The sequence below is a fragment of the Salvelinus alpinus genome, chromosome 37 (assembly GCF_045679555.1).
Source record: "Salvelinus alpinus chromosome 37, SLU_Salpinus.1, whole genome shotgun sequence".
Taxonomy (NCBI): Eukaryota; Metazoa; Chordata; class Actinopteri; order Salmoniformes; family Salmonidae; genus Salvelinus; species Salvelinus alpinus.
Window position 1 is genome coordinate 12661189 of NC_092122.1, and position 70642 is coordinate 12731830.

At 42.3% G+C, this 70642-nt stretch overlaps 5 protein-coding genes across 16 annotated transcripts; 4 read left to right on the top strand and 1 right to left on the bottom strand.

Moving 5' to 3' along the window:
* Positions 1–7108: 7108 nt before the first annotated feature.
* LOC139565759 (cell adhesion molecule CEACAM5-like) lies at positions 7109–9289 on the top strand. The gene is made up of 6 exons (XM_071386296.1): positions 7109–7187; positions 7408–7446; positions 7716–7964; positions 8185–8439; positions 8665–8913; positions 9042–9289. Exons 1-6 carry the CDS (start codon positions 7133–7135, stop codon positions 9191–9193), a joined length of 999 nt encoding a protein of 332 aa, XP_071242397.1. The 5' UTR covers positions 7109–7132; the 3' UTR covers positions 9194–9289.
* A 12644-nt stretch (positions 9290–21933) lies between these two features.
* Positions 21934–24799, top strand: LOC139565955 (uncharacterized). Of its 3 annotated transcripts, none has more exons than XM_071386664.1 (6): positions 21934–22068; positions 22354–22392; positions 22675–22971; positions 23144–23398; positions 23734–23982; positions 24470–24799. In XM_071386664.1, exons 1-6 carry the CDS (start codon positions 22014–22016, stop codon positions 24562–24564), a joined length of 990 nt encoding a protein of 329 aa, XP_071242765.1. In that variant the 5' UTR covers positions 21934–22013; the 3' UTR covers positions 24565–24799. The 3 variants fall into 3 exon arrangements, with proteins under 3 accessions (XP_071242765.1, XP_071242766.1, XP_071242768.1); XM_071386665.1 differs by having other exon boundaries at positions 21936–22068; positions 22675–22923; XM_071386667.1 differs by lacking the exon at positions 21934–22068 and having other exon boundaries at positions 22348–22396.
* Positions 24800–25978: 1179 nt separating this feature from the next.
* On the top strand, positions 25979–30070 carry LOC139566072 (cell adhesion molecule CEACAM5-like). The gene is made up of 9 exons (XM_071386957.1): positions 25979–26092; positions 26399–26452; positions 26655–26903; positions 27083–27349; positions 27527–27826; positions 28011–28280; positions 28557–28832; positions 28945–29193; positions 29750–30070. Exons 1-9 carry the CDS (start codon positions 26041–26043, stop codon positions 29770–29772), a joined length of 1740 nt encoding a protein of 579 aa, XP_071243058.1. The 5' UTR covers positions 25979–26040; the 3' UTR covers positions 29773–30070.
* Positions 29818–35422, bottom strand: rpap3 (RNA polymerase II associated protein 3). 9 transcript variants are annotated; one of them, XM_071386953.1, is made up of 17 exons: positions 35327–35422; positions 34707–34862; positions 34466–34609; positions 34180–34299; positions 33626–33753; positions 33417–33538; positions 33206–33276; positions 33005–33121; positions 32693–32820; positions 32480–32601; positions 32250–32320; positions 32056–32148; positions 31720–31949; positions 31396–31585; positions 30925–31022; positions 30734–30834; positions 29818–30628 (listed from the first exon to the last, which is right to left on the bottom strand). In XM_071386953.1, the coding sequence occupies exons 2-17, from the start codon at positions 34854–34856 to the stop codon at positions 30543–30545; spliced, it is 1971 nt and encodes a 656-aa protein (XP_071243054.1). In that variant the 5' UTR covers positions 34857–34862; positions 35327–35422; the 3' UTR covers positions 29818–30542. The 9 variants fall into 9 exon arrangements, with proteins under 9 accessions (XP_071243054.1, XP_071243049.1, XP_071243048.1 ...); XM_071386948.1 differs by having other exon boundaries at positions 34201–34299; positions 35322–35418; XM_071386947.1 differs by having other exon boundaries at positions 35322–35418.
* A 2465-nt stretch (positions 35423–37887) lies between these two features.
* On the top strand, positions 37888–45459 carry atp23 (ATP23 metallopeptidase and ATP synthase assembly factor homolog). Of its 2 annotated transcripts, none has more exons than XM_071386959.1 (6): positions 37888–38148; positions 38425–38470; positions 43919–44000; positions 44109–44246; positions 44358–44441; positions 44724–45459. In XM_071386959.1, the coding sequence occupies exons 1-6, from the start codon at positions 37998–38000 to the stop codon at positions 44925–44927; spliced, it is 705 nt and encodes a 234-aa protein (XP_071243060.1). In that variant the 5' UTR covers positions 37888–37997; the 3' UTR covers positions 44928–45459. The 2 variants fall into 2 exon arrangements, with proteins under 2 accessions (XP_071243060.1, XP_071243059.1); XM_071386958.1 differs by having other exon boundaries at positions 37892–38160.
* The last annotated feature ends 25183 nt before the right edge of the window (positions 45460–70642 follow it).

Below are 70642 nucleotides of genomic sequence, written 5' to 3' on the forward strand. Positions count from 1 at the left end.
AATTTGCTTTGACAATACAGAATATTTTGTGTAGTTCGTTGACAAAAAATGACATTTAAATCCATTTTAATCCCACACAACAAAATGTGGAAAAAGTCAAGGGGTGTGGATACTTTCTGAAGGCACTGTAGCTATTTGTCAGTCTTATGGCTTGGGAATAGAAGCTGTTCATGAACCTGTTGGTGTCAGACTTGATGCACCAGTACCACTTGCTGTGTGGAAGCAGAGAGAACAGTCTATGGCTTGGGTGGCTAAGAGTCTAATGATTTTCAGGGCCTTCCTTTCACACTGCCTGATATAGAGGTCCTGGATGGCAGGGAGCTCAGCCCCAGTGATGTATTGGGCCGTCCGCACCACACTCTGTAGCGCCATGCGATCGAGGGCAGTGCTGTTGCCATACCAAGCAGTGATGCAGCCAGTCAGGATTCTCTCAGTGGTGCAGCTGTAGAACTTTTGGAGGATTTTAGGGCCCTTTCCAAACCTGTTCAACTACCTTGGTGCTGTTGCACCTTCTTCACAACTGTGCGCATGTGAGTGGACCATTTTAAATCCTTAGTGATTTGGACACCGAGGAACTTGAAGCTCTTGTTAATGTGGATGTGGGCATGCTCGGACCCCCCCCCCCCCCCCCCATTTTCTGTAGTCCACGATCAGCTCCTTGGTCTTACTGACGTTGAGGGAGGGGTTATTGTCTCGGCACCACACCACACAGGTCTCTGACCTTCTTCCTGTAGTTTGTCTCATTGTTGCCGGTGATCAGGCCTACCACCGTTGTGTCGTCAGAAAACTTAATGATGGTGTTGGAGTCGTACGTGGCAACGTAGTCGTGGGTGAACAGGGAGCACAGGAGGGGACTAAGCAAAAAATGACCGTGAATATGCCTGCCAGCTGATCTGCTCATGTTCTGAGAACGCACCCTGGAATATCACTCAAGGGCACAGGCTAGCAGCTTCTCTTTGAGCGATTTTCCGCATGATCCTAAAGCCAGCCGATCAATACGCCTAACAGCCGTTGCATTTTAATCCGGACTGGAATGATTGGTTTGTTAATAAGACCCCAAACAATATAGCTTTGTGACATTTAACAAGTAATGTTTATATCAAGGAATGTAATTAATTGACCACTAGATATATTATCTTACATTAAGTGCTATTTGTATACGCAGATCATATAGAATGCATCCTGAAATACTGTTCTATTGTTTTTGAGCTGACAGAAAACATTCTATTTCATAGTTCATATTTTCAATGGACAGTCAAGCTACTGTATGTGCACTGGGAAGATTATTTTCTCATTGTACATTTAATGTTTATTACAGTCATGTAGACTGGCTTAAACTTCAGAAAGACCTTTGTATAGGCGGAATCAACAACAAAAAAGTGTGTTGCTTTGTGTGGTAAATTACTGGCTTGATAAGATGGCTCATGCAATGTTTATTATGCAACAGATCCTACTTCACATTCTTCAAAATGTTGTCACAGGTATGTAGCTATGCCTTCTTGCCTTTTACCAGAGATATCTGATCTGTCAGATGATTGGGTAAGTAGATTTAATCACATGTGATTATTACCTAATGTACAGTAAGGGTATAAAATAGCATCACTTGTCTAAGGAGACAATATTTCCTGCAGAGAGCCAAACATAGAGAATCCCTTCGTCAGGCTTCATCCTTATGACAGGTAAGAGCAGTCATCTCGATCCATTTACTGTGGATAACATTGCCAATGGTTACGTTCCAATGTCCATATTATCATACCACTTAGAATGAACAAATTAATTTGGCATGCATTCTAAGTGGTATGATGGCGTGGATATTGGAACAGAACTCTGGTGCCAACAATTTGGTCTCTCTCAGCAGGATATAGAGTTGCAGGGTGGGATAATGGCTTTGATGCACCGTTTATGTCCTTTCCAATCTATGTAGTTACTAGGGTAAAAGGGGTGACTGGTAGGAAATATTTGTGTTTCATGTGTTATGGAAAACATATTATTTTGCCCTAATTGTAACTGTTATGCTGAAGAGATGCTAAGTCAGTATCGGCCATACCTTTTGTTTTATAGTGATGTATGCTGACTTATACCATCTGATATTGTTTTGTTTCAGATACCACAGTAACCACCACGAGGACAGGTTATGCTAATAACTACGACAACTTTATGGACTTTACATGCTGAACCAACCATGCAATTGCTGGGGTGTACAGCTATCACAGTAACCACCACGAGGACAGGAGGTGGGTCTCTTCATTTCAGTATATAGAATAATCACATTCAGATTTTCAGGCATTTTGTGAATTTCTTAGGAACACAAATTTGTCTTAGTCATTTTGAGCAAGGCTGAGGAACAATTTACATTGTAATAAGTCAGATGAGGCCTAAGAAACATTACCTTCTTTACTCAGTTTCTCTAGTATCCTCGGTTACAAATGTCTGAGAATCCTGATCAACTACCAACAAGATCAGTGCCCTCATGTTACTCCACTCTCCAGTACTTAAATGTTTAATGAAGGGAGAAAGTATAGTCAATTAACCCACTTTAATATGAATTTATTGTCTGTCCCTTTTCAGTTGGAGGTTTTACTGCTGTTCTGTCCTTAAGATTTGTACCTTTGACTGCCAGGTTACACCCTGGGTCAACTACAGTACTGGGATGAGGCATTCACCTACAAAGCCACCAGTACCAACGATCTCATTATTCCACATTTTGTTGTGTTACAGCCTGAATTCAACATTGATTAAATTGATTGTTTTTCTCACCAATCTACACACAATATCCCATAATGACAAAGTGGAATTATGTTTAAAAAATAATAACAATTTAATAAAAAATGAAAAACAGAAATATCTCATTTACATAAGTATTCACATCCCTGAGTCAATACTTTGTATGTTTGAATATACCCTTGGGCATGGTGAAGTTATTAATTACATGTTGGATGGTGTATCAATACACCCAGTCACTACAAAGATACAGGCATCCTTCCTAACTCAGTTGCCGGAGAGTAAGGAAACCGCTCAGGGATTTCACTATGAGGCCAATGGTGACTTTAAAACAGTTACAGAGTTTAGTGGCTGTGATAGGAGAAAACTAAGGATGGATCAACAACATTATAGTTACTCCACAAAACTAACCTAATGAAAAGAAGGAAGCCTGTACAGAATACAAATATTCAAAAACATACATCCTGTTTGCAACAAGGCATTAATTAAAGTACAATTGCAATAAATGTGGCAAAGCAATTAACTTTTTGTCCTGAATACAAAGTGTTATGGTTGGGACAAATCCAATATAATCTACAGAGTACCACTGGTGGCTGCATCATGTTAAAGGTATGCTTGTAAACGTTAACGACTGGGGAGTTTTTCAGGATAAAAAGGAAATGGAATTGACCTAAACACAGGCAAAATCATAGAGGAAAATGCTAGTGGTTCAGTCTGCTTTCCTAAAGCTAAAGTAAAAGTTTGTATTATACACAACCTTTTGAGGTCAAATGTAATTACATTAAAAGAACCAAAGGTATGACATCATTGCACTGTATTTGACTTTTGATAAGAGATTCTGGTACAAGCCATGCACTGAAACCACGTTCTCGACACTCCTAAATTCGTCATACACTCATGTATTACACATATGGTCTCTAATCTTTCCCTCCAATTGGTTCTGTCTATTAAAAATAGTAAATTAATTGACTTCAGCTCCCAGGACCAGGGATGGAGAGTTGGAGACCACGTATTTTATTCCTCAGTACATTGCCCTCTACATGTTAGTTCATAGTAAAAGCTGCCAGTTCTGTTTCGCCCTATTTAATGGTCACTACAGAAAGAATGTATTTTTAATGGGCAGGTTTGAATGGGAAGGGCAGATTTGCTCTCAGTCTGTTCTTGTCACGATCGTGTGGAGGAGAGACGGACCAAAACACAGCATGTGAAAAATAAGACATCTTCTTTTTATTTGAAGAAGGAAAGACGAAGCAAAACACTTTACAAACTAACAAAACAAAACAACAAACGACCGTGAAGCTATAAACGTTAGTGCACACAAAAAGCAACAAACGTTCAACATAGACAATTACCCACAAACACCTAAAGCCTATGGCTACCTTAAATATGGCTCCCAATCAGAGACAACAATAACCAGCTGTCTCTGATTGAGAACCAAATCAGGCAACCATAGACTTTCCTAAACACCTACACTCAACCATAGACATACCTAGACACATACACTCAACACAAACCCATACACTACAACCAACACCCCCTATACCATATAATCACACAAAACACACATACCCCTTGTCACACCCTGACCTAACTAAAATAATAAAGAAAACAAATAATACTAAGGCCAGGGCGTGACAGTACCCCCCCCAAAAGGTGCGGACTCCGGCCGCAAAACCTGACATATAAAGGAAGGGTCCGGGGTGGGCCCTAATATGGCGGCGGCTCGGGTGCGGGACGTGGCCCCCACTCCAGCATTGTCAATATCCGCTTCGGTGTCTCTGGTAGATCCTGGCTGACTGGCGGATTCAGCCGATCCCGGCTGACTGGCGACTCTGGCTGCCCATGGCTGGCGTGCGACTCTGGCTGCCCATGGCTGGCGGGCGACTCTGGCTGCCCATGGCTGGCGTGCGACTCTGGCTGCCCATGGCTGGCGGGCGACTCTGGCTGCCCATGGCTGGCGGGCGACTCTGGCTGCCCATGGCTGGCGGGCGACTCTGGACGCCCATGGCTGGCGGGCGACTCTGGACGCCCATGGCTGGCTGGCGGCTCTGGACGCTCATGGCAGGCTGACGGCTCTGGACGCTCATGGCAGGCTGACGGCTCTGGACGCTCATGGCTGGCTGACGGCTCTGGACGCTCATGGCTGGCTGGCGGCTCTGGACGCTCATGGCTCGCTGGCGGCTCTGGACGCTCATGGCTCGCTGGCGGCTCTGGCAGATCCTGTCTGGTTTGCGGTTCTGGCAGATCCTGTCTGGTTGGCGGCTCTGGCAGATCCTGTCTGGTTGGCGGCTCTGGCAGATCCTGTCTGGTTGGCGGCTCTGGCAGATCCTGTCTGGTTGGCGGCTCTGGCAGATCCTGTCTGGTTGGCGGTTCTGGCAGATCCTGTCTGGTTGGCGGCTCTGGCAGATCCTGTCTGGTTGGCGGCTCTGGCAGATCCTGTCTGGTTGGCGGCTCTGGCAGATCCTGTCTGGTTGGCGGCTCTGGCAGATCCTGTCTGGTTGGCGGCTCTGGCAGATCCTGTCTGGTTGGCGGCTCTGGCAGATCCTGTCTGACGAATGGCTCTAGCAGCTCCTGACTGACGAACGGCTCTGACGGCTCGGGACAGACGGGCGGCTCTAATGGCTCGGGACAGACAGATGGCTCAGACGGCACTGGGCAGACGGATGGCTCAGACGGCACTGGGCAGACGGATGGCTTAGACGGCACTGGGCAGACGGATGGCTCAGATGGCGCTGGGGAGACGGATGGCTCAGATGGCGCTGGGGAGACGGATGGCTCTGGCCGGATGAGGCGCACTGTAGGCCTGGTGCGTGGTGCCGGAACTGGTGGTACCGGGCTGGAGACACGCATCTCAAGGCTAGTGCGGGGAGAAGGAACAGGGCATACTGGACCCTGGATACGCACATTAGGCCTAGTGCGTGGTGCCGGCACTGGTGGTACCGGGCTGGGGACACGCACTTCAAGGCTAGTGCGGGGAGCAGCAACAGGATGCACAGGACTCTGGAGACGCACAGGAGACTTGGTGCGTGGCGTAGGCACAGGTGGTAATGGGCGGGAGACACGCACCATTGGACGAGTGCGTGGAGGAGGAACAGGGCTCTGGAGACACACTGGAAGCCTGGTGCGTGGTGTAGGCACTGGTGGAACTGGACTGGGGCGGGGAGGTGGCGCCGGAAATTCCGGACCGTGCAGGCGTACTGACTCCCTTGAGCACCGAGCCTGCCCAACCTTACCTGGTTGAATGGTCCCCGTCGCCCGCCCAGTGCGGGGAGGTGGAATAACCCGCACCGGGCTATGTAAGCGAACCGGGGACACCATGCGTAAGGCTGGTGCCATGTAAGCCGGCCCGAGGAGACGCACTGGAGACCAGACGCGTTGAGCCGGCTTCATGGCACCTGGCTCAATGCCCAATCTAGCCCTACCAGTGCGGGGAGGTGGAATAACCCGCACCGGGCTATGAACACGTACAGGAGACACCGTGCGCTCTACTGCGTAACACGGTGTCCGCCCGTACTCCCGCTCTCCACGGTTAGCCTGGGAAGTGGGCGCAGGTCTCCTACCTGCCCTCGGCCCACTACCTCTAAGCCCCCACCCAAGAAATTTTTGGGTTGTACTTGCGGGCTTCCAGCCTTGCCTCCGTGCTGCCTCCTCATATCGCCTCCTCTCGGCTTTCGCTGCCTCCAGCTCTTCACGAGGGAGGCGATATTCTCCCGGTTGTGCCCAAGGTCCCTTTCCATCCAAAATCTCCTCCCATGTCCATGAATCCTTTGTTCCTTGCTCCTGTTGCCACTGATCACGCTGCTTGATCCTTGTTTGGTGGGTAATTCTGTCACGATCGTGTGGAGGAGAGACGGACCAAAACGCAGCATGTGAAAAATAAGACATCTTCTTTTTATTTGAAGAAGGAAAGACGAAGCAAAACACTTTACAAACTAACAAAACAAAACAACAAACGACCGTGAAGCTATAAACGTTAGTGCACACAAAAAAGCAACAAACGTTCAACATAGACAATTACCCACAAACACCTAAAGCCTATGGCTACCTTAAATATGGCTCCCAATCAGAGACAACAATAACCAGCTGTCTCTGATTGAGAACCAAATCAGGCAACCATAGACTTTCCTAAACACCTACACTCAACCATAGACATACCTAGACACATACACTCAACACAAACCCATACACTACAACCAACACCCCCTATACCATATAATCACCCAAAACACACATACCCCATGTCACACCCTGACCTAACTAAAATAATAAAGAAAACAAATAATACTAAGGCCAGGGCGTGACAGTTCTCTCTGATAAGGTGTGTTTGTTTACCTTCTCACTATAATACTTGACTCTGTAACAGTCCCACATTTCCTGGTGTCCATTCACCTCACTCCATCGCTGCAAGACAATGAAGGATACACACACCCTGCTTAATCTACTTCTGCTGCTAGTGTACCTAGCAGGTAATATGATTAAAAAATATATAACAACATTGTTTTATGATAACATTTCTTTTTGAGGATGCCAAAGTCAGTTTAACATCAGTCAGAAGGTCTGGACACTTCCTGTTAAGCTCTATAACTACATTTACTTTCAATGTCTACGGAGGTCCAGCTTTTGTTTGGGTGAAAATAGAGTTACATTATAATGTGTTGATTATAGACTGTTTTGATGAACTTCCAGGATCAGCTTTGACCACTGATGGAGGGAGTGGCAGTACCAGTAAGTGAACCACATCACATAATAGCCAAGCCAAATTATTACAGGATGGAACACATTGCTGCATTGATGGGAATGTTGGGTACTTTGAATAATGACTGTGATAGTAGGGTAGTGCTATCAGCTAACTACAGAAGTGAAAGCCTTTTATTGGATTATCGTTGTAGTTATTTATCACTGTTACAAGAATACATTTACACCCTGTTTCCAAGAAATCTTTCATTCTAAAACCGGTAGGCCTACATTGCCTGATTGTGCACTGTAATTTTCAGATGGTCCCTTGGAACTAACCATTGTGGGACCTGACTTTGTTAAAGTGGGCGTGCCACGCAGCTTTGACTGTGCTGCGCAGTGCTCCCCCTCCTGCAGCTACAGAATGAGTATCGATGGGCAGATTTGGCAGGGGAACGAGCTGTTGTTCACAGCTCACCAGTGGGAGGAGTCCCTAAACCTCACATGCACTGCAAGGAATGATGACTCTGGGAGGTCCTCTACAGTAACAAAGATACTGCAGGTTTTAGGTGCGTGGGTGGTTTGTTGTTTTTATAACACTTCACTTGAAATTAAAGGTGATGGTCTTTATGATATTAGGAATGGAGGGATAATTCAATGTGTTGTAATTTATTAACAAAATGTCTGGATTACTGGATTAGTGCTAGATAAAATTATTTTGCTCATGTTTTTCACATTGGTCGTAGGACCTAGACTATTATCTAAATGTCTATGTGTTCCTCCTTTTAGCTGGACCTACCAACGTATCGATCACAGGCCCTGCCCTGATGACCCCAGGGGCCCCTCAAAGCTTCCAGTGTTACGCCGACTGCCGTCCCTCCTGCAACTACACCTGGAAGATAAAGGGCCGATGGCTCAGGGGACAGGGGAACGAGATTACCGTAACTCCCGAAGAGTTGGCCACCTCTGCTACCCTGAACTGCAAGGCCATCAACAGTGTGTCTGGGTTCTATGCCATGGCAACCAGGACCATACCTGTGACATGTAGGTTATTGGGAGATTTAGAGCTTCCTCTAACAATTGTAGATTCCCTCTTGTTGTTAGTGTAATGCAATTGTCCATATCCACACCAATAGCTTCATCTATCAATATACATACATTCCCTTATATAGTATGTAGTCTATATTTGATGATTCAAGAGTGATGTTGGGGTTTTGGTTGAAGTGATACTTGAACCAGTTTCTTCCTCTAATTTCTGTCTCCTATCAGCTGGTCCATCAGAGGTCCACATCATAGGCCCAGAATCTGTTGCAGTCGGCTTCAAGTCCATGTTTCAGTGCACTGCCAAATGCATTCCCGCTTGTGACTACCACTGGACCATTGATGGTCACACTGTTTATGGCAATGAGATGGAGATGATGGTCGAGCACCATGTGAAGTCAGAGAAGATTAAGTGCTACGCTCAGAATACGGTCTCAACTCATTTTGAGGTGGTCACCAAGTCCGTACGGGTGGAAGGTACAGCAGAAATCTCATGATTGTACATTTTATCAACTACCTTAACTTTTATGCTGTCATAAACATTATCTGACCTAATATCATGTTTTTGGTGTGTTCCTTTTGGAATGTTTTTGTGTGTGTTGCAGACAATGACAAAAAAAAGATCCTCTCCAAAAAATATGGTTGTCAAGCTGAGTCCAGTTTGTGTTTGTACAAGAAGACCATCTCTGGGAGGAAGTGTCAGCATTGTACAGCAGCTGAAACCTGGTTCCGATTGAGTCCGAACACTCCTTGCTGACAACAACACCAGGTTCCAGAACATTAAAGCTGTCAAACAGGAATATAGACCGATAATAGACAAGACATTAAAACCTTGAATACTAGCTACAGTGACTTCAGAAAGTATTCACACCCCCTGACTTCCACATTTTGTTGTGTTGGAGTCTGAATTTAAAATAGAATACATTTAGATTTTTTTGTCACTGGCCTACACACAATACCCCATAATGTCAAAGTGGAATTATGTTTTTGATATATATACACTACCGTTCAAAAGTTTGGGGTCACTTAGGAATGTCCTTGTTTTTGAAAGAAAATCTAATTTTTTGTTCATTACAATAACATCAAATTGATCAGAAATACAGTGTAGACATTATTAATGTTGAAAAATGACTATTGTAGCTGGAAACGACAGATTTTTTGTGGAATATCTACATAGACATACAGAGGCCCATTATCAGCAACCATCACTCCTGTGTTCCAATGGCACGTTGTGTTAGCTAATCCAATAGTACCCGTAAAACACCAGTCTCAACATCAACAGTGAAGAAGCGACTCCGGGGTGTTCCTCTGTCCAGTGTCTGTGTTCTTTTGCCCATCTTAATCTTTTCTTTTCATTGGCCAGTCTGAGATATGGCTCTTTTCTTTTCAACTCTGCCTAGATGGCCAGCATCCCGGAGTCGCCTCTTCACTGTTGACGTTGAGACTGGTGTTTTGCGGGTACTATTTAATGAAGCTGCCAGTTGAGGACTTGTGAGGCGTCGGTTTCTCAAACTAGACACTCTAATGTACTTGTCCTCTTGCTCAGTTGTGCACCGGGGCCTCCCACTCCTCTTTCTATTATGGTTAGTGCCGGTTTGTGCTGTTCTGTGAAGGGAGTAGTACACAGCGTTGTACAAGATCTTCAGTTTCTTGTCAATTTCTCGCATGGAATAGCCTTTATTTCTCAGAGCAAGAATAGACTGATGAGTTTCAGAAGAAATTGAGCCTGTATTCGAACCCACAAATGCTGATGCTCCAGATACTCAACTAGTCTGAAGAAGGCCAGTTGTATTGCGTCTTTAATCAGTACAATAGTTTTCTGCTGTGCTAACATAATTGCAAAAGGGTTTTCTAATGATCAATTAGCCTTTTAAATTGATAAACTTGGATTAGCTAACACAACGTGCCATTGGAACAGGAGTGATGGCTGCTGATAATGGGCCTCTGTATGCCTATGTAGATATTCCACAAAAAATCTGCCATTTCAAGCTACTTTTTTTTTTTTTTTTTCATCTTTATTTAACCAGGTAGGCAAGTGCGACCTTTACAACTGCGACCTGGCCAAGATAAAGCAAAGCAGTTCGACACATACAACAACACAGAGTTACACATGGAGTAAACAAACCTACAGTCAATAATACAGTAGAAAAACAAGTCTACATACAATGTGAGCAAATGAGGTGAGTTAAGGGAGGTAGGGCAATAAATAGGCCATGGTGGCGAAGTAAATACAAAGCAATTAAAACACTGGAATTTGCAGTAGATGAATGTGCAGTAGATTTGCAGTAGATGAATATGCAGTAGATGAATGTGCAAAGCAGAAAAACTGGGGTGCAAAGGAGCAAGATAAATAAATAAAATAAATACAGTAGGAGATGAGGTAGTTGTTTGGGCTATTTATAGATGGGCTATGTACAGGTGCAGTGATCGGTGAGCTGCTCTGACAGCTGGTGCTTAAAGCTAGTGAGGGAGATAAGTGTCTCCAGTTTCAGAGATTTTTGTAGTTCGTTCCAGTCATTGGCAGCAGAGAACTGGAAGGAGAGGCAATACAAAAGTCATTTGCAACATTAACAATGCCTGCACTGTATTTCGGATCAATTTGATGTTATTTTAATGGACAAAAAATGTGGTTATCTTTAAAAAACAAGGACATTTTTAAGTGACCCCAAACTTTTGAACGGTAGTGTATATTTTTTTACTAATTAATAAAAAATGAATAGATTAAATGTCTTGAGTCAATACATATTCAAACCCTTTGTTATGGCAAGCCTAATAAGTTCAGGAGTAAAAATGTGTTTAACAAGTCACATACTGTAAGTTGCATTGACTCCCTCTGTGTGCAATAGTCATTCAAAAATTATGGTAAACACTACTATCTCATCTTTGTACCCCACAAATACAGATAATTGTAAGGTCCCTCAGTTGAGCAGTGCATTTCAAACACAGATTCATCCACAAAGACTAGGGTGGTTTTTTAATGCCATGCAAAGAAGGGCACCTATTGGTAGATGGGTATAAATAAATAAAAAATAGACATTGAATATCCCTTTGAGCATGGTGAAGTTATTAATTACACTTTGGATGGTGTATCAATACACCCAGTTCCTACAAAGATACAGGCGTCCTTCCTAACTCAGTTGCTGGAGAGGAGTCAAACCGCTCAGGGATTTCACCTCGAGGTCAATGGTGAATTTAAAACAGTTACAGAGATGAATGGCTGTGATAGGAGAAAACTGAGGATGGATCAACAACATTGTAATTAACAATACTAACCTAATTGACAGAGTGAAAAGAAGGAAGCCTTTACAAAATAAAAATATTCAAAAACATGCATCCTGTTTGCAACAAAGGCACTAACGTAATTGTCACATCCTGACCTTAGTTCCTTTTTTATGTCTCTATTTTGGTTTGGTCAGGGCGTGAGTTGGGGTGGGCATTCTATGTTTTGTTCTATGTTTTGCATTTCTATGTGTTTGGCCTGGTATGGTTCCCAATCAGAGGCAAGCTGTCAATCGTTGTCTCTGATTGAGAACCATACTTAGGTAGCCTGTTCCCACCTGTGTTTGTGGGTAGTTGTTTTCTGTTTAGTGTTTTTCACCTTTCAGGACTGTTTCGGTTTTTCCCTTTTGTTATTTTTGTATTTAGTGTTCAGTGTCAATAAACTAACATGAACACGTACCACGCTGCGCTTTGGTCCTCACCTTCTTCCACCAACAGCCGTTACAGTAATACTGCAAAATAAATTGGCAAAGCAATTAACTTTTTTGTCCTGAATAGAAAGTCTTATGCTTGGGGCAAATCCAATACAACAGATTACTGAGTAGCACTCTCCACATTTTCAAACGTAGTGGTGGCTGTGTCATGTTATGGGTATGCATGTAATTGTTAATGCATGTAATTGTTAAGGACTGGGGAGTTTTTCAAGATAAAAAAATGTATGGAATGGAGCTAGGCACAGGCAAAATCTTAGAGGAAAACCTGGTTCAGTCTGCTTTCCATCAGACACTGGGAGATGAATTCACCTTTCAGCAAGACAATAACCTAAAACACAAAGCCAAATCTAAACAGGAGTTGCTTACCAAGAAGACATTGAATGTTCCTAAGTGGCTTAGTTACAGTTATAACTTAAATCTGCTTGAAAATCAATGGCAAAACCTAAAAGTTGTTGTTTAGCAATGATCAACAACAAATTTGACAGAGCTTGAAGAATTGTGAAAATAATAATGGGCAAATGTTGCACAATCCAGGTGAAAGCTCTTAGAGACTTACCCAGAAATACTCACAGCTGTAATCGCTGACTCAGGAGGTTGAATGCTTATCTAAATCAAGATATATTAGTGTTTTATTTGTCGTTTTTTTAAAACAAATTATAGATAATTTTTTCCGCTTTGACATTATAGAGTATTTTGTGTAGATCATTGACAGAAAATGACAATTAAATCCATTTCAATCCCACTTTGTAACACAACAAAATGTTGAAAAAGTCAAGGGATGTGACTACTTTCTGAAGACACTGTATAACATAAATTGACCTCTATTTTCACCTGATACGAATAAGCTCATACAATGTAAAGACAAGGATAATTACTGGTCCAGCTTGATCTGTGGCAGAGGCCTGAAGTACGGAGTCAGTTGATGTTGCTAGTCCTAACTTTCCACCAGTACTGTACTGCACTGTACCGTCCTCCAGTCCAACCAGCTGTGGGATGTTGACCCCAATGTTGTATATAAACCCTGGATTGCTGATGCTATGTATTAACCATTGAGAGGCTATGAAGCCACTGGTTGGACATATTGCCACTCCCAAGTAGGAGCAGTCCTCCATTTCAATTAAATATTTCAAGGACAAAATTACATTTATTTAAGTTTAATTTTTGTAGTAGTGTAGACAGTAACATTAGTCATCTCTAAAAATTATACTTTAAGGATTATACTTTTTTTACCGTTATTTAACTAGGCAAGTCAGTTAAGAACAAATTCTTATTTACAATGACAGCCTTCCCCGGCCAAACCCGGACGACGCTGGGCCAATTGTGCTCCACTTATGGGACTCCCAATCACGTCCGGATATGATTCGAAGCAGGGACTGCAGTGACGTCTCTTGCGCTGTGCCACTCAGGAGCTCAATGTTTAGCTGTGTAATAGAACAATTTAGCAAAAACGAACGTACACATTAATAAATACATTTCTATAGCTTCCCAAAAAAAAAAGTACAATCATGACGGAGTGCCAAGATGGAGGCACAGTGGCTTCAACACATCGCCCCCTATTAGTCATCTAGTGTATATATAAATCATTGGTTGACCCCTGTCACAGTGCTGTCCTTCACCACAGCAGCAATCTCTCACAAAGTGTTCATTCTGGTCTTTCTGCTGAAAGACAAATTCCAGACCAAAAATGTGCTTAGTAAAGTATGAGACTTACACAGACACACATGGCTAAGTTGATGGGTCATGTAAATGAGTTCAATAGAATGTTATATATATATGGGGGGATACAACCATCCCATCCCAGCTCTGCAGATTTTTCTGTGAAGAGACAGAATCATTAGATCCTTTGTTTTTGTACTGTCCATCTGTACTGTAGCTTGTTTTGGTCGCAGGTTCAGGAATGGCGGAAGAATTGCAATATTTACCTGGAGCTAACTCTGAAAATAGCACTGCTGGGTGATTTAAAAAGTCATAGTCAATCGATCAACAATATAATAATGCTCTTAGCAAAAATGTTTATCTTTAATTTACAATCTGTAGAAACTGAGAATAGGAAGGTTCAGAACTTTTGTGAAACATCACAGCACAGTTGAAAAATATATGGCAAACAGAAATCAAAGCTAACAATGAAAGAAAGTTGAGTAAGTGAGTAAGTCTTTATAAAAATAATTGCCTCCACGTTTCTATGGTGGAATGTTGACTATAGGCTACTTTGAACCAAGCAAGGTAAGACATAATATGAAGTAAAACGTCCAGGTTTCAAAGAATTAAGGAAAAATGTAGCGATGGTAATGATAGGCCTAACAGTCTTTAGGTAGATGGCAAGGCTTTCCCAAAAACCTTATCAATATAATGTTAACTCGCTACAATTCCTACTATTATCCAGTGGTGTAAAGTACTTAAGTAAAAATACTTTAAATAATACTTAAGTAGTTTTTTGGGGTATCTGTACTTTAAATTACTATTTATATTTTTGGCAACTTTTACTTTTACTTCACTACATTCCGAAATAAAATAATGTACTTTTTACTCCATACATTTTCCGTGACACCCGAAAGTACTGGTTACATTTTGACAGGAAAATGGTCCAATTCACACACTTATCAAGAGAACATCCCTGGTCATCCCTACTGCATCTGATTTGGTGGACTCACTAAACACAAATGCTTCGTCTATAAATTATGTCTGAGTGTTGGAGTGTTCCCCTGGAAATTTGTCAATAAAAAATAAGAAATGGTGCCACCTGGTTTGTTTAATATAAGGATTTTAAAATTATTTATACTTTTACTTTTATTTTTGATACTTAAGTACATTTTACCAATTCCATTTACTTTTGATACTTTTATATTTTTAAAGTATTTTTAAAACCAAACTTTTAGACTTTTACTCAAGTAGTATTTTACTGGGTGACTTTCACTTGAGTCATTTTCTATTAAGAAATCTTTACTTTTACTCAAGTATGACAATTTAGTACTTTTTTCACCACTGCATTTGCATAAGTATTCAGACCCTTTACTCAGTACTTTGTTGAAACACCTTTGGCAGTGATTATAGCCTTGAGTCTTCCTGGGTGTGACACCACAAGCTTGGCACACCTGTATTTGGGGAGTTTCTCCCATTCTTCTCTGCAGATCCTCTCAAGCTCTGTCAGGTTGGATGGGGAGCATCGCTGAACAGCTATGTTCGATCAGGTTCAAGTCCGGGCTCTGGCTGGGTCACTCAAGGACGTTCAGAGACTTGTCCCGAAGCCACTCCTTTGTTGTCTTGGCTGTGTGCTTAGGGTCGTTGTCCTGTTGGAAGGTGAACCTTCACCCCAGTCTGAGGTCCTGAGCGCTCTGGAGCAGGTTTTCATCAGAGATCTCTCTGTACTATGCTCTGTTCATCTTTCCCTCAATCCTGACTCATCTCCCAGTCCCTTCCGCTGAAAAACATCCCCACAGCATGACGCTGCCACCACCATGCTTCACCGTAGAGATGGAGCCAGGTTTCCTCCAGATGTGACGCTTGGCATTCAGGCCAATGAGTTCAATCTTGGTTTCACCAGACCAGAGAATCTTGTTTCTCATGGTCCACGTCTTTTAGGTGCCTTTTGGCAAACTCCAAGTGGGCTGTCATGTGCCTTTTACTGAGGAGTGGCTCTCATCTGGCCACTCTACTATAAAGGCCTGATTGGTGGAGGGCCGCAGATATGGTTGTCCTTCTGGAAGGTTCTTCCATCTCCACAGAGGAACTCTGAAGCTCTGTCAGAGTGACCATTGGGTTCTTGGTCACTTCCCTGACCAAGGCCCTTCTCCCCCGATTGCTCAGTTTGGCCAGGCGGCCAGCTCTAGGAAGAGTCTTGGTGGTTCCAAACTACTTCCATTTAAGAATGATGGAGGCCACTGTGTTCTCGGGGAACTTCAATGCTGCAGACATTTTTTGGTACTCTTCCCCAGATCTCTGCCTCGAAACAATCCTTTCTCAGAGCTCTACGGAAAATTTATTTCGACCTCATGGCTTGGTTTTTGCTCTGACATGCACTTTTAACTGTGGGATCTTATATAGATAGTTGTGTGCCTTTCCAAATCATGTCCAATCAATAGAATTTAGCACAGGTAAAAACATTTCAAGCATGATCAATGAAAACAGGATGCACCTGAGCTCAATTTTGGGTCTCATAGCAAAGGGTCTGAATACTTATGTGAATAAGGTATTCCTGTTTTTTATTTGGAATAAATTTGCTAAACATTCTAAAAACCTGTTTTCACTTTGTCATTATGGGGTATTGTGTGTAGATTGATGAGGATTTGTATTTATTTAATCCATTTTAGAATAAGGCTGTAGCGTAACAAAATGTGGAAAAAGTAAATAGGTCTGAATACTTTCCGAAGGCACTGTATATTTTTGTTCAGTATAGTTAGACCCCAGACCCCCATTAGACCACTGACAACATGACGTCACTCCAACCCCTACCAAAACACAAATAATGACGGACAGTTTCTCTCACCTCAGATTTGAACCACTAGTAACCACCAACTTCAATGACAGTCAATTTCAAATTAAAAGACAAATCTAGCATTCCAGTGCCCAAATTACATTACCTCAGAGGAAGGCTTGCTAGCTAGCTACAGTGTTTGACTCATGTCAGTAATTTTCTTGTAAAACAGCCCAGCTAGCTATTGAAATGCTAATTTGCAATGCTAGCTAGCTAACGTGTTAGCTAGACTGCTTATAGACTTGGGAGCTCATGGGGGCTTCAAGAGCCAGCGGGTTAGATGATTTCACCATCGGCAACAACAGCTAGCTACTAGTTTATATTCAGCTAAATATAGCACCAGGGCTATAAGAACTGAACCGATGGACATGGGTCATGACATTGGGTATGTAAACCTTATGTATATGTCCTTAGAAGCTGTGTGAATATAAATTCACTGCAACCTTAGATGGCTGCACCAGACCAGTTGGTGGCACTATATATATGTCATTGGCACCATATACAGTGGGGAGAACAAGTATTTGATACACTGCCGATTTTGCAGGTTGTCCTACTTACAAAGCATGTAGAGGTCTGTAATTGTTATCATAGGTACACTTCAACTGTGAGAGACGGAATCTAAAACAAAAATCCAGAAAATCACATTGTATGATTTTTAAGTAATTCATTTGCATTTTATTGCATGACATAAGCATTTGATCACTTACCCACCAGTAAGAATTCCGGCTCTCACAGACCTGTTCGTTTTTCTTTAAGAAGCCCTCCTGTTCTCCACTCATTACCTGTATTAACTGCACCTGTTTGAACTCGTTACCTGTATAAAAGACACCTGTCCACACACTCAATCAAACAGACTCCAACCTCTCCACAATGGCCAAGACCAGAGAGCTGTGTAAGGACATCAAGGATAAAATTGTAGACCTGCACAAGGCTGGGATGGGCTACAGGACAATAGGCAAGCAGCTTGGTGAGAAGGCAACAACTGTTGGCGCAATTATTAGAAAATGGAAGAAGTTCAAGATGATGGTCAATCACCCTCGGTCTGGGGCTCCATGCAAGATCTCACCTCGTGGGGCATCAATGATCATGAGGAAGGTGAGGGATCAGCCCAGAACTACACGGCAGGACCTGGTCAATGACCTGAAGAGAGCTGGGACCACAGTCTCAAAGAAAACCATTAGTAACACACTACGCCGTCATGGATTAAAATCCTGCAGCGCACGCAAGGTCCCCCTGCTCAAGCCAGCGCATGTCCAGGCCCATCTGAAGTTTGCCAATGACCATCTGGATGATCCAGAGGAGGAATGGGAGAAGGTCATGTGGTCTGATGAGACAAAAATAGAGCTTTCTGGTCTAAATTCTACTCGCGGTGTTTGGAGGAAGAAGAAGGATGAGTACAACCCCATGAACACCATCCCAACCGTGAAGCATTGAGGTGGAAACATCATTCTTTGGGGATGCTTTTCTGCAAAGGGGACAGGACGACTGCACCGTATTGAGGGGAGGATGGATGGGGCCATGTATCGCAAGATCTTGGCCAACAGCCTCCTTCCCTCAGTAAGAGCATTGAAGATGGGTCGTGGCTGGGTCTTCCAGCATGACAACGACCCAAAACACACAGCCAGGGCAACTAAGGATTTGCTCCGTAAGAAGCATCTCAAGGTCCTGGAGTGGACTAGCCAGTCTCCAGACCTGAACCCAATAGAAAATCTTTGGAGGGAGCTGAAAGTCCGTATTGCCCAGCGACAGCCCCGAAACCTGAAGGATCTGGAGAAGGTCTGTATGGAGGAGTGGGCCAAAATCCCTGCTGCAGTGTGTGCAAACCTGGTCAAGAACTACAGGAAACGTATGATCTCTGTAATTGCAAACAAAGGTTTCTGTACCAAATATTAAGTTCTGCTTTTCTGATGTATCAAATACTTATGTCATGCAATAAAATGCAAATTAATTACTTAAAAATCATACAATGTGATTTTCTGGATTTTTGTTTTAGATTCCGTCTCTCACAGTTGAAGTGTACCTATGATAAAAATTACAGACCTCTACATGCTTTGTAAGTAGGACAACCTGCAAAATCGGCAGTGTATCAAATACTTGTTCTCCCCACTGTATATGTCATTGGCACCAGTGGATACTAGAGCAATAACTTTTGATCAAGGAAATTTTGTCTCATGCAAATTAATGTTAGATTTAAATTATACAGACAATGTGAAATATTGTAATTAGTATATATTTTTAATCACATATTGTTGCCCTATTATGTGGTCTGAACGTAGTGAAAAGTAAATATTTTATTCAGGAAAATTGGAAACTGGAATTCCTGCTGCTTGCGCAGTCAACGTATTACAGCTTTGAGAGTTTATTGAAGTATTTTGGAACACTAATGTGGAGTTTATCAACTATGACTCAAATCATGTAGACATTTTTTGTCATTTAGCAGACACTGTTATCCAGAGTGACTTATAGGAGAAATTGGGCTTAAGTGCCTTGCTAAATGGCACATTGACATATTTTTCACCTAGTCGGCTCACAGATTCAAACCAGCAATCTTTTGGTTACTGGCCCAACACTCTTAACCACTAGGCTACACCTAGGGATTGCTTATACAACTGATATTGTGACCTTTCTGTCATCCTGTAAACCCTGTTCATTGCTGCTCGTAGCTATATATTATTTAAATATCAATGCCAAATGTAGTGGTAGTGTCACGCCCTGACCGTAGAGATCCTTTTTATGTCTCTATTTTGGTTGGTCAGGGCGTGAGTTTGGGTGGGCATTCTATGTCTGGTGTTCTATGTTGTCTTTTTCTTTGTGTTTGGCCGTGTGTGGTTCTCAATCAGAGGCAGCCTATCGATGTCTATCGTTGTCTCTGATTGAGAACCATACTTAGGTAGCCTGTTCCCACCTGTGTTTGTGGGTAGTTGTTTTCTGTTTTGTGTGTATACTTAACAAAACTGTTTTGTTTCGTTCTCTCTCTTTGTTGTTTTTGTCATTTCAGTCTTCTCCTTCTCCCGACGAAAATCGTTACAGGTAGAAAAAGTACCCAAATGTCATACTTGAGTAAAATTAACATACATTAATAGAAAATGACTCAAGTAAAAGTGAAAGTCACCCAGTAAAATACTACTTGAGTAAGTCTAAAAGTATTTGGTTTTTGTATCAAAAGTAAATGTAATTGCAAAATATACTTAAATATCAAAAGTAAAAATATAAACGATTTCAAATTGCTTATATTAAGCAAACCAGACAGCACAATTGTCTAGTTTTTATTTTATTTACAGATAGCCAGAGGCACACTACAACACGCAGACATAATTTACAAATTAAGCATCAGATGCAATATGGATGCCCAGGGATGTTCTCTTGATAAGTGGATGAATTGGGCCATTTCCCTGTCCTGCTGAGCATTCAAAATGTAACAAGTACTTTTGGGTTTAAAGGAAAATGTAAAAAGTACATTATGTTCTGTGGGAATGTAGTGAAGTAAAAGTAAAAGCTGTCAAATATATAGTCAAATAAAGCACAGATACCCCAGAAAAATACTTAAGTAGTACTTTAAAGTATTTTTACTAAAGTACTTTTAACCACTGGCCAAATGTAACAGGTAATGTCTTTGACACTAAAAAGTTGATAGGCCATTGTGGAGTGGATTTACAAAGGATTTACACATGTAAAATCTGATTTCCTGATTTATCAATAACTCAGCAATCTCTTAACCAATACGTTAGCTTTTCTCAAACTAAGTTAAGAGATGTACCATGGGCATACATACTGAATTTTGTTTTATTCTGACTTTTTCAAAGGTTTTCAAAAATGTTCAAGGAAAAACTCTCTTGATGGACCTTATGGTTCCACATTTGTTCTGCATGAGGCAAGACAAAGTTTCAAGTCTAGGACAAATGGAGCAGTGGATATGAGGGTTTAACCCCTCGATCACACCTACAGCATCATTCCATTTTGGTACCCCAGAAGTACCTTCATTTCCGATGGAATGCTGCGTTTGCTTTGCAGCATTGCATTGCATTGCATTGCTGCAAAGTAAAAAAGTAAAAGTATAAATCATTTCAAATTCCTTATATTACGCAAACCAGACGGCAAAATGTTCTCCTTTTTTAAAAATTGATGGATAACCAGGGGCACACTCCAACACTCAGACATACAGTAATTTACAAACAAAGAATTTGTGTTTAGTGAGTCTGCCAGATCAGAAGCAGTAGGGATGACTGGGGATTTTCTCTTGATAAGTGTGTGAATTGTACCATTTTCCTGTCTAAATGTAAGAGTACTTTTGGGTGTCAGGGAAAATGTGTGGAGAAAAAAGTACATTATTTTCTTTAGGAATGTAGTGAAGTAAAAGTAAAAGTTGCCAAAAATATAAATAATAATGTAAAGCACAAATGACTTAAGTAGTACTTTAAAGTATTTTTACTTATGTACTTTACACCACTGTCAACTAGTATAACTTGTGATTGACTCTACAATGTGAAAAGCATTACATGGATGATGGAATACAACTGAAAGAGATGGTTGTCTGAAATGTTTACGTGAAATTAACAAATGTTAGATCAGCTTTAATAGGATATGATGAAACAGAATGTGACATAAGGGGTTATAAATGGGAATTTAGATTATTTTACAGCATATGACATACATTTTACCCACACAGTATATAAAAATGTTCACTTCTGCATTTGCAAATATCTGTATCAGCAAAAAATACACTTTTTAAGAGTAATACTTTGTAATTACTGTGTTTGTTTTTATTCTGTTTGAGGTATTGAATGAGGTATTGATATTGAGGTTCAAACCAGAGTTTCTGACACTGTTGACACAACCAAGTCACGTGTGCCTAAAGCTAAAGTCAAAGTCTGTTTCATACAGAACTTTTTGAGTTCAAATGTAATTACATTAAAAGAACCAAAGGTATGACATCATTGCACTGTATTTGACTTTTGATAAGAGATTCTGGTACAAGCCATGCACTGAAACCACGTTCTCGACACTCCTAAATTCGTCATACACTCATGTATTACACATATGGTCTCTAATCTTTCCCTCCAATTGGTTCTGTCTATTAAAAATAGTAAATTAATTGACTTCAGCTCCCAGGACCAGGGATGGAGAGTTGGAGACCACGTATTTTAATTCCTCAGTACATTGCCCTCTACATGTTAGTTCATAGTAAAAGCTGCCAGTTCTGTTTCGCCCTATTTAATGGTCACTACAGAAAGAATGTATTTTTAATGGGCAGGTTTGAATGGGCAGGGCAGATTTGCTCCCAGTCTGTTCTCTCTGATAAGGTGTATTTGTTTACCTTCTCACTCTACTACTTGACTCTGTAACAGTCCCACATTTCCTGGTGTCCATTCACCTCACTCCATCGCTGCAAGACAATGAAGGACACACACACCCTGCTCAATCTGCTTCTGCTGTTTGTGTACCTTGCAGGTAATATGATATGGAAAAAACAATGTTATTTTGAGATAATATTTTGTCAAAATCTATTTTTGAGGATGCCGAACTCGGTTTGACATCAGTCAGTACATCTATATGTTCTGGAAACTTTCTGTTAAGCTCTATAACCGTGCATATGTTCAGTGTCTGCTGAGGTTAAACTTTTGTTTGGACAATAGGCTAACATATTTGGGTCTAAGCATAATGATAGTTTTCGTGTTACATATACATTATAATGTCTTGATGATAGACTGTGAGGCTGTTTTTATGAATTTCCAGGATCAGCTGTGACCACTGATGGAGTGAAGGACAGTCCCAGTAGGTAAACCACAGACACATGACACAAACTAGTCAACGTATTATAGTATGGCAACATCATTATTTGAAGTGTTGGGTCCTCTGGATTGTACCTGTGGTAGGGCAGTAGTGCTAACAGCTAGCAGATAACTACTGTACAGAAATGAGGGGTCAATTTGAAATGCCATGACTTTTAATTTTATTATCATTGTAGGAATTTATCCCTATTACAAGTAAATTTACACCCTGTGTGCCGAAAATGCGGTAGGCCTACTTTGCCTGATTGTGCACTGTAATTTCCAGATGGTCCCTTGGAACTAACCATTTTGGGACCTGACTTTGTGACTGTGGGCGTGCCATGCAGTTTTGACTGTTCCGCCCAGTGCTCTCCCTCCTGTAGCTACAGAATGAGTATCGACGGGCAGATTGGGCAGGGGAACGAAGTGTTCTTCACAGCTCGCCAATGGGAGGAGTCCCTAAACCTCACATGCACTGCAAGGAATGATGACTCTGGGAGGTACTCTACAGTAACAAGGATACTGCAGGTTTTAGGTGCGTGGGTGGTTTGTTGTTTTTATGACACTTCACTTGAAATTAGAGGTGATGGTCTTTATGATATTAGGAATGGAGGGATAATTTAATGTGTTGTAATTTACTGACAAGATGTCTGGATTACTGGATTAGTGTTAGATAAAATTATTTTGCTCATGTTTTTCACATTGGTCGTAGGATCTAGACTATTATCTAAATGTCTATGTGTTCCTCCTTTTAGCTGGACCAAGCAACGTATTGATCACAGGCCCTGACTTGATGACCCCAGGGGCCCCACAAAGCTTCAAGTGTAACGCCGACTGTCGTCCCTCCTGCAACTACATCTGGGGGATAAAGGGCCGATGGCCTGGGGGACAGGGGAACGAGATTACCGTAACTCCCGAAGAGTTGGCCACTTCTGCTACCCTGAACTGCAAGGCCATCAACAGTGTGTCTGGGCTCTATGCCATGGCAACCAGGACCATACCTGTGACATGTAGGTTATTGGGAGATGTAGAGCTTCCTCTAACAATTGTAGATTCCCTCTTGTTGTTAGTGTAATGGAATTGTCCATATCCATATCCAGGGCCGGATTAAGAAATCATAGGCCCCAGGGCTTTGTTTTGTTATAGGCCCCCTGGTTGGATATTTTTTGGGGCCCTCTCAGTTTCAGGCTTGGGCCCAGGGGCTTTTCAATAGCTTGATCTATCAATTAACACACTTCCCTTATCCAGTATACATTGTACATTTGATGATTAAAGAGTGATGTTATGGTTTTGGTTGAAGTGATACTTGAACCAGCTTCTTCCTTTACTTTTTGTCTCCTATCAGCTGGTCCATCAGAGGTCCACATCATAGGCCCAGACTCTGTTGCAGTCGGCTTCAAGTCCAAGTTTCGGTGCACTGCCAAATGCATTCCTGCTTGTGACTACTGGTGGACCGTTGATGGTCACACTGTTTATGGCAGTGAGATGGAGATGACGGTTGAGCGACATGTAAAGTCAGAGAAGATTAAGTGCCACGCTCAGAATACGGTCTCAAAGAATTTTGACTTGGTAACCAAGACCGTACGGGTGGAAGGTACAGCACAAATCTCATGATTATATATTTGAGTAACTACAGTCATAAAAAAAATATGTCAGACAAATCAAATCCAAATCAAATGTATTTATAAAACCCTTTTTACATCAGCAGATGACACAAAGTGCTATACAGAAACCCAGCCTAAAACTCCAAACAGCAAGCAATGCAAATGTAGAAGCATGGTGGCTAGGAAAAAACTCACTAGAAAGGCAGAAACCTACTGTAGGAAGAAGCCTAGGGAGGAACCAGGCTCTGAGGGGTGGCCAGTCCTCTTCTAGCTGTGCCAGGTGGAGATTATAAGAGTACATGGCCATTAAGGCCAGATTGTTCTTCAAGATGTTCAAACATTCATAGATGACCAGCAGGTTCAAATAATAATCACAGTGGTTGTACAGGATGCAGCAGGTCAGCACCTCAGGAGTAAATGTCAGTTGACTATTTGGTGTTCCTTTTGTAATGTTTTTGTTGTTGTTGTGTGTTACAGATGATGGAAAATCCATGGCCACACAGGCTAAACAGACTATAGACCTGCTTCTGTTTGCCTTTACACTTTCACTCTACACTGTAATATCACCATGATCCAGGAGAGGGCAGTTTTGTACAAGGCAGTAAACTGTTCTCCACATGCACATCTGAATAATTTGAAAACATGTCAGCATTATTACAAACAGTGCCTTCCATATCAGGATGTTAACCATATTTGCTGATGATAAGTGAAGTGGAAAGGCTTGGCTGAATCTTTCAATGTGTGCAAGCATCATCACGTGTATACCCTATTTGGATTAAATATTTAATAAAGACAAATTTACATTAATTTAGTAGCATGTCTTTTTTGCAATGTGTAACTTTTTTCCAGACTTAAGATGGAGTTGAAACCTGCAAGCATGCCATCTTCATGGAAGGCACAGACTTTGAAGTAATGTATTTTAAATGGCGTGCTGATGTGGACAGGCTCAAGACAGGCCAGGTCCAGCTCAACACGCCAATTAAAATACATTACTTCAAAGTCTGTGCCGTTGGGGGAAAAAAATATGTAATATAGATCTTGTTTGCTAAAATAATTTACACTCCCAATATTTATCTAGAAACTGCAAAACTGCAATAAAATACATGAAAACTGTTTTAGAAATGTTTTGTGTTTTCTCTCAAATAAGTTCTGAAACAATTATCTTAATCAATTACCATCATAGTGAATTAAATATTTGAAATGTTAAATAGTTCCGTATTGTTAGTTGAAGTGCTATTTTCACATATCGCCTGACTGATGATTAGCATTAACTTCACAACAGATGAGGGGCCCACCCTGCATCTACATGTACATTTTGATCTTGAATGTAATCAACATGCGTAAATATTAAAACACACTTGATCATGGAGTGCGATTAGTCCGCTTTTGATTATCACGGATTATATATCAGAAGTTTCTTTTATGGTACAGAAGAACAATCAATGTTCCAGAGAGGCAATGGTATCACCTACACACACACCCTCTCTATCTTTTCAAGTTTTTCCATGCATAACCCTTTGATCATCTTGAATTATAGTTACATTGGTTATGACAAAGTGAAATAATGCGTTTTAAATGTTAAAATAATAAGTGTCCTTTACTAATATAAATATTATACCAACAACCTCTGTATCTACATAAGAGCTATTCTACATAATAGGATAAACAGATTAAAACATGTTTGCACACTTTCTTTTGTCTGTAACCTTCACCTGTCTGAATGGATGAGAAGCAAACAAAGTGAATGCTCCCTAGCTCAGGGACATGTCACTTGGCAGTAACAAAAGGCTCAACCGCAGTAGATAAATGCCTATGAACACAAAAAACTAGCACGCACGCCCTTACCAGAACACAATGCCGTGAAGCTGATTACCCACATAAAGGTCCAAACACTAGCGGCGCTTTGCTGGCACTGTTGGATAATGTCTTGTTTTTGAATTGGTTCCTGATAAGATTGTCAGACAGTTCTTTTTCGGAGGTATAAGGGGAGGACAGCTCTTGTGTGGACATTTCAGCCACTTAGTCGCCCGGATCTCGGCAGCAGAACCATGGTTCTCCTCTGCACATTTAGTCTGCCTCTGCTGCTCACCTGCCTGGCAGGTAAGATACCACATTCAACTGAATCTGTTAGTGTTGAGGTCAAATCTACTTCAAGTCAGGAATGACATTTTCTCATGCAAAATTGTAATGTAAAAAAAAATCTGAATTTTTCTGAATTGTCAAAGTAGCGAATAAGAAAAAGTTTTGTAATGAAAATCCAAATGTTTTAAACAGAGAAGTGTCTGCATGTAACGTGTATCTAGGGCCTAGGCCATATAAATGTGTTATTAATGCTTTATAAGATAGTTCATGTAAAGCGAACCATTGTGATGGCATGGGATTCTTTTTCTTTCTGTGTTTCTGTAGGAACACTTGCCAGTGAGAGAGAGCAGGGCAGGACATCGGAGGAAACCACACCACGTAAGATACATTAGGTTTCTGGCATCATTTCTAAGTAAACAAAATAAATGTATGCCAAAAGGCTATATGCATTAATCACCCATTGTTTATCCTTACACTAACATTATAACATTACGGTGAACAATAAAACATGTAAATCCACTTCGTCCTAATTTTTCCACATTATGTTTATGACTCAGGGGCTTGTTTTCCGTTTTGTTAGATGGGCCGTCCTTTGTGGAGATCAGTGGGGTGAACACAGTGACGGTGGAGGTTCCCTATGGCTTCCAGTGTTCAGCCAATTGCTTCCCAACTTGCACCTTCACCTGGACCAGAGGAGGGCTCACCACCCAGGGCCCAGAGCTCAACCTCCAGCTGAAGGAGCAGGTTCCTCCACAGGTCCTGATCTGTATGGCTATAAACCCCACCACTGGGAAGTCAGTGACGGTCAGCAAAACAGTCAACGTGACGTGTAGGTTACTTATAATCAGTTTTTATCAATCTAAATGAATATATAGAAATCATACTATGCCAACAGATGTTATGCTTTTGTGTCTCTGTACTGCACATCCAAAGCTTGTGGAGCTCTGTTCTACACTCTCCAACCTAATTCAACCGACAATTATTATACAACAATTATTTATTTTCTAGCTGGACCGTCCAATATAAAGATCTCAGGTCCTGATATACTGTCCAGTGGAGTGACGTCCAACTTTTCCTGCTCTGCTGATTGCTACCCGTCCTGCTCCTACACCTGGACAATTAGTTCTGAAGCACAAAGCACAGTGACCACCAAATATGGTCAAACCATCTCTGTCACACCTGACTCCTGGGAGATTGCAGAGGAATTGATCTGTGATGCTCAGGACACTGTCTCACTCCTCTACATCTCAACCTATGTCACACCTTACGTGGCCCGTGAGTGGAATTTTTGTCCTTTTTTTCAACTTTGGAGTGGTCCATTGAAGTCGCATTGGATAATTATTACTATATTATGTTAATCATATATTCCGTGTACACTGAATTTTTAGAAAGTTCTAAGAGTTTATAATCAATTAAACACATAATCAAGTGTTTCCTTCCACCTCTTCCCAGGTGGACCGGGGGCCATTTTGATCACGGGTGCCAGCTCAGTGACAGTAGGAGACACTTACAACTTTGTGTGCTTTGTTGACTGCACCCCCTCCTGTAACTTTACCTGGACATTCAATGGAAAGATCTTCAATGGCGACGAGATCCAGTTGCCCATCTTCCATAAGGGCGATAAGCCCATGGTTGGCAGTAAACTGGTGGTTACTGTTGATGAGTACAGGCACAATGAGGTACTGACGTGTGAGGCCAAGAATGTTGCCTCAGGGGTCACTGCTGTTAGCAGCAAGATCCTGAGCGTCACTGGTAAGTCATCGTTTTTGTGACAAAAGATTTGTCACAAGTCAATATTTAGAATCAGATGTTTGGAGGTGAAAGCTCACCATTTTGTAAAAGCCAACTCAAAGTATTTAACTTGGTATCTCTCTGAAAATAAAATGTTCCTCGTTCTTTCTGTCCTCTTCACCTCTTTTCCACTCCCGTCTTCCAGATCCAATCTCTGTACAGCCGGTGTCCCAGGACAAGCCCTTGGCACACCAGCCCTTCTCACTGCAGTGTGTGGGCTCTCAGAATCCAGCCTCCATTTTGTGGTTAAAAAATGGCCTCCCTGTAGCTGTGTCCGGCAGGGTCAGTCTCTCCCCCAACAACATCACTATGTCTTTTAGTCCTCTGCTCCAGTCTGATGGTGGGCTGTACCAATGCATCGTTTCTCAGGGGGGAGCACCCATCAAAGGGCTTGGGTACCAACTGAATGTAAATTGTGAGTATGCAGAGATAAATTCTGTTTATACAGCCATTTTTGCTCACCATACACCAGTATTTCAAGAAAGATCATAAAAGAGATCCAGTTAGTATTTACAGGAGCAATTAGGGGTTAAGTGCCTTGCTCAAAGGCACATCAACAGAACCCTTAGAACAGAACCCTACTTGCCACCCCTATGTGTGTGTGTGTGTGTGTGTGTGTCTGTATATATATATATATATATATATATATGTTTACAAGCTAATCATAAAGATATTTCATGACATTTTCCAGATGGACCACTTCAAGCTGTTATCATCCACTCTGGCAAAGGCCCAGTAGGTAAAGTCCTGTATCTCCTGCCTGGATCAAAGACAGCCCTTCAGTGTTCGGCCCTGTGCTACCCCACCTGTACCTACACCTGGATATACAAGGGGAGGCTGGCAGAGATGAACGCCTCCTTCTCCCTCACACCTGAGACCACCATGGACGGAGGACCCCTCAGCTGTGTGGCTTACAACTCAGTGACCAATGACAACAGCACTGCCAATACCTCAGTTGTGTTACTTGGTGAGCAATAGTTAGATTGTATTTGTCAAAACATATTTCTATGCAGACCTTGAAACTGAGTGGTCTTGTCACTGTCGTACAAGCCATTCTAGGTCTAATGTTGACCTTTCAGATGGACCATCTAACGTGACCATCTCAGGACCAGGTGCCCTAGAGGTAGGGGTCAAGGCCAGCTTCAAGTGTATTGCCCAGTGCTCTCCCTCTTGCAGCTACACCTGGAGTGTATATGGTCGGACCATGCACGGCAGCGTGGTCGATATAACCATCAACCGTTACGTGGCCACTGAGTCTTTCAGCTGCGAGGCACACAACACGATCACCGGGAAGACAGTCACAGCCAATGAGACACTCAGTGTCACAGGTATGGTCAAACTACTATGATCCATCAATTTAATTGTTGGTCTTATAACACTTCCTACTACTCTATTCAACTGGGGACGGCATCTTCGGTAATAATTGTCATGCAACCGGCCAGTTATTGCCATAATTGTCATTTTAGTAGAAAAATGTTTTGAGCTTGTAATGTATCATTATGCACGTTTGAAAATTAGCTACAACAAATCTAGTGAATACAACACAGCTTTGGTGAAACCCGCATCTCAATAATAGTTGACCGCTTGGAACTTTTGAAAATGAAGCTTCTCTCGACCGTGCCGTCCTGCTCGTAAAATGATTACCAACTTCACCCAGTTCATGAAAAACTGCTATTGGGTAAACTATTAACTGAGAAAAAAGTTGAATCCCCTGTGCTAAAATATAGGTATTAAGACAATTGACACTTTGCTTATAGTTCACGGTTATTCTCCATAATTGTCAGTTACACGCTAATACAATTATTGTGCCAGCCATACATCATGTGTAGTAGACATGCAACAAAGTTCAGTCAGCTATTAACATTTCTCCCCTTATTCCCAAAGATTCTCACTGGTGTGGATGTTGAGAACAGTCAAGACAAGAATTCCATTCAATGGCGGTGGGACAACAATGCAATCAAACAGTGTCTTTATTATCTTGTACTGCTGTCTGGAAAACATGTGCTTTGTTAATGCAGTTTGACAGACTTCCTGTAATTTGTTTATTTTCCACATATTGTGTATACTTTGCCAACCTCTTAGTCCATGTGTAGATGACACCAAAAACCTATATTTTACAGTTAACATGTGAAAACACTATTTGCTGAAAAGTATCTTCTCCATAATCTACACTTTCAGTGATCATCAATAAAGATTGTCAATTTATTAAGTATTCACTTATTTACTGCAATTCATGTCTTGGAGATGTACGGTCCTGGACAGAAGAATTGAAAATAACAAAAATGTTTTGCCTTTATTCATATTTCAGTTCTCATGGCTTTCTAAGAGTGGCAGATGTATATTTGAACTATTACCCATATGGTTCTGTTGGGCCGCAGTCAGATAGAACATTCTTGTTTTGGCCATGCATAGTAACTACTGCTCTCATATAAGGATGAAACTTATACATGTTGAGCCATAGGAGAAAAATTAAAATAAAACAGTATTACATCAAATGTTACAGACCTACCAACACGGCAGCCGAAATTAAGTGATGCATTGTTGCGTACACACAGCAATGTTTCGATTAGTAACAAGTACAGGAGCATTGAAAAACTCCTTCAATCGACCGCTTGCTGAAGTAAAGAACAATTTTGCTCTCCATGGTGATGTCCATTTTTAGGGTTCTGCACTCACGTCACACTCCATACTTCTTTTGCAGGGCTCCTACTGAAGCGTCCTCAAGTCCAGCTTGACGAAGAAAGTCAAACAATTCTTGTAGAACTAGAAATAACAAAAAAGGTTGCCGTTATCAATGTCAAATAATAATTTTGCATTGGGGTTAAATAATGTAACAAAACTGTGCCAGATCAACAACCAAATCGGTACCTTTCTTCTCAGCGTTGGACATGAACATGACAGCCATGTCGAACCGCCTCACACCGGCCAGATTCCTGAGGATCTCCAGCATGACAGGTGGCTCTTCATTCCTTCATTTGATAAAGGACAATGTGACAACAGTCACATTTCTTGTAAGAGCCATAACATTCGTAATGGCATGGTATTTGTACAGTACTCACTTGATGTAGAAGCTTTGTAACGTCCTTAGAATCTGATTGAGCATGTCTGGTTCAAGAGAGCTCTGGAAGATCTTTGCGTAAGCCTGAGGCTGGATTTGCTAAAACAACACAAACATCAGTCCTTGGTGGCATCTACATGTTTTTCTCAGCAGAAAAGACAAATCTCGTTGTATGGTGATTTGTTAAGTGTACAAATAGAACCCCAAACAAGAGATGAGGTCTCTGTTGAAGAATAGATGATCACAATAAGACAGGCATCCAAGATAAGATATAGCCTATTAGGGCACATCATTAGCAACCATTTTGTATAGGCTATAACTAAAATGTTAAATAAAAAAGGACATTAATAACCCATATTGTTTATTTATTTTCCCCTTTGAACTTTAACTATTTGCACATATGACATTTGAAATGTCTATTCTTTTGGATGTGTAATATTATGTTTTCATCATATTTTAATTCCACACCCACCTTCAAATACTTGTAGATAACTTCAGGGCCATTTCCAATCTTCCTTAGGTCTGCCTCTAGCTGGAAGCTGTTGGTGGGGGCAGGAGGTACGAGCTCAGTTGAGGGTGTAGCAGGCGGTTCTGTTGGTTCACTGACAGTTGCCTCTCTGTGCTGCTGTGTCTGTGCTCTCACAGCATACCCCTCAGGCCCTCTGAAATAAGAAAACAGCCTCAGTGGGGCTATTGTCAAAAGCATAACTGTTGACAAAAGTTCTATTCAAAACTAACTAAAAACATGCATCAACAAAACCCTCAAGCCGTTCGGCAATTAAACAATATCTCTTACTTGACAGGGGAATGTGAGGGGACGTTTGATGTTTCTTCAATCTTCAGGATCTTAGCACTGGGGGAGGTAGAGGGGGGTGAGGCCTGACCCTCTCTCAAGGTGTCTGCAATGGAGGTGGTCTTCTGGGGCCTAACACGGGGGGCTGTGGTTGAAGTCAACACAGCCGAGGACTCCTCCTGGACCAGGATCTTTCCACAAACCTCTTCAATGTCCACTCTACTCAATGGCTTCTGGGATAAGGAAATCCAATAGGAACATTGTCGTGTGTCAATCTTTCAAGCCAAGTTTAGAAACAGCCTACCAAAAATATTTTCCTGTTTTATCTGAGTGACTCACGGTTGACTGCAGGTGAGGTGGTTTGTTAATTGGCTGTACTGTTCTCCGCTGTGCATGCTCTTCTGTTGCCAGCAGACCACTGGTGCCCATGTCCTAAGAGCAGAGAGAGGCTATGTCAATGATTTGTCAACAAAGACAACAGGTGTAAGAACATTAACACAACAACCATAGTGAGCATGGAAGCACATACGTACAATTGCAATCTTCTTCATCTCATGAAATGCCTGCTTGTTTCCTGGTTCCAGCTTCAGGACCTCCTCAAAATCTACAATAAAAATACATGACATAATAAACAGTTCCATGACTACTGCTACCATTCACACAAAGACTTCAACCTGCTCAAGGTAGTTACATAGAAACATGCCTAGCCTATACAAAATGGTTGCTAATGACCTACTAATAAGATAAACTGTATCTACTGTACCTTCTTTAGCTTGTTTGAGCAGTCCCAGAGCAGCCCTGGCTGTCCCTCTGCGGGCAAAGGCCTTTGAATAGGTGCCATCCAGGGCTATTGCTTTACTGCCGTCCTCCTCAGCCTCTTTATATCTAAGGAGAGAATTAAGCTTAATCAATGCACAGCTTTGACAGAATTTACACTTATCCAATACTCTCTTATCCTGCCTTCCCTGCTGCTTACCTCTGCAGCTTTAAGTAAGCCATGGCCCGGTTGGCAGGCAGGAGGACGTTGGTGCTGTCCGCTTTCATGCCCTTGGTGTAGTACTCTACTGCTGCCTCATACTTCCCCTCTTTGAAGTATGCATTCCCCTGAAAGAGTCAAGGTTTAGTGTCGTGGTAACGATTTAGAAAGCAATGCACTTAAAAACAGGCAAATAGCATGCTGTAGTACACCTGTGGTATGTCTTCTGCACTGCAGTGTCTGAGTCACTGGTACCCAATATGTAGCGGGCCTACTCAAACATCAAAAGGTAAGTGTAGCTGGTGGCTCTACCCTGTCTTTCTGCACCACCGCCTCCTGTCTCCTCTGCTGTTCCTCCATGAGCTGCTGTTGCTTGACATCCACCGCAGCCTCTGGGCTTTCTGCCTTTCCACCCAGTTTAGCAATGACCTACCGATAAAGGAGAGGTTAGAGTGGATCAGGGAGGGGGATACAGAGGTACAGTAATAGATCCAACACCAGATAATGTCTCACCTCTTTGCATTTCATCACTTCATTCTGTGCCTCCAGGTTTCCAGGATCCAGCTTGAGAACCATTACATAATCTAGTTATGTAGAGGAAGGAAGCACAAATTGTTTTTAAGTGACCTATTATAAGATAATAATCCATATAAAAACTATACATCCTCTGCTGGCATTCTACCCATTTGAAAACGTGTGTTGTTGTGTTACTATTACTCCTCACCTTCTAGGGCAGATTCATAATTTTGCAGGGCGAATCGAGACGCTCCTCTTCGTGCAAATGCTTTGAAGTAGTTACTGTCCAGAGCGATGGACAAGTTGCAGTCAGACTCGGCAACAGCAAACCTGACGGACAGAGAAATATGAATTCTCACATTAATGTTGTCATTTAAAATGTTATATATATTGCTTATTTCCTTACATGTTGCTTACTTTTTGAGTCTGAAGAAGCAGGCAGCTCGGTTTGTAGGCAGAACGGGGTTATAAGGGTCTGCACCCATGCCTCTGGTGTAACACTCAATGGCATCATCATACTTCCCTTCTTTGAACAGCTGACTACCCTGAAAAACAATTGTCAAACTCAGTACAGCAAATATAAGATTTTGCAATCTATACATACAATAAAGTAGTAACATTTACTGACTACAGGTGACTGCTGACTGAGTATTATTGACTACTACCATCAATGACTGGTGATAGTTGCTAACGAGGCCCCGATGGTGGTATACTGTATGGGTAATTGTCTAGGATTTCAGAGGCAACTTTCTAGTCCTACAGACATCTAAATCACAGCATACTGCAAACAAATGCCCAGTTTGCAAGTCTGTTCCTTGAATTGACCTTCAAATGGTGGTCATTGTGTCATCATAATAATAATAAGTCATATTTTAAAATGACAACATTTACATGAGAAATCATATTTCGGTATGTCTGTCAGGTTTGCTGTGGCTGAATCTGACTACAATACTATAAGTTTGAAGCCATACTTTCTCCTTCTCAGCAAGCACCTTGTCTTGGTCAGTAGCCGGAACCCCAGAATCCTCAGACTCAGAGTCATTGGACTCAGCAGCACTGTCCTCTTTATCCATGGACTCCAATACCTTGTCCTACCAGAAGACAAAAAAACATCCCAAAAAATGTTTAGTGTAACAGCAAGCAGTACATTCTGTTTAGCAGGGTGCACTGCTGCCATTCAGTTTAAAACCATAGACTTAGTTTAAACTCACTATTGAAATCAAACGAGAAACAGGCAAGATCCACCTAATCTATTACCACATCAAATTTGTCCCATGACTGATAGTCATGAGACTTTATCCTGCGTGCTTGTTTTGGTTCAGTCTTTGCATTGTTGTCTGATGCCTTCTTTTTCTCCCTCTTCTTTTTGTAGCCCTTGTTTCGCACTGGTGGGACGCTTTTCTAAGGAAGGAATACATAGGTCAGGATCTTTCTAACATAGCACAATCTGAACTCTATAGCTAAATATAAAATATACACATTTTCAAGTGTTACATACTTGAGACTCGCCAACGCTCCCAGTTCTTAGTTGCTCATCCTTCCTCTTTATGTCAGTTTCCCAGCTGTCAAGATCTTTCATGAAGTTATGCAGGTCCTCTGCATTTTGTCGCATTTGCAGTTGGAGTTCAATGGATTTGTTTTCAGACATGCCTACCTGTCAAATACGTTGGATATACTAGGTTGACAAAACAGGAGATAGGATCACTTTCATTTAATATGATAGTCAGCTAACTATATATCTAGTCAACGGGGACAAATAAACAATAAAAACACTAACTTAGTTAGCTAACAGTCAGTTATTTATTGACGTTACTCAAACTGTGGCGCTAGTAACATCACGCTACTGTTGACTAACTACTATAACATCAAGGAGCTAGCTACAGTTGAGTAATTAGCTAGTTAGCTAGTCACGGCTGTCTCGCAAAAGCAGCAATTTATAGCTGGTAGCTAGCTAGTTGCCTAAGCTAACGCAACGCTTTTAACGAGTTTCGACCTGCATATAAGAGATGATTACATTATAATATTTGAGTACCTGTCCCTTGCGTCCCAAATTGATTGTAATTTATCAGTTTAAGAGGCTTACTAGTATTTAATGTTAGCTACAAACTATCACCATACTGTCGTTTTCTGTTTGTGTTCGGCGCCATGACATCATGTCTTCTTCGACGACGAGGTTTAACGGCGGTTGGCATCCAATAAATGTTGCATTACTGCCACCTACTAGACTGGAGTACTCCACTATACTTTGCTTAAAAAATTAACACTACACTCACAAAAAAATAAAACCACGCTACTCCAGTATTTAAATCTATGTAGTCCTTCCTCAGGCCAACAACCTGAAAGGATTGGACACCACGTAACACACCCTGTAACTCTTCTGATGTCAAGTCTCGCACACCCAAATACCTCTCTGCAGCTGCCACCACAACCTACATTTTCTACAACTTACGTTCCATCCCTGCAGTACAGTTGATAACCATTGCTATAAATGCAACAAATCTAAATCGTACAGAATAATATATCACTTGTTGGCCTATCCCTCTGTACTGGTACAGATCTACTACTCACACCACTCATCTCAGGATCTGTCCCCCTTGACCAATCTTCCTCTACTTTCTTTACTGCCTCAGCATATGACAACTTCTCCACTACTCTAAACCTGGAAACCTAAACCTGTCTTTCTCGCAGGGGAAATTTCTGATCCACAGCCCCATGAGCACCCCTACAATTAACGCATACCACATTCCCCAATGCTACACATTCCTTTGTCTCATGCTCTTCTGCACACTTCTCACACTTAGGAACCTCCCTTCTACACACTGCTGCCACATTTTTACTTATTTTTATTTCATCTTTATTTAACCAGGTAGGCCAGTTGAGAACAAGTTCTCATTTACAAGTGCGACCTGGCCAAGATAAAGTAAAGTAGTGCGACAAAAACAGAGTTACATATAAACAAACGTACAGTCAAAAACACAAAAGAAAATAAAAATAGAAAGATTTATGTACATTGTGTGCAAATGTAGAAGAGGTAGGCAATAAATAGGCAGAGGTGAAAAATAATTTGCATGCCCATAAGCTTGACACCTGTAACAACATAATGCATTTGGCACAAAAGCTAGTACAGGATAACGTATATATCCTAACATCACTGTCGGGCAAAGACTCAAAATCAGAACTCAAAATAACAGACAATGACTTCTATTTAAACCACTCACGACACCCTGTCTGTGTCGCACCAAACGACGAGCATCACAAACATCGGGAATCTTCCCCTTCAGCTGGTCAACTTTTACATTTACTGCTACTCCAGCAATCACTCCTTTCAATGGCACCCATTTCTTGAAAGCAAAACTATTTGCATGTCTTGCCCCTGTAACGGATGTGAAATGGCTAGCTAGTTAGCGGGTACGCGCTAATAGCGTTTCAATCAGTTACGTCACTTGCTCTGAAACCTAGAAGTAGTGGTTCCCCTTGCTCTGCAAGGGCCGCGGCTTTTGTGGAGCGATGGGTAACGATGCTTCGTGGGTGACTGTTGTTGATGTGTGCAGAGGGTCCCTGATGACGTACTAAAGTTATACTGTTACACCCCCATTCCTTTTAACGCGGAGCGCCTTCTCCCTCTGACCAGCAGAAACAAACAATTATCACAAGACAACTTCTGGTTACCTTCACCGATTCCACAGCACCCAACTCTGTTTTCACCCATCCTGAAACCACAAATGGATCAGCGAAAAGGCAAGGGTCCCCCTTTCCCAAGAACTTCACTCCTACTGTCAGACTCATCTTTATCCTGACCCTCGGTGCAAGCCTCGGCTCCGAGAACTTCACCTCTGATACTTCAACCTCATTCACTTCCATTTCTCCTCAGCTTACTCTGCTTACACTTTCTACCATTCTTCTTTAACAAACCATCTCCCTTTTCCCCACCATTTTTAACCATCTCTCTCTCTCTCTCTCAGTATTCCAAGTATACATCTCCTTGTGATAATACTGCACTTCTCCTGACATACATATTGTTCTTGCCTTCTCAAGGGACGCCATTTAACCGGCTGTCACAATCTCCATACAATCAGCACGAACCCCTCGGGATGTAGCGCTCAATTTATAAAGCGGCTGCTTCATCTTGAGGTTCTTCTTCATCAAAAGCTACCGCGACGCTTTTCCATTTCAAATAAGCGCGCTCTTCCAACCACCATCCACTGTCTCGCTTCATCCGACTCTCCCTTTGACAGCATCTCCCAGCAGCCTTTGCGTTTTCTTCTATACCGAACGTGCACGCAGTCAATGTCACTTGCCAATGCATGGAGTAATGTGTTTCAATAAACCTTGTTCGTAATTATATTAGAAAAAGCAAATGTATTTTCTGTAACTAGCTTGCTACAATGTTGTTGCAGACATTCATTTAATCTTTCACCTCTGGTTTACAAGGTCAATTTAGTTTATACTGGATATTCTGTTTTCTCTTGTCAATGGCTATTGATCCAAGCGTGCCTTGACTATGAAAATGGTATATTCTGAATCAGCATGGGTGCATAGAAAAAAGGTGTGGATTCTTCTCCATACATCTCTCATATATATATTATTAAAAAAACAGTATATCATTATCATAGTCATGACACACCGTGTAAGAGCTATTGATGATTGAAATACGAATATCCAATATAAAACTAAGTTGACCTCGGTCTGGTTTACCACGTGATTTGAAAAACAGAGAACGACCTCTCGTTGCTAGGCTGTGCTTGTTCCTAGAAACAAAAGTAGCTATTTTAGAAACAATTTTCATGCAATGGGTCAAACTGAACAGCAAGAAGATGACTATGGATATAACCTATTCCCGGAGAGGAATTCGGGAAAGTTCCAAAAGAGATCGATAGCAGAAAGCTTGTTCACTTTCAATCACAAATGTCAGGTCATGCTACAATTCGCAATGGAAACAAGTAAGCTAACAGGCTAGCAAGCTGATATGTCTGTCATCCTCAAATTATATCGCATGGCAATAGTTAGCTAGATGACCGTGTAACCATTGATGCCATGTTTACATTTGTCATATACGTCATAGCCATGTTTCTAGCTAGCCAACTAGCTAGCTATCGTTGAACAGTAAAGAGACTGTCATGAGTAAGCCAGTTAGCTATACGCTAGTTGTTGAATGACCTGATTGCTGTCAAGGTGCATAACCGATTAGGCCTAATCTCATTCTATATCCCTTTCAGGTCCATATGCAAAGCTTCTCCTTGGAGCCATGAAAAGCTCAGGATGGTAAGTGTCAGCCAGCCACTATCCTCAACAATCACAACTCAACACAGCTGTCAGCTGCCATAATTCTTCTTCTTCCTCCTATCAGTTACCTGCAGACTATAGACACCGTAATGCGTATTGCTGCCTTTCTCAGGCTGGAGAGTGAAAACACACTTCATTATATAAATAGCCTAGGTGCAAACCGATGGAATAAAGAAACCACCACAGCTTCCTTTCTATTTTGCTCCGCCTGTCATTGGAGCCCAAAATAGTTACAAGCGAAAATGTGGTTACACCCAATTTAGTCAGCTCACAGAAAAATATCCTCCTATCCTCAGAATACTGTCTGCTATAACAGAACATGTGTCACAGTAGTACAGTCTCTACCTCCCCACATTCCTCACACTTGCCATCTGGGTGTTTCTCCACTAACAATAACACACTTCCCAATCCACAATGCCCCAACCTCAGCCTCGTCACCAGAACCAGCAGCATACCACCCTGCATACCACTGCTGGCTTGCTTCTGAAGCTAAGCAGGGTTGGTCTTGGTCAGTCCCTGGATGGGAGACCAGGTGCTGCTGGAAGTGGTGTTGGAGGGCCAGTAGGAGGCACTCTTTCCTCTGGTCTAAACAAAGATCCCAATGCCCCAGGGCAGTGATTGGGGACACTGCTCTGTGTAGGGTGCCGTCTTTCGGATGGGACGTTAAACGGGTGTCCTGACTCTCTGAGGTCATTAAAGATCCCATGGCACTTATCGTAAGAGTAGGGGTGTTAACCCCGGTGTCCTGGCTAAATTCCCAATCTGGCCCTCAACCATCACGGTCACCTAATAATCCCCAGTTTACAATTGGCTCTTTCATCCCCCTCCTCTCCCCTGTAACTATTCCCTAGGTCGTTGCTGCAAATGAGAACGTGTTCTCAGTCAACTTACCTGGTAAAATAACGGTAAAATAAAACCCCATCCCTCCTTTCCCTCCCCAGATACCTACTGCCCTTCCTCTTACACAGCCCTTCCTCAGACAAAAACTTCCTGCCCCGCTCCTCTCTCTCATACTCACGTTGCCACTCCTGGTCAACACCTCTGCTATGATGCTCCTACATTCCATCCCCCCTAATGGGACCACCACCTCTCCCTCCTGAATGCGGCCTTTGCCACCATATCGGCTGCCTCATTTCCCCCTACCCCAACATGAGTTGGGACCCACAGAAAACCTACCTTGCAGCCTTTCTGCCCCACCTTATAAAGAGCCATCATCAGCTCTATTATCAGGTCTGGGCGTGCCTTTGACTTCCCTTCTCTCAGCGCAACCAGGCTGGCAGCAGAGTCTGAACACAAAATTGCAGTTTTAGGCCCCACTTCCTCCACCCATCCCAATGCTCACACTAGTGCTAGCATTTCAGCAGAGAAGACTGAAACTCCATCAGACAGCTGCCCCCCCTGATGTATCTGAAACCGGGAACATGTATCCCAAACTCTGCTCTCCCACTGCCTGGTTTCTTTGATCCATCTGTGAATAAGTGTAAGTAGGGACCCCCAGGCCCACGGCAGATGGGCCTCAACCACCGGAGAAGGCTCTCTACAGTCCTTATTACATCAAGAATGGTCATGTCAACATCAGGCTCTGGCAACAGCCTCCGAGGAACACACAGCCAGCAGACAGGGACCCCCACTTCCAGACCTCCCATTCCTGCACTTGGGTCAGATAGCTTGGCCTACCTCTTCTCACTCCAGTTCCCTCTCCCCATTCCCATGCCTCTCCCAACAGACACCTTGCAGGGTGAGATGATACATTCCCCTGCACTTTCATCCCCATAGCGCATGGCCAGCTTAGCTAGTTGTAGCCTCAACGGAACCTCCTCCATTTCAGTCAACAACGCAGGGATAGGGGTAGTTTGAAATGCCCCACAGCACAACCGCAGCGCAATTGCCTGTACCACATCTGTAGTGTTGTAGCTGCCGCCGACCCAAATGCCATAGTCCCATAGTCCAGCACTGAGCAGATCATTGCTTGGTAAATCATTTGTATGGAGCTTATGTCTGCTCCCCAAGATATCCCGGACAGGCACCATATTATATTAATAACTTTACCACACCTTTCCAAAAAAAATATTCCCCACATGGATCCTCTAGGTCATTCACTTCCAACCAAACCTCCATGAATTTGAATGCCTTGACCCGTTCCAGCAGTCAACCACACATTTCAAGCCCTGGCACCACCTTCTTTCTTTTAAATCCCAAAATTACAAACTTGGTCTTTGCTGCTTAAATTCTAAATCCCCACTTATCTGCCAAATCCACCACCTTTTCCATTGCCTCTTGCACCTTCTGGACCACAAACAGGATATTCCTTCCTCTTTTCCAGAGCGCCCCATAATCGGAAAACAGGGAAAGGCCAAACCCAGGCCCAACATCCTGGAACATGGCATTCACCATTTATGTTAAACAAAACTGGACTAATTACACTTCCCTGCGGTGTCCCATTCTCTATCCCCACTAACTCAGAATAAGCTCCACCAACTTCGACCTGTGTGGTCCGGTTCTTGAAGAAATCCTGGATCCAATTAAACAGCAACCACTCACCCCAGCAGAATATAGCTCCGGCAGCAGTCCCCCTTTACAGAGCATGTCGTATGCCATTTCAATGTCCAGAAACAACACCACCACTCCCTCCTTGTTGGCCAGCGCCTTCTTTATATCACAGTCCAGTACTAGCACTGAGTCCATAGTACACCGTCCTAACCTAAAACCACTCTGGTACGAGGAAAACATACATTTACTCTCAAACATATGTACTAATCTGTCTGTGACCATTCTTTCCATTACTTAACACAGTACAGAGGTCAACGCTATGGGTCTGTATGAACCCGGGTGTGATGCTTCTTTTCACGGTTTTACAGTTGGTACCACTAAGGCATGTTTCCACAGTGCTGGTAACGCCCCTTCTCATACTGTATTCATTAACGCCAGTTCCTCCTCCAGTACCAAATCATCCAGGTGTTTAAGTTGCTCATAGCATAGCCCATCCAATCCCGGGGCTATGTTTCCTCCTTGTATCACCCGGTGCAGCTCATTCATTGCAAAAAACACGTTACTCGGGTCTAGCTGCCATAATGCTCGGGTCTAGCTGCCATGACACTGATTTATTGTACACTGAACAAAAATATAAACACAACATGTAACAATTTCAGATTTTGCTGAGTTACAGGAAATCAGTCAATTTAAATGCATTCATTAAGCCCTAATCTACAAATTTCACATGACCGGGAATACAGATATGCATGCATCTGTTGGTCATAGATACCTTTAAAAAAAGGTAGGGGCGTGGATCAGAAAACCAGTCAGTATCTGGTGTGACCACCATTTGCCTCATGAGGCGCGACACATCTCCTTTGCATAGAGTTGATCAGGCTGTATATTGTGGCCTGTGGAATGTTGTCCCACTCCTCTTCAATGGCTGTGCGAAGTTGCTGGATATAGGCGAGAACTGGAGCACGCTTTTGTACATGTCGATCCAGAGCATTCCAAACATGCTCAATGGGCATCATGTCTGGTGAGTATGCAGGCTGTGGAAGAACTAGGACATTTTCAGCTTCCAGGAATTGTGTACAGATCCTTGCGACACGGGCCATGCATTATCATGCTGAAACATGAGGTGATGGCAGCGGATTAATTGCTTGACAATGGGCCTCAGAATCTCGTCATGGTATCTCTGTGCATTCAAATTGCCATCGATAAAATGCAATTGTGTTCATTGTCTGTAGTTTATGCCTGCCCATACCATAACCCCACTGACACCATGGGGCACTCTGTTCACAACGTTGACATCATCAGCAAACCACACAGCACTACACACGCTGTCTGCCATCTGCCCAGGAACAGCTGAAGCTGGGATTCATCCGTGAAGAACACACTTCTCCAGCGTGCCAGTGACCATCGAGGTGAGCATTTACCCATTGAAGTCAGTTATGACGATGAACTTAAAAACCCTAATGAGGACGACGAGCACGCAGATGAGCTTCCCTGAGATGGTTTTTGACAGTTTGTGCAGAAATTCTTCGGTTGTGCAAAACCCATGTTTCGTCAGCTGTCCAGGTGGCTGGTCTCTGACGATCCCGCAGGTGAAGAAGCCGGATGTGGAGGGCCTGGGCTGGTGTGTTTACACATGATCTGTGGTTGTGAGGCCAGTTGGACGTACTGCCAAATTCTCTAAAATGGTGTTTGAGGCGACTTCTGGTAGAGAAATCAAAATTGTATTCTCTGGCAACAGCTCTGGTTGACATTTCTGCAGTCAACATGCCAATTGCACGCTCCCTCAACTTGAGACATCTGTGGCATTGTATTTTGTGACAAAACTGCACATTTTAGTGGCCTTTTATTGTCCCCAACACAAGGTGCACCTGTGTAATGATCATGCTGTTTAATCAGCTTCTTGATATGCCACACCTGTAAGATGGATGGATTTTCACTAGTGCTCACTAACAGGGATGTAAACAAACACCTTCCTAATATTGAGTTGCACCCCCTTTTGCCCTCAGTACAGCCTCAATTAGTCGGCGCATGGACTCCACAAAGGTGTCAAGTGTTCCACAGAGATGCTGGCCCATGTTGACTTCCAATTCTTCCCAAAGTCGTCAAGTTGGCTGGATATCCTTTGGGTGGTGGACCATTGTTAATACACACGGAAACTGTTGAGCTTGAGAAACCCAGCAGCGTTGCAGTTCTTGACCCAATCAAACCGATGTGCCTGGCTCTTACTATCAAAGGCACTTAATAATTTTTTTGCACATACACAATCCATGTCTCCTCCCATTCATCTACACCAATGGTATTCAAACTTTTTCAGCGGGACCCCGTTTTTTCGCCAGAATTTCTGAGGACCCCATTTTTCCCCTAAGAAAATTCAGATTTTTTTACATTAACAAATAACCTTAATGCAATGAATTTTTCATCTCTTACCAAAATAAACCAATAAATATATTTACTCTGTAAAATGTCCCATACAATAATCTGTATATTCCATGTGTAACTCTGTGTTGTTGTTTGTGTCGCACTGCTTTGTTTTATCTTGGCCAGGTCGCAGTTGTAAACGAGAACTTGTTCTCAACTAGCTTACCTGGTTAAATAAAGGTGAACTAAAAATGTTTTGTACACTCACTGTAGGTATTACAGGGGTGTCAAACTAATTATACGGAGGGCCGAGTGCCTGTTTTTTAGTTTTTTTCCTTTCGATTAAGACCTAGACAACCAGGTGAGGGGAGTTCCTTACTAATTACTGACCTTAATTCATCAGTCATGTACAGGGGTGGAGCGAAAACCTGCAGACAGTCTGCCCTCTGTGGAATGAGTTTGACACGTGACGTAATAGATATATCATGCCGGGGGTTTCTTCTTCTTTTTCTTCCATGCTAATGTACATTTGACATCATTATTATTACCCCTTTGTCAAGTATTATTTTGTCTCTTCAGTGCAGTGTACAAAGATAGACATTTCTCCTGTGAAGACTGTGATGGGACTGTCAGTGGTGGTTTTGATGCAACATCATCACAAGTAAGAAAGCTATAACCGTTACCTTTGTGTACAGGTTCACATGCTACACTGTGTACTTTGTATCTCATCTGTAAGATACCAATTGTCTTTCCCCCTTCCCATTTCTAGATTGTTTTGTGTCAGAATAATATTCACCAGCAGTCCCACATGAACCGAGTGGTTACACATGAGCTCATCCATGCCTTTGACCACTGCCGGGCGCATGTGGATTGGTTTAACAACTTCAAGCACTTGGCCTGCTCAGAGGTGAGACCAAGAGTTGAACGTGCATGTCATGGGGAAATGAATTGTGTTTGTGCTCAGTTTTAATTGTGTTTTAAAGGAAGTCATGTTAATTGTTCAGCTCTTATTTTTCAGATTCGAGCAGCCAATCTCAGTGGGGATTGCTCTTTCCACAATGAAGTATCCAGGTTCAACTTTGGCCTCAAGAAGCACCATCAGGTAATATCTGGAGATCATGTGAATTCACTGCAAACCAAATTATTCTTACTTGTATGTATTTCAGTCAACTGGTATCCTTCATGGTATAGCATAACATGATTTTTCCCATCCCGTGAATTGGTATGTCTGAATTGACAACCGGTTTAGTTGAGACTGTAGTACAATGTAATGGCAAGTATAGCACTGCCTTTTTCAGTGCTTAGCGATTAACAAGAAGTGCTTATGATGGCCAATATTCACTTGAAGAATTCCCTACCTAACCCATTCACTACTACCTATCAGGAATGTGTTCGTGGACGTGCCTTGCGCTCCATCCTTGCTGTTAGGAAGGTGAGCCGAGAGGAGGCAGAGAAAGTGGTGGACGAGGTATTCGACACCTGCTTCAATGACCACGCCCCTTTCGGCCGCATCCCACATGACAAGAAGGACGCCAAGTTTGCCTACAGAGATTTTGAGAACCGAGATCGGTATTACGCAAACCTTTAATGTGTTATTACGTGTACAATTACGTGTAATTTCCATGGGTGCTATTGTGAGGATCCTTTCATAAACCCGGGCAACCTACCACTGCCCTCAGCAGAATGGCTGTGTCAAAAATGGTATGAAATTACCTCCTGAAGGGAAATATTCAGAGTTCTTTCTCTCTGTCATTTAAGTCAAAGGATATAATAAATTATATGTTTTTATGGCACACTTTTGTGGACTCTAATGCTAAAGCTAAACAATGTGATGGAGTGGTTTCCTTTTGGACATTGATAAATGTGGCCCAAATATTTTTTGGTCGTCCTTTTTGAGCGGTTCCAAAGTTGGTGTTTGTGAAGGGTATATAATGCCTGTAAAAGATTTCAAGACTGAAAGGTGGGGACACATTTCCTAGGGAAATGTGTCTACCACCCCTCTACTCAGCCATGTGGACATACAATGACTGAGAACTGGGAGTTCACTGTAAATAGATTTTATTGTACTGTACTGAATAAGTCAACTTGTTGAAATAAATATTTGATTATTATGAATATGATATTGAGCCTTGATTATTATCGCATTTATGAATTGACAAAGAAGTTTAAAAAAACGAATTCTACGAAGTGCTCAGTTAATACCCAAGTTACATTAAACAGACACAGCATTCCCTGAGGACAGTATGAAATCTAAATAAGCATGTTTCCTGTTATCAAGAAGCATGCATTAATCCATGTCAGCATCATTCCTTTATCCATCAGATGAGCAAATCATTTATCCATCAGATGAGCAAATCATGTATCCATCAGATGAGCGAATCATTTCTTGAACAAGTTGGACAAGTGATGTTACTTCTCAAGACCATATAGAGTGCCTTCTGAAAGTATACACACCCTTTGACTTTTTATACATTTTGTTGTGTTCCAAAGTGGGATTAAAATATCAAAAATAAAACATCTTCATTACATATGTATTTATTAACCCCCTGAGTCAATACATGTTAGAATCACCTTTAGCAGCGATGAAAGCTGTGAGTCTTTCTGGGTGAAAGACGCTGCATGTTCAATCTGACATCTGCATTGGCCGTGGAGCATTTATGGTGATATGGCTTCCGCAGAAATCATGGCATTCATACTTCTTGCGCTTCGCCGAGCAGCTCAGAGCTGTTGTAAAGGAAGTGCGTTTGTGTCCAGTGTCTGTTGGAAAGCTGACGGTACCAGATTCTCCTCTTGGGTTTTGCCTCTTAGCTTTATTCAGTTTTCTTCATTTATTTATTTTTTACTCCCAAATCCTTGCAGATGACAAGTATGCCCATAACACGATGCAGCCCCCACCATGCTTGAGAATATGAAGAGTGGTACTCAGTGATGTGTTGTGTTGGATTTGCCCCAAACATAACACTTTGTATTCAGGACATACATTTTTATGAAATTCACTGAGGAGGATGGTCCTCACCTTCCTCCTCTGAGGAGCCTCCACTGATTCTCACCTATATTTTAAGGTACACTGTTGCCCTCTGAATGTCAGTGCAGCCGAGGCCTCTCTTTCTCAGTGTGTGGGGGGAAAACAAAAAACGTATTCCCCAGACACATGATGGCAAACACTACCTCTACATCTTATAAACTTCCTCTGTAAAATATAACTGGGGACATTTTTATAGGACATTAGCATTTTGAGAATCCGTTGTCCTTCTTTGGATTAATGAGGAACGATTACGCGGGAATTAGCCCCATAATCTTCCCTCACCATTTGCTGCATATGGTGACTCTCAGGCTATCGCAAAGAGTCCAGACCTCGACTACGACATTTGAATTGTAATTAGGAATAGTGTGGTGAAAGTTACACTGTACTTGTCTTTAATGTACACTCCACCAACAGGCACTACAGAGGGCATACATCTTACACGGGATCAAACAGCAAGAGGAGTTAGTTGAATAAGACAAAGAAAAGAAGATTAGGTTCATTTGAGTAGTTTGCAAATAATTGCGCCCTCATAGGCAAGCAGGGGATTAGTGTTAACTGCATAATAACTAGTAAACAACAGCAGTTAGAGGATATTAGCCAAAGGACTATGGGAATACCACACAAGAAAATATACTGCCATTCATATAAAACAATACAATTACTTGTAGAATTATTAATTTAACTATGTTAATTGCCATATTGAACAACACTGTGCTTTGTGACATTATCCTTTTCTCCCCCATACATACACCTGAGTATGTGGATTTATGACTTTTATACTTGTTTGAATGGCTGGTGTAATCTAATTCAATAGGTCCTTCCTTTATGGTATTTTCCCCAAATCTGCCTCATGTAAAACAACTTTAGCAACATGATTTTGGAATTGGAACTGACTGACTTGGTTCACACAGGACCAAGCAGTTGACTCCTGTACATATTGCGTGATTTCACACATCTCAGTTGAAGTGCAGAACCAATGCCGAATATATAGACGCTCCGCACATCTGCATGCTCAATTTTGATCCTTGCATTCAAGGCCTATGACACATCAGGAGTCATCGTATCTGTAGTACCATCATTGTCCTTAGGATGGCAGTCTTGATGTACCAAACTTCAGGCTACAGTGGTCGATTAGACTCCATAAAGAAGACAGAAGAAAGTGCAATCACAGTTTTAGTGATACAGATGATTTAATCCATTTCAATGAGCCCTGGTTCAGGTGAATGCCAGGCCTTTGTAGGGTAAAATAGAGCATGGTGATTAAGTTACCACTGAGAGAATGACTTATCTCATTACTCCATCCATTTAAACAGGCAGCTCCCACTGAGTTCTAATTAGAATGTTCCAGCATCATTTAAGTCCCCTGCCTTCTCTAATCTACTCTAGGACAACACATTAACCCAGACCTCACTGATGAACTAATGTGTTTAATTTGAATAATTCCAGATTTAGTTGTGAGGAGTAACACTAAAAACATGAACTTGTGTTTGGTATAATGTTTTTGGAATTCATCTTTAAACTTGAAAAACAGAAGGAATCCGGTTTGTGCCAAAATTCCACAAATAGGTTCCCAGCATTTTGAAAGCATGGCTCGTTAGTAATGTTGCCACTGGATTGTTCTTTACTTTTTTTGGCAGGGACAGCCCTGGGTATATGCTTTGTGCCACGGTACAGTTTTGAAGAGGCAGGTGTGAAACCAAGCTTATTACGCCACAACTGGAGCAGGTACTCGTTCTAATTGGATGGCTCTTCCAGTCCAGAGAGTGAGCTAAGTAGCATGCTGAAGTGTAATACACTGAAGTGTAAACATGAAACATGGGTAAAAACCAGCTGGAGAGAGACTAGTCCAGTAGAATTTACAGTATATGGATCTTGCCAATGTTATCTGTCTTTCAAAACACCCTGGCATGTGTCCACCATTATGTTAAAGGTGTATTTTAGCCAATTATTGCATGTTTCTCCATATCTGTTGTGTATGGTGATTACCATAACAATTTAAACGACAGTACATTCTCACACTTTTTTCGGATGTTAAATGAGGTTTCATTTAAGCCCAAATTAAGAGTTCTGAGAAGTGATATAAAAGGTTAGGTCATTTGTTTTGCTAAGATGGTCATGCACTGCCCCATCTGCCTCACTCTTGGGTAATGCTATAACAAAAGAAAAATATTGGGTCCATCAGTGCCTGTTCTTTAGCCTGAAGTGGACAATGACTTTCAGCTTATTGAGGACAAGGTTGCTTCTCTAAAAATGGATTCCCGAATCATTTAATGTCCTTGTTAACCACTCAATACATCAAAATAATAATAACCATGATGCACTAAAACTAAACAAATATCAGCTGGTTTACTACCGCCTTTAAGGATGTTAAATGATCACTTATGTTATGAATGATAAAATTGAAATATGTGTGATATGTAGGCATACTGTAAATTAAGAAGTGCCCACATTGTGGCATTATGGCTATTAATATGATTAGGAAAACTGTTATCAGCTCACTCTGACGAAATTGAAACGACTAGCTATCATTATAATTCACAGCACAAAGCCACCTCAGGCTAAACATCTAACCTGACGATTAACTTGCCCAGCAGGTAACTGCTGTAAGAGGTGCTCAGCATGGCGGTTGGAAATCAATTAATTATGTGTGTAGGGAATTTAATTAAGAAGGTGTTTATAGGTTGGCACAGACCCAATGGCCATCATCATCTTCTTTATATATATTTTAAAATGTAATGGATTGGTACTGAGTCTCGGGCTAGTTTTAAAGGCGAACTGCACATATTAGCAAATCAATTACCTGGCTAAACAGTTCTTATGTGAACACATAGTTGACTCAAAATACTGTGATCAATTTATAATTTAAAACACCTATATATTCAACCTCCCCCACAGAAAAATGTGTTCATTACCATGCTTCTGCAATGAATGATCCAATGAAACACTGTAGGCTTAATATTCTTGCGAAACGATTTTAATGAGTGAAAAATATAATTAGGCTAGTCCCCTCTCAATTTAGAGTCCCTACTTTGACTTGATCACTATGAAGTCATCACTGTATCTACATCACCACAGTATAATAAACGTGTAACTGTGTAACATATTCAACAACAATTGTTTAAATCTCTGCTCTCAGACATACATAGCATGTACGGTCAGGGCAGAACAACAGGTGGTTTAGTGATACGAAGCATCTTAACACTGCACCTCATTGTGTCTGCTAGATGACAGAGATGAAACGAATGTTCATAAATGACTCTTGGCAGATTGTTAGCATTCATGGCAGAAATGCTCGACAAGTTCTTCAGCGGTAATTAATGTCTGCTGGCATTTGAATCTTAATTTTCCACTAATGATATGCATGGTATTAATTAAGTGTTTAGCATAACAACCATTGGACAATGTCTTGGGGGAAGAGCAGGGGGGCTGCTTTTTCTCTCTGTGAGCCATGTGCTCATTAATGAATCCTTTCAGCTAACTGCAATAACCTTAACAAACTTTCCTCCACAAACATAGTGTTTTTGTCATTAATATTGGCTAATTCATTAATATTCCCTTTCCATGAATCCGGAGGCAGATTTGATGTGCATCACTCCTCCACCTTGAGGCAACACTCAAGCACATAATTGCAAAACAACACAGTTTGGCCTCGAATTACTGATGTATTGATTAAAATACATTTGAATTAAAGCAAGGTTTTTCAAGCATCAATGAAGATGGAATTTTGTTCATCATTATGTGTATGTGTGCAGTGTCAAAAGGAAGACGATGATTCAATCCATGTACGTTCAAGGCAAGGGGAAATGACTCAATGCCTTTTCATATTTAACAAATGTTCAAATATAGACATCAACAGCAGGAGCAAGAATTAGGTAGAGTTACAGTGGGGGAAGTGGAGTGTAATCCATATTTACTATGTAGACTAATATGCCACAAGGATCAACATTCTGAGAAACTGAGAGAAACTGAGAAAAAGATAATCGGCGTTTTCTCCCCTCCCCTCTGCTGTGCACAACATGACTGTCCCAGAGCTCCACTGAGGAGGCATTGCACCCCAGTAACCACCACAGCCCACGGCTCTGCTTTGTCTCACTGCTCTGAGAGGGAGGGAGAGATCTCCCCTGTTACTGGGAGGCAATTAGTTTGAAGTTTGTGCAGCAGAGCCTTTGCATACACTTGACTCTGAAACAGTGAAGAAAACTTTCTCCCTGATCCCGCTGTGTAGTGTCTGTGAGTAAGATGCAAGACAAGAAAGTCACTATGACCATGGCTTTGATAGCCTGAGGTCAGAGCTTACTCTAGTGGCTATGATGTGAAATATCTTGAAATATGAAGGCCAAACCTACCATCAAACGTGATATAACATAACAGTATGGTGGTGTTAAACTCTCTTTGACGTTGAGCTCTTTGTCAGTCTCTGCTCCAAGGACACAGAGGAGAATCACTCCATTCTTCTAGCTATCGCTCCATTTGCAAGACAGCGGTCAGCCTACTCTGCGCCACAGTGGCCAGGGGCGTTACACATCATTGAAGGGAGGAGCAGGACTCAGATTGCCTTGAGGTGGTGGACAGATCTCTCTCGTGAGCCAATTTAGAGTGACCTTGAGTTGTCCCCTGCGTTTGGAAGTCCTGATAAGTGTCCCCTCAATCTGGGGGCTTTGTCACACCCCTGTGCGTGTGGTCCTGCAGCAATGAGAAGGAAGTGAACCCGAACAACTCTGACCAACAGGGATTTACCTTGACTTCACTGAGCCGCAGAGCTAGGGAAACAGTTAAGAACAGATTTGATGCCTTTCACTGAAAATGTTCAGCACTTTGTTGAGGGAAAATAGATTGTTACTGCCTAGCACACAGTTACAGTAGGAATGTGTTTTATTTTGATGAAAGGTCAAACATTTGATCAATTTAGGATCAGAAGTGTACTTAGCTACTACTAAGGTGATTAGAGAGACTACAAGAAGTGGTGGATGAAAAACCCTCAGATTATCTTCGAGCAATCCATAGAATGGAACTCTCCTGTCTACGTCAACATTATTGATTTTGAAAAGGTGTTTCACAGTATAGACCGAGAGATGCCGAGGAAGCGTATGGCACACTATGGGTTCCCATCCAAATTCAGGATATCATTAAGCACACCTATCAAGGAACGCAGTGTCAAGTCCATCATGAGGGAAGTCCATCAGAAAAGTTCAAAGTTCTTACCGGGGTTCGGCAGAGCTGCCTGCTCTGTCCCTTCCTCTTCCATCTTTGCGTCGACTGGATCTTGAAACAAACAACCAACAATAACCGAAACCCCTATTCAGAGGAGCCTGACCGAGCAGCTAGAGGATCTCTGCTGATGATTTGGCACTATTAGCACACACTCACCAGCAGATACAACACGACTCTCATACTGTAGAAACAATAGCAGCTATGCTTGGACTTAAAATCAACCCCCTGAAAATGAAAGTCGTGAGGATCAACAATAAAGACAATGCAACAATAACCATGGAAACAACCACCTAGAGGAGGTAGTCAGATTAACCTACCTAGGTAGTGTGATAACTGTGGATGGAGGAAGATGTGAAATAAATCATTGGTAAAGCAAGAATAGCATTCAACACTACATTTATTTTTAAATGTAACCTTTATTTAACTAGGCAAGTCGGTTAAGAACAAATTATTATTTACAATGACGGCCTACCAAAAGGAAAAAGGCCTCCTGCGGGGATGGGATTAAAACATTTATTTTTTAAATAAAATATAAATATAGGACAAAACACACATCACGACAAGATAGACAACACAACACTACATAAAGAGAGACATAAGACAACAACATAGCAAGGCAGCAACACATGACAACACAGCATGGTAGAAACACAACATGACAACAACATGGTAGCAACACAACATGGTAGCAGCACAAAACATGGTACAAACATTACTGGGCACAGACAACACCACAAAGGGCAAGAAAGTAGAGACGACAATACATCACGGAAAGCAGCCACAAGTGTCAGTAAGAGTGTCCATGATTGAGTCTTTGAATGAAGAGATTGAGATAAAACTGTCCAGTTTGAGTGTTTGTTGCAGCTCTTTCCAGTCGCTAGTTGCAGCGAACTGAAAAGACGAGTGACCCAGGGATGTGTGTGCTTTGGGGACCTTTAACAGAGTATGACTGGCAGAACGGGTGTTATGTGGAGGATGAGAGCTGCAGTAGAAATCTCAGATAGGGGGGAGTGAGGCCTAAGAGGGTTTTATAAATAAGCATCAACCAGTGGGTCTTGCGACGGGTATACAGAGATGACCAGTTTACAGAGGAGTATAGAGTGCAGTGATGTGTCCTATAAGGAGCATTGGTGTCAAATCTGATGGCAGAATGGTAAAGAACATCTAGCCACTCAAGAACACCCTTACCTGCCGATTTATAAATTATGTCTCCGCAATCTAGCATGGGTGGATGGTCATCTGAATCGGGGTTAGTTTGGCAGCTGGGGTGAAAGAGGAGCAATTACAATAGAGGAAACCAAGTCTAGATTTAGCTTTAGCCTGCAGCTTTGATATGTGCTGAGAGAAGGACAGTGTACTGTCTAGCCATACTCCCAAGTACTTGTTTGAGGTGACTACCTCAAGCTCTAAACCCTCAGAGGTAGTAATCACACCTGTGGGGGAGAGGGGCATTCTTCTTACCAAACCACATGACCTTTGTTTTGGAGATGTTCAGAACAACTTCTTAGCGCTAATGCCCAACGTAAACGGACATTTTCTCTGGCCCAGATCGTAGAATATGCATATAATTTACAGATTAGAATAGAAAACACTCCAAAGTTTCCAAAACTGTCAAAATATTGTCTGTGAGTATAACAATACTTATTCTGCAGGCGAAAACGTGAGAAAATGTAACCCGGAAGTGATATCTATTTTTTTAAATATGTGTTTCCTGGCCCGTCTATCCTCCATTTAAAGTCGTATCAACCAGATCCCTTTTCCAATGGCTTCCTCAGGCTGTGACCAGGCTTTAGACATAGTTTCAGGCTTTTATTTTGAAAAATGAGCGAGATGTTTCATAAGTAGTCAGGTGTCCTCTGAATGTTTCCTGCGCGCGAGAGAGGGGCTCCCCATTTTCCTTTTCTCTCTTAAAGAATAGGTTATGGTCCGGTTGAAATATTATCGATTATGTTTGTTAAAAACAACCTGAGGATTGATTATAAAAAACATTTGACATGTTTCTACGACCATTACGGATACTTTTTGGAATTTGTCGAATGGAACACGGCTTTGGTTTTCTCAACATAATGCGCAACCCAAATGGCGTTTTTTTGTGATAAAAGTAATATTTATTGAACAAAAAGAACATTTGTTGTGTAACTGGGAGTCTCGTGAGTGGAAACATCTGAAGATTATCAAAGGTAAGCGATTAATTTTATTGCTTTTCTGACTTTCGTGACCAAGCTAACCAAGCTAATATAAGGCTAGCTGTTGTAGCATTGAAAGCTACACTCACAAAAGCTTGGATTTCTTTCGCTGTAAAGTATATTTTCAAAATCTGACACGATAGGTGGATTAACAACAAGCTAAGCTGTGTTTTGGTATATTTCACTTGTGATTGCATGATTATAAATATTTTTTGTAATATTTTTTAATCTGATACGTTTGGAAATTTTCATCTTCCTTTCAGGACCGGAACGAGGCTGTAGTTTTCTCAACATAACGCGCAACCCAAATGGCGTTTTTTGTTATAAAAGTAATATTTATCGAACAAAAAGAACATTTATTGTGTAACTGGGAGTCTCGTGAGTGCAAACATCTGAAGATTATCTAAGGTAAGCGATTAATTTTATTGCTTTTCTGACTTTCGTGACCATGCTAATTTGGGGCTAGCTGTTGTAGCATTGAAAGCTACACTCACAAAAGCTTGGATTTCTTTCGCTGTAAAATATATTTTCAAAATCTGACACGATAGGTGGATTAACAACAAGCTAAGCTGTGTTTTGGTATATTTCACGTGTGATTGCATGATTATAAATATTTTTAGTAATATTTTTTAATCTGATACGTTTGGAAATTTTCATCTTCCTTTCAGGACCGGAACGAGGCTGTAGTTTTCTCAACATAACGCGCAACCCAAATGGTGTTTTTTGTTATAAAAGTAATATTTATCGAACAAAAAGAACATTTATTGTGTAACTGGGAGTCTCGTGAGTGCAAACATCTGAAGATTATCTAAGGTAAGCGATTAATTTTATTGCTTTTCTGACTTTCGTGACCATGCTAATTTGGGGCTAGCTGTTGTAGCATTGAAAGCTACACTCACAAAAGCTTGGATTTCTTTCGCTGTAAAATATATTTTCAAAATCTGACACGATAGGTGGATTAACAACAAGCTAAGCTGTGTTTTGGTATATTTCACTTGTGATTGCATGATTCTAAATATTTTTTGTAATATTTTTGCATTTGACGCCCTGCAATTCTTGCGGTTGTTTAGGAAAGTGATCCCGTAAAAGGGATCCGTAGCACAGAGAAGTTAAGGGTAGAGAAAGCTTGTTGGACACTAAGAAAGCTTTGTTGTAGAACATTTAACACAAATTCCGGGGAAGGGCCAGCTGAGTATAAGACTGTATCATCTGCATATAAATGGATGAGAGAGATTCCTACTGCCTGAGCTATGATGTTGATGTAAGTGGAGAAGAGCGTGGGGCCTAGGATTGAGCCTTGGGGTACTCCCTTGGTGACAGGCAGTGGCTGAGACAGCAGATGTTCTGACTTTATACACTGCACTCTTCGAGAGAGGTAGTTAGCAAACCATGCCAAAGACCCCTCAGAGACACCAATACTCCTTAGCTGGCCTACAAGATTGGAATGGTCTACCGTATCAAAAGCTTTGGCCAAGTCAATAAAAATAGCTGCACAACATTGCTTAGAGTCAAGAGCAATGGTGACATCATTGAGAACCTTTAAGGTTGCAGTGAGACATCCATAACCTGAGCGGAAACCAGATTGCATACCAGAGAGGATACTATAGACATCAAGAAAGACAGTCAGTTGATTATTGACACTTTTTCCCAACACTTTTGATAAACAGGGCAAAATAGAAATAGGCCTATTTTTTTTATTTTTTTATTTCACCTTTATTTAACCAGGTAGGATAGTTGAGAACAAGTTCTCATTTACAACTGCGACCTGGCCAAGATAAAGCATAGCAGTGTGAACAGACAACAACACAGAGTTACACAGTAGGGGAAAAAAAGAAAAAAAAGAGTCTATATACATTGTGTGCAAAAGGCATGAGGAGGTAGGCAATAAATAGGCCATAGGAGCGAATAATTACAATTAGCAGATTAACACTGGAGTGATAAATCATCAGATGATCATGTGCAAGTAGAGATACTGGTGTGCAAAAGAGCAGAAAAGTAAATAAATAAAAACAGTAAGGGGATGAGGTAGTTAAATTGGGTGGGCTGTTTAAAGATGGACTATGTACAGCTGCAGCGATCGGTTAGCTGCTCAGATAGCAGATGTTTAAAGTTGGTGAGGGAAATAAAAGTCTCCAACTTCAGCGATTTTTGCAATTCGTTCCAGTCACAGGCAGCAGAGAACTGTAAGGAAAGGGGGCCAAATGAGGTGTTGGCTTTTGGGATGATCAGTGAGATATACCTGCTGGAGTGCGTGCTACGGGTGGGTGTTGTTATCGTGACCAGTGAACTGAGATAAGGCGGAGCTTTACCTAGCATGGACTTATAGATGACCTGGAGCCAGTGGGTCTGACGACGAATATGTAGCGAGGGCCAGCCGACTAGAGCATACAGGTCGCAGTGGTGGGTGGTATAAGGTGTTTTAGTAACAAAACGGATGGCACTATGATAAACTGCATCTAGTTTGCTGAGTAGAGTATTGGAAGCTATTTTGTAGATGACATCGCCGAAGTCGAGGATCAGTAGGATAGTCAGTTTTACTAGGGTAAGTTTGGCGGCGTGAGTGAAGGAGGCTTTGTTGCGAAATAGAAAGCCGATTCTTGATTTGATTTTGGATTGGAGATGTTTAATATGAGTCTGGAAGGAGAGTTTACAGTCTAGCCAGACACCTAGGTATTTATAGATGTCCACATATTCTAGGTCGGAACCGTCCAGGGTGGTGATGCTAGTCGGGCGGGCGGGTGCAGGCAGCGAATGGTTGAAAAGCATGCATTTGGTTTTACTAGCGTTTAAGAGCAGTTGGAGGCCACGGAAGGAGTGTTGTATGGCATTGAAGCTCGTTTGGAGGTTAGATAGCACAGTGTCCAAGGAAGGGCCAGAAGTATACAGAATGGTGTCGTCTGCGTAGAGGTAGATCAGGGAATCGCCCGCAGCAAGAGCAACATCAACACAGTTGGGATCAGCTTGATCTCCCCCTTTAAATAAAGGACGAACCGTGGCTGCCTTCTAAGAAATGGGAACCTCCCCAGAAAGGAGAGACAGGTTAAAAAGGTCAGAGATAGGCTTGGCGATGATAGGGGCAGCAACCTTAAAGAAGAAAGGGTCTAAACCATCTGACCCAGATGTTTATTTTGGGCCAAGTTTCAGGAGCTCCTTTAGCACCTCGGACTCAGTGACTGCCTGCAGGGAGAAACTTTGTAGCGGGGCAGGGGAAAAAGAGGGAGAAGCATCGGGGATAGTTGCATTAGAAGGGGTGGGAGATGAGGAAATGTTGAACGAGCAAGGAGGCTTGGCTGAGTCAAATAGGAATCCTGACTTAATGAAGTGGTGATTAAAGAGCTCAGCCATGTGCTTCTTGTCAGTAACAAACACATCATCAACTTTAAGGGACACGGGCAGCTGTGAGGAGGAGGGTTTATTCTCCAGGTCTTTAACCGTTTTCCAGAACTTCTTGGGGATAGACCCACAGAGAGAGAACTGCTTGTTAAAGTAACTAACTTTGGCCTTCCAGATAGCCTGAGAGCACTTATTTCTCATTTGCCTAAACGAGAGCCAGTCAGCCTGAGTATGCGTGTGCCGAGACTTTCGCCAAATGCAATTCTTGAGGTGGAGTAACTGTCACGCCCTGGCAATAGAGAGGCTTTTATTCTCTATTTTGGTTAGGCCAGGGTGTGACTAGGGTGGGAATTATAGTTTCTTTATTTCTATGTTTTCTATTTCTTTGTGTTTGGCCGGGTGTGGTTCTCAATCAGAGGCAGCTGTCTATTGTTGTCTCTGATTGAGAACCATACTTAGGTAGCCCTTTTTTCTACCTGTCTTGGTGGGAAGTTGACTTTGTTTAGGGCACATAGCCTTTAGCTTCAAGGTTTGTTTTTGTAGTGTTTATTGTTTTGTTCGGCGTCATTTTTATTAATAAAAGTAAAATGTACTCTCACCACGCTGCACCTTGGTCCTCTTCTTTTAACGGCCGTGACAGTAACTCTGCAAGGACACGTTCGAACCAGGGGCTGAACCTGTTTTTAATTATCATTTTATTAATGGGAGCGTTAATTAATGGGAGCGTGTTTGTTAACAATACCACTGAAAATATCAAAAAAGAAGGTCCAAGCGTCTTCAACAGAGTGGATCAAGCTGATTCTATACCATTTTACAGAGGCCAGTTCATGAAGGAAGGCTTGCTCATTAAAGTTTTTTACGAAGCGTCTATGACAAATCAGGACAGGTTGTTTCACTGAGCAGCCATTACGAACACAGGCTTTAAAACTGTGATCACTAAGGTCATTACAGAAAACACCAGACTGATACCTATCAGGATTATTTGTGAGGATAACATCAAGAAGAGTAGCCTTTCTGGGTGTTTGGAGTCATACCTTGTGGGATTGGTAATAATCTGAGTGTCACGTGTGCTCCCTCTCTGGCCTCTAGGTCACCAGGCTGCTCGTTAGGGCGCACACCTGTCATCAGCGTTAGGCACATAATGACATTCACCTGGACTCCATCACCTCCTTGATTACCTGCCCTTTATATGTCACTCCCTTTGGTTTCTTCCCCAGTCGTCATTATTTCTGTTCCATGTCGTTGTGCTGTTTGTGTTACGTGTTTGTTTCATTTATTTATTAAATGTATTCACTCCCTGAACTTGCTTCCTGACTCTCAGCGTACAAGGTTAGAATGGGATGGGAGACCAAAAGTCTGTGTAACCAATAGAGAGTCAGAGTCCCGAGTGTGGGAACAAACATAGTCTGCCACACAGTTGGGTAAAGAAAGTTCGAAGTCAACAAAGCATGCAGGAGTTATGAGGCAAATAGCAAAATGCACAAGGAAAAAAACGAAATATATAACGACTTCAGAGTCAGAGTCACTCACACCAACAGTGCCTGTGTGCTTTTTCTTCTTGGCTTTTGAAAGTTAAAAAAATAGCTTCACACTAAGCATTACTCACTCAGTTCCTGGTTGGATGGGGTTTTGTTTGTTTGTGTGCCAGAGCATTTGCTGTATAGCTTGGGAATAATAACCATTGGGTGTAGGAAGCATTCCAGGTAATTCCGTCCAAAATCAGGTTGTAGGTTTGGAGTTTTGATTTGGAGTGAAGATTATGTTGTTTATGGTAGCATCCTGTATATATATCCCTGCCAAAAAAATCAAAGTTCTAAATATATCTTTAAAAAAAAGAACATGCTGAAAAACATGGGAGCTCATCTGCTCATGACCTCTCTCTCTCTCTCTCTCTCTCTCTCTCTCTCTCTCTCTCTCTCTCTCTCTCTCTCTCTCTATCGCTCTCTCTTGAATCTAAATAAGATCTGGAACACCAAAAACATCTCACTTTATACAAAATGGAAAATCTTCAACTAAAATGTGAAATCCATTCTTCTGTACGGATCTGAAACACCACTAACGTACTGAATAGATTACAATAACCACTGTCTCAGACACCTTCTGGGAGTCCACTGGCCAGATACCAACAGCAACATCAAGCTGTGGGAAACTACTAAACAATAACCATTTGAAGAACAACTCAAGAGGAGGGTGAAGTTGGACAGGTCACACACTCTAAAGAAACAATAATTAAATCACAAAACAGGCCCTAACATGGAACCCACAAGGCAAACGCATAAGAGGAAGACCTTGAACAACCCGGAGACAAAGCACGGAGCAGGAGATGAAGGCTGAGGGTCTGACATGGCAACGCCTGGAGCGGAGGGCAAAAGACCGAAAGGGATGGAGGCGATTCATCGATGGCCTATGTTCCGCAAGGAATACAAAGTTCTAAGTAAGGACATCATAAAAAACACAAAAACAATCACAACTCTCTCGCTCATCCAAACAACCATCCAATGTTTTGATCCAAAGTCAAAGCAGAAAGACTTCTCACCCACATCAACTCCTCATCAACCTCTTTAGGGTGCCCCGGTCAAACGAGTCTCTAATTGCACTTTGCATGTTCGTTAACCTGCGCTGGCCCACAATCCACAGGGGGTTCATTATCCGGGAGGATGGACCTCCACGGTTCGTCTCTGACCCAGTCTTTGACCTGGCCCACGTCAACGTTGCATCTCACTCTCATTAGTAACAGCTAGGCGAGCGAGTCAGCCGAGCCACGAGTCCAGTGCTACAATGCAACCCACTGTAATTGATCAGCCTTTGTATTAAATGTTGTGGTCGCCCCGAGGCAGTGAGCAATTAAAAAGCAAAAAGCTGTGAAACCATACAGACTTAGCGTGACATAATGAATGCATGCTAATTATTTATTTTGAGAGTAGGAAAGAAACTCTGTGCACTCTCAGACAGTGGTGTTGAGGAGAAAGAGTGAAAACAAAGTACAGATGTAGGATCACACTTTTTGTTATTGAGAATCTTCCTGTGCTGCAGAAAATACAGATGAGCTTTGTGATATACACTTTAAAAAATGAGTTACAGTTCATATACTGAAATCAGTCAATTTAAATAAATTCATTAGGCCCTAATCTATGGATTTAACATGACTGGGCAGGGGCCCACCAACTGGGGAGCCAGACCTACACACTGGGGAGCCAGGTCCAGCCAATCAGAATTTGTTTTTCTCCACTAAAGGGCTTTATTACAGACTGAAATACTTCTCAGTTTCATCAGCTGTCCAGGTGGTTGGTCTCAAATGATTCCGCAGGTAAACAGGCCGGATGTGGAGGTCCTGGGCTGGTGTAGTTACACGTGGTCTGCGGTTGTGAGGCCGGTTGGACGTACTTCCAAATTCTCTAAAATTATGCTGGAAGTGGTTTATGGTAGAGAAATTAACATTAAATTATCTGGCAACACCTCTGGTGGACATTCCTGCAGTCAGCATGCCAAATGCACACTTCCTCAAAACGTGAGACATCTGTGGCATTGTATTGTGTGAAAAAATTGCACATTTTAGAGTGGCCTTTTATTGTCCCCGGCACAAGGTGCACCTGTGTAATGATCATGCTGTTTAATCATCTTCTTGATATGCCACACCTGTCAGGTGGATGGATTATCTTGGCAGAGGAGAAATACTCACTAACAGGGATGTAAACAAATTTGTGCACATTTCTGGGATCTTTTATTTCAGGTCATGAAACATGGGGCTAACACTTTACATGTTGAGTTTACATGTTAGATTTTTATTCAGTATACATTAACAGTATTGTACTTTTCATGTAGCTTACTTTTGTCCAGCTCACCACTGATCAAGCAACATTAAGGACTAAACAGTCAAATCCTGGCGCTGCAGGATTATTTTTCTACGACAATACTGGTCAAATTAAGATCCTATATATGTATGTAATCATTATAGCATGTCTTGAAGAAAGTGAATCAAATATTTCCAGTGTAAATGATAACCATGTTATGATAAGATCAGACAGATATTCTCAAACCAAAGATGAGATTCATTTTGTCTTGAAAAAGGTTCTGGAAGTAGTTTTCTCAAAGCCACCAAATGTTGCTATGGTGACACTTTACCTGCAGTGGTAAAGCGTCCTCACATCTTGTCCTCAAAGCAACACCACCTTTCACTGTAAAGACTGACGCTGGAGTAGAGAAGCAGGTACTGGGAGTCAACATTTAATAAGGAGCAGACATGGACCAGCGTCAGCACACGGGTAACACAACGACATACGACAATTAATGCTGAAGCGGGGAACAGAGCGGGGGAACAGACAGATATAGGGGAGGTAATGACATAGGTGATTAAGTCCAGGTGAGTCCAATAATCGCTGATGCGTGTGACGGGGGAAGGCAGGTTTGAGTAATGATGGCGGTAGGTGTGCGTAATGCTGGGGAGCATGGCGCCCTCGAGCGCAAGGGGGAAAGAGCGGGAGCAGGCGTGACATTCACAGTGTCATGGCTGTTCTCACCTTTACCCATAGTAACTGACTTTGTTCCTTATACCTCCTAAATGTCATTCCATTGTATGACCAAGTGCAGTAATTATACAATCATTATGGTCAACCGTACTGTCTGTCAAAGAGGTTTTGAATGGCAAAGGCACTGAGGATTTGTGAATATTCAGAGGTGACGGAACTACATCTATGCCAAAGAGGAGACCTTTCTCAACCTGCAAATGTCTTGTTTGACACTTCCATTTTCTAGAAAGTTCACAGAATTGACAATGGCGATTCGTGTTTCTTTTCTACCAGCCAATTAGATTGGGAGAGAATTAGAAGACCAGGTGCTGTTGAGAATAGTCCAATGCACAAGACACTGCATTAACAAGTAATATGTTTGCTTAAGAGAGTGGGGAAAGTCTTCCAGCTGTAAAATGAAAAACAGAGAGAATGGAAGCATGAGCAAGTTATGAGAGGCCTTCCCTGAATACCAACCTACCTAGTACTGTACCTCCTTGCATATGTTCGTGCCAGAGGTTGCTGGTGGGAGGAGCTTTAGAAGGACGGGCTCATTGTACAGACTGGAATGGAATATATGGAATGGTATCAAACACATCAAACATATGGAAACCAAATGTTTGACTCCGTTCCATTGATTCCATTACAGTCTTTAAAATGAGCCCGCCCTCCAATAGCTCCTCCCACCATTCTCCTTTGCTTCCTGCCTACCTATTCGTTATTCGTTACCTTTATTTAACTAGGCAAATATTATTTACAATGACGGCCTACACCGGCCAAACTCGGACGACGCTGGGCCAATTGGATGGTATATGCCAGGATCAGTTCATGGATATTGGCTACCTGAATGGTGGTCAGGATTCACAATCCTACCTACCTAACTACCTACTTGTCTTTTCACATGTCTGCCCATCCATCCGTCCATCTGTGTCTGTCTGTCTGTCTGTCATAACATGTTTCACCAAGGCTATGTTTTGCTGATAAAGGAAGGCAGGAACCATGCAGCTGACCAACCGCCACATGTTTTCTCACTTAAACTCTCATGACTTCTCTGGCTTTCATCTACACCCCTGCCTCCCATTCTCCTTATTCCCTCGCTCCCCTCTGCCTCCGAAATAAAAAAACACTTTCTAACCACTTCTAAAGGAAAATGCAGCTGTTTGCAAGTTTTCTCTGTGAGAGTGAATGGAAATGGTTTCTGAGGCACGTTCCATCAGACAAGAGCACTGTACACGAGGGTGGAGAGAGCAGGGTGGGGGGGAAAGGGTTGAAGGAACGTACACAAGGGCACAGACCTGCGGTTGGCCATGGGGTTGTGAGTCATTGACCAGAAACATGACTCTTCTCACATAGAATGGTGGGGTGTATCAACCCAAAATATTGCTGGACACAAAATAATAGGATCATGTTCAAGAGGTGTCTTGCTATCTACCCAGGGGTACATGAGAGTTTCAATCAGACAACATATAACACTCATTATCAGGATTTGTGTCAAAGTTAACACAATCGGAGTCAAGTTGCTTGAAGAAAAAGTGAATTGAGTGAAATTAATTTGAGCTAAAAAAACCTTCTTGTGGTGAAGTCAGCTGCTAGTCTGGGAATGCATTCTCCCCCCAAGCAGTATTTGCCACAAAAAGTGAGAGAACATTTAGTTTTTGTTCTACGTGGTGAATAACAATAGGTTTTCATGTTGTTTATCCAAGGCCATACAAGTTCATAACAACACAACCACTGATCTGAAGAACTGTGAACTTGGTGGATATGATCTGGTTATAGGGCCTACACAGAAATGAACTGTGTCACCTTTTCTGGTTATAGATCCTAAAAACATTTCATGCCAGATATACAACATAGTTCCCCTCTCTTTCTTTTCTTATCTCAAAAGATACGTTTGAACCACGTTGTGGGTGTCAGAATGATCATTGCAACCGTGGCGAAGTGATTAAACTCGGACGTTCTCCTTTGATTGATTGATGCAATATGGCCCACATACAGTGGGGAGAACAAGTATTTGATACACTGCCGATTTTGAAGGTTTTCCTACTTACAAAGCATGTAGAGGTCTGTAATTTTTATCATAGGTACACTTCAACTGTGAGAGACGGAATCTAAAACAAAAATCCAGAAAATCACATTGTATGATTTTTAAGTAATTAAATTGCATTTTATTGCATGACATAAGTATTTGATACATCAGAAAAGCAGAACTTAATATTTGGTACAGAAACCTTTGTTTGCAATTACAAAGATCATACGTTTCCTGTAGTTATTGACCAGGTTTGCACACACTGCAGCAGGGATTTTGGCCCACTCCTCCATACATACCTTCTCCAGATCCTTCAGGTTTCGGGGCTGTCGGTGGGCAATACGGACGTTCAGCTCCCTCCAAAGATTTTCTATTGGGTTCAGGTCTGGAGACTGGCTAGGCCACTCCAGGACCTTGAGATGCTTCTTACGGAGCCACTCCTTAGTTGCCCTGGCTGTGTGTTTCGGGTCGTTGTCATGCTGGAAGATCCAGCCACGACCCATCTTCAATGCTCTTATTGAGGGAAGGAGGTTTTTGGCCAAGATCTCGCGATACATGGCCCCATCCATCCTCCCCTCAATACGGTGCAGTCGTCCTGTCCCCTTTGCAGAAAAGCATCCCCAAAGAATTATGTTTCCACCTCCATGCTTCACGGTTGGGAGGGTGTTCTTGGGGTTGTACTCAACCTTCTTCTTCCTCCAAACACGGCGAGTGGAGTTTAGACCAAAAAGCTCTATTTTTGTCTCATCAGACCACATGACCTTCTCCCATTCCTCCTCTGGATCATCCAGATGGTCATTGGCAAACTTCAGACGGGCCTGGACATGCGCTGGCTTGAGCAGGGGGACCTTGCGTGCGCTGCAGGATTTCAATCCATGACAGCGTAGTGTGTTACTAATGGTTTTCTTTGAGACTGTGGTCCCAGCTCTCTTCAGGTCATTGACCAGGTCCTGCCGTGTAGTTCTGGGCTGATCCCTCACCTTCCTTATGATCATTGATGCCCCACGAGGTGAGATCTTGCATGGAGCCCCAGACCGAGGGTGATTGACCGTCATCTTGAACATCTTCCATTTTCTAATAATTGCGCCAACAGTTGTTGCCTTCTCACCAAGCTGCTTGCCTATTGTCCTGTAGCCCATCCCAGCCTTGTGCAGGTCTACAATTTTATCCCTGATGTCCTTACACAGCTCTCTGGTCTTGGCCATTGTGGAGAGATTGGAGTCTGTTTGATTGAGTGTGTGTACAGGTGTCTTTTATACAGGTAACAAGTTCAAACAGGTGCAGTTAATACAGGTAATGAGTGGAGAACAGGAGGGCTTCTAAAAGAAAAACTAACAGGTCTGTGAGAGCCGGAATTCTTACTGGTTGGTAGGTGATCAAATACTTATGTCACGCAATAAAATGCAATTTAATTACTTAAAAATCATACAATGTGATTTTCTGGATTTTTGTTTTAGATTCCGTCTCTCACAGTTGAAGTGTACCTATGATAAAAATTACAGACCTCTACATGCTTTGTAAGTAGGAAAACCTTCAAAATCGGCAGTGTATCAAATACTTGTTCTCCCCACTGTATGTGCTCTTGCACTCTGGTAATTACAACACTTTGAAAGCCGTGGAATTCGCCTTTTGATGTGCGTCCGTCTGCGCCGACTTTGAAGAGTCCAACTTAAGGCCATCTGGGTTTGAAAAGAAAGACGTTCGTCAGGAAAAGAAAGAGAAAAAAGCCACCCGGTGACATTCATGTCTGAAAACGCAGTGCAACAAGTCGTTTAAATAGAGCCAAGAGTTCTCGGCTCTTGACTTTGGAGAGAGCTGTGACGTGTCCAGGATTTACATGACGTAGAGGTTGGTGGTTTTTAAGACTCATGGGTAGTTTGAGGCGGCTAGAGGGAGGTTTTCATGTGGGTTATATGGAGCGTGGAGGTTTAAAGGGGTCAGTACATGCGGGTATAGTGCATGGTTGGAACACAAGTAGTATGTCTATGTGGAAATGGTAGGGCTGTTTCTCTATAACCACATAAATGTGTGATTTAGTTGTAGTACACAGAAGTCTGGATGAAGCAAGATACCTAGTCAGTTGTACAACTGAATGCATTCAACTGAAATGTGTCTTCTGCATTTAACTCAACCTGAATCAGAGAGGTGCAGGGGGCTGCCTTAATCGACATCCACGTCATCAGCACCCGGGGAACAGTGGGTTAACTGCCTTGCTCAGGGGCAGAACGATAGATTTTTTACCTTGTCAGCTTGGGGATTCGATGCTCCTACCCACCAGGCTACAGATGAGGGATGTCACTTTACGCCAAGAGTGCGTGTCTTCCCACTTGATTTTAGTAGGGAGTAGGAAGGACATTGATCAAAAGTCTATTAGCAGTACTTTTCAGCCTTTATTGTACAAAGGAACGGCATGCCCAAATGCATTCAGAACTGAGTGCTGTTGTGGTGTCTGCTAGCTAACCGAGGGGGACAATAGTGCTGGGCAATGGAGGGAGGTTGAAAAACAGTTTCATACACACGGGGTACATAACCTAGAATAATTGTAGGATATAACAGTAGGGATGGAAAGGAACAAACAGTACAAGGAAAGGATCTCCTCAGGGAGATAATCAGACAATTCTGCCACCAAACTGTGCATGTTTTCTCCCCAGCTACCTCCTCCATTGTGGACATGATTAGTTTAACTGCAGCGAAGCAAGTTCCACCCACTACCATGGAAAGTAATGCTGTTTTTTTCTGTAGGGAGTAATTTGTCCACCTGCACTTCTGAACACCAGGTTTGGTATCAATTACTGGCCCCAGGAGAGAAAACATTACAGAGCCATTACAATAATGATAGTAATTCAAGCCAGGATTGATGTAGGGCTCTGCAGGCTTTCTCTCTACCTCCTTCCCTCCACCTCTCTCTCTCTCTTTCTCTCTCCCTCTTGTCTGTTCACTTTTTCTCTCCCTCCTGTCCACTTTTAATTCCTTTGTCTGTGTTTCACTTTGTCTCCTAATACTTCTAACTCACTGTGAACACACACATTGGCATCTAAAATAGCACAGGTTAGCCCCACTCAAAAGCTGACTGAGGCCTTTGACTGAAGTGAATTCATCTGAATGCAGAATTGGAATCAAGGCAGGGTATTCACACCACATATGAATACAATCTGAGAAAAGCCTTAGGGATCAAATGTTATTTTACATGTGCATTGAGTTTTCCAGCAGGGGGCACAAGGCAGCAGAGACAGAGAGCTGCTGGACTCATTCTGCCATCACCACCACCATCTTTTATAATAATCTTATTTATGTTTCAGAAAGCTAGCAGTGCCAAGACATTATCTAACACACTGATGGAGCCACCACAGTGCTTGCTGCCGCTGCTTTTCCCCCCTTCGCTGGTCTGGAAAACATTAGAAAATCTTTGTTATGAAAAGAGTGTGATGCTCACCAAAATGAACTGCACGTTTGAGCTCCTCTGCCTCAGTCTTCATGTCGTAGAGAGAGTCTTGAAGAAGAAGAAGGAAAACATCTCTATTTCCATTTGGATCGTACTAAATTGATGAGGGGAGGAGGGGATAATGTATACAAGACTTTGGCACCATACCCAGAAAGTCAACCTATGGAGAGGAGGGTTGTGTAACTTAATAAACATTTATTGTAATATTCTTCTGGGTGGGCTTGGAGATGTACATCTCAGAAGATGTCTCCAGGGGCTTAACTGTACTTCTCCTTCATTTTGGGGTGAGAGAGAGCCATCAGCTACAAAATGACCCTGGCTAAGGTAGACCTATCCATCAACGGAGAGCCCCTCTGGACAAATCCACCTGATATGGAAACTCTTCATCTATCAACTGGAGTTGGTGTTATGTCTTAAACAGAACCAACAGACTGCTAGCCAAATGGCACACTATTCCCTATTTACTGCACTACTTTTGACCAGGATCCATAGCGCTCTGGTCCCAGGGCCCTTGAGGCGCTGGTGAAAAGTAGTGCACTACATAGGGAATAGGGTGCCATTTGGGATGTACAAGTCTGGGCTGGGAAAGTGGGAAATCCCCCTCTCTCTGTCTCCACTGTGGGCCTTGTTGCTACTCAAGTCCAGTGTCATAATTCAGTGCTGTAACCCAAAACCAAACAATAAATATTAGACAGTTTAGTTGTTTTAAAAGCAGCCGTGTTTCTACAACAGTGCACGCCTGAACATGTTCGCTTTATTGCGATGTGGAGGCTTTTTCTATTGTCAACCACAAGCCTCAAAACAAACTGTAGCCTACTATACACAACTCAAATGAGGTTTCACACAGGCTCTTACATAACTTTACTGCAAGTTCTCCAACAGCACAGATCTGTCTATTTTTACATATAATATTTTATCAGTTCAATTGTCTTCAGGCACATGGTATATGTCAAGTGTGTCCATTTTCAGATTGACTGCACATATCATGATTAGCCTGGAAAACACACAAGTTATGTGTTTCAATGGCCTTTTTTGATGGCAGCAGAGCATCAGGGCTCCCCAGACAGCACCTTTAGACCACGAGGCAAACAAATACACCATGGAGCCAAGAGTGGATTCTTTGCATGTGAAGGGATCGAACAGATTGTTTCCATTAATCACTGGCAAAACCCAGAAAAACCCAAGATAATTGCCTTAACATACCAGCCAAGACTTGAAATCAACATATCTGCAGTGCTCTCTGATGTTCCACAGAGAAACTCTTGGAGCTGAATACTTATAATACTGTATATGGGAATATAGAAGTACTCCCTATAATGAAACGTCTCTGGCACATTCAGGTAATCTCCATAGCACAGTACTGGCTAGTTATCTTCCCTACACTGTATGTAGCCATATCCCTCCCCAATGTCCTTCCTGGTCCACCTTCTGTTTGGCTGAGTCATTTGGAGTATTCTAAACAGCAGCCATTTGGTGGCTTTGGCTCTCAGTGGATTGGTGGATTGGTTACCGTGGTAAAAGACCAACCCAAACACCCCCGCTACTCTAAACCTCTTCCCCTGTTTGTTTTCTGTCATCAGATCTGGTTTCTACATAGAGCACTTTAAATCAATGAATGAGTCATTTTGGGGGGTGAGGGGTCGATGTCTGTGTGCCCTCCTCCTGCCTTCCTCCCCCCTCACCCCTCCTCTCATTCAGGTGTTGTTTGAGCTGATGACAGGGGGCTTGGCTTCACATTACAGCCCATTGGTGTTTGCTTGCTCATAGTCAACAAAAGGGCCTCTTCCATCCATTTATGGAGGAGCATCACTCACACCTTTTCAAAGCACATCCATTGACTTGTCCCAGGCCATCCATTGACTTGTCCCAGGCCATCCATTGACTTGTCCCAGGCCATCCATTGACTTGTCCCAGGCCATCCATTGCAGTGCCGTAGGTAGACTCCCAATTGTGGAATTGAAGATATGGCATGTCATCACTTGACAAGGACTCATCTGCACCTCAGTTCCAGGACAGCATCTTTATTTAAGGAAAGCTCTCTTTATTTAAGAAATTAAGCAAATAAGTGAAAGACCCTTGAGGTCAGGTCTTTGCCCATTTTTGCAGAGTGTGTGGTTTGAACATTTGTGTGTGCGTATGGTGAGGTTCTCCAGAGTTGTTGTGTCAGCGTGTTTGACCCTGGAGTGTCTGAAGTGGCGGTACTCCAACAGGTCAAGGGTCATAATCAGTCAATACCTCGTGTGGGAGTGTCACCGTCGCCTACATGATCAGACACTGTGTGGCACCCCGGGTATTGCTCCATTTCACCTGTCAGTTACTCCAAGGATTTATGACTTAATAACCCCCTCTCAACCTCTCTTTGAGCAAATCTCCTATTTGCATTGATGTACAATACTATCTCAATTTCGAGCATGTGCCTCAAGTTAGCATTCATCTTTAGGTTTCTTGTAATTGTAAATAAATACTGAATTTCTTGAATCGGACGAAAATTAGCATGGCACTTCAACAACGCAGACTCAGCCGCATTATTCGCTTCACTATGGATAGATGGGGGGGGGGGGGTTATCTTACATGGAATAGCCTTGGGGTCAAGCCAATCAGGCCCTTCTCACGAGTGAATGACCCTCTCTCCATCGTCAAGCGTGCAAGGCAGATCCCCTATAGATAAGAGAATTGGCCCTCTGGCCAGTCACACATTTCTAAGGGGGGTACTAGCCACATGATCTTAGAAGTTTCATGTGGCTGGTGAAAGCACCACAAAAGGGCAATATTCGTGCATATTTTAGTTTATTCTCCATCTTTGCTGTTTTCTACAGCTTTAATACAGAACATTGTAATACTGAATATATTGTTTTAATATGAAGTTGTAATATGAAGGGAAGAACTATCAGTGCCTAGGGGCATCTTCTATCTACAGAGAGCATGGGGCACCCTTGATTGATTGATATTTGTGCCGGTGCCCTCCAAGGTCCTTCACTAAGGGAAGTAAGCCATGAAGTGTGGGTTTGTGTCAATGACCGATAATGTCATAGTTGCCGAGGTCAAAGCGGTTAACTCATGACACAATTTACCAGGCTTGACAAATAGCATGCTGTAGCTATACAAAACATTATGTTCTCACCTGCCTTGCTAAGACTGTCATTGCCATCATCGTGGCATCACGGAATCGTGGTTGAATGATGAATGATGAATGATGACATGTATATTCAGTTAGCAGGATAAACGCTGCACCGGCAAGATAGAACAGCACACTCCGGTAAGACGAGGGGAGGGCGGTCTGTGCATATTTGTTAACAACAGCTGGTGCACGAAATCTAAGGAAGTCTCTAGACTTTGCTCGCCTGAAGTAGAGTATCTTGTGATAAATTACAGACCACACAACTTGCCTAGAGAGTTTTCAGCTATACTTTTCGTGGCTGTTTATTTACCACCACCGATGGATGCTGGCACTAAAACCGCACTCAGTCAGCTGTATAAGGAAATAAGCAAACAGGAAACCGTTCACCCAGGGGCAGCGCTCCTAGAGGCCGGAGACTTTAATGCAGGGAAACTTAAATCAGTTCTACCTAATTTCT

Bases quoted from the DNA above. Each gene is read 5' to 3' on its own strand.
- atp23 (XM_071386958.1), top strand. From the start codon at position 37,998: ATGGGTCAAACTGAACAGCAAGAAGATGACTATGGATATAACCTATTC. The intron at 38,161-38,424 runs GCTAGCAAGCTG...TATCCCTTTCAG, and splicing joins GGAAACAAGTAAGCTAACAG to GTCCATATGCAAAGCTTCTC. The intron at 44,247-44,357 runs GTGAGACCAAGA...CTTATTTTTCAG, and splicing joins AGCACTTGGCCTGCTCAGAG to ATTCGAGCAGCCAATCTCAG.
- LOC139566072 (XM_071386957.1), top strand. From the start codon at position 26,041: ATGGTTCTCCTCTGCACATTTAGTCTGCCTCTGCTGCTCACCTGCCTG. The intron at 26,453-26,654 runs GTAAGATACATT...CCGTTTTGTTAG, and splicing joins ATCGGAGGAAACCACACCAC to ATGGGCCGTCCTTTGTGGAG. The intron at 28,833-28,944 runs GTGAGCAATAGT...TTGACCTTTCAG, and splicing joins TACCTCAGTTGTGTTACTTG to ATGGACCATCTAACGTGACC.
- rpap3 (XM_071386947.1), bottom strand. From the start codon at position 35,363: ATGATGTCATGGCGCCGAACACAAACAGAAAACGACAGTATG. The intron at 33,122-33,205 runs GTGAGACATTAT...CTTTATCGGTAG, and splicing joins AAGTGATGAAATGCAAAGAG to GTCATTGCTAAACTGGGTGG. The intron at 32,821-33,004 runs GTAGAGCCACCA...TGACTCTTTCAG, and splicing joins CGGTGGTGCAGAAAGACAGG to GGGAATGCATACTTCAAAGA.
- LOC139565955 (XM_071386664.1), top strand. From the start codon at position 22,014: ATGAAGGACACACACACCCTGCTCAATCTGCTTCTGCTGTTTGTGTAC. The intron at 22,069-22,353 runs GTAATATGATAT...ATGAATTTCCAG, and splicing joins GCTGTTTGTGTACCTTGCAG to GATCAGCTGTGACCACTGAT. The intron at 23,399-23,733 runs GTAGGTTATTGG...GTCTCCTATCAG, and splicing joins CAGGACCATACCTGTGACAT to CTGGTCCATCAGAGGTCCAC.
- LOC139565759 (XM_071386296.1), top strand. From the start codon at position 7,133: ATGAAGGATACACACACCCTGCTTAATCTACTTCTGCTGCTAGTGTAC. The intron at 7,447-7,715 runs GTAAGTGAACCA...TGTAATTTTCAG, and splicing joins TGGAGGGAGTGGCAGTACCA to ATGGTCCCTTGGAACTAACC. The intron at 7,965-8,184 runs GTGCGTGGGTGG...TCCTCCTTTTAG, and splicing joins AAAGATACTGCAGGTTTTAG to CTGGACCTACCAACGTATCG.